This window comes from Anomalospiza imberbis, chromosome 12 (genome assembly GCF_031753505.1).
Source record: "Anomalospiza imberbis isolate Cuckoo-Finch-1a 21T00152 chromosome 12, ASM3175350v1, whole genome shotgun sequence".
Taxonomy (NCBI): Eukaryota; Metazoa; Chordata; class Aves; order Passeriformes; family Viduidae; genus Anomalospiza; species Anomalospiza imberbis.
Window position 1 is genome coordinate 5,632,304 of NC_089692.1, and position 55,122 is coordinate 5,687,425.

The 55,122-nt window shown below is 38.1% G+C and overlaps 2 long non-coding RNA genes across 3 annotated transcripts; both read left to right on the forward strand.

The window, feature by feature from the left end:
- Positions 1–7,629: 7,629 nt before the first annotated feature.
- Positions 7,630–13,289, forward strand: LOC137481088 (uncharacterized). The gene is made up of 3 exons (XR_011003311.1): positions 7,630–8,058; positions 8,158–8,524; positions 9,375–13,289. It is a non-coding gene; the product is annotated as an uncharacterized lncRNA (long non-coding RNA).
- Positions 13,290–21,857: 8,568 nt separating this feature from the next.
- Positions 21,858–46,413, forward strand: LOC137481089 (uncharacterized). 2 transcript variants are annotated; one of them, XR_011003314.1, is made up of 5 exons: positions 21,860–22,348; positions 36,875–38,714; positions 39,128–39,301; positions 42,201–42,322; positions 44,503–46,413. It is a non-coding gene; the product is annotated as an uncharacterized lncRNA (long non-coding RNA). The 2 variants fall into 2 exon arrangements; XR_011003312.1 differs by having other exon boundaries at positions 21,858–22,348; positions 36,875–39,301.
- Positions 46,414–55,122: the final 8,709 nt, after the last annotated feature.

Below are 55,122 nucleotides of genomic sequence, written 5' to 3' on the forward strand. Positions count from 1 at the left end.
TAGATTGTGATTTTTAAAAAGCAAACTGTTCTTATAACTATTTGGTGCTGCCTCTTCTGTGGTGCTTTTAAAAAACTTCTGGAACCCATTCATTTTTCTTACCATTGAAGTTGTGCAAAATCTCTTCTTAAGTACGCTAGAATCTAAGGCTAATCTGAGCCAGGTTGTTACAGTCACCATACTATCTGATATATTTTATTTTCATTTTTTCCAGATGTCAAAATATTTTTTAAATGCTTACATCAGCAGCTAACAAACATGATGCAGCTACTTTCTTATTTTAGAAATTTCATCCAAGCATATGATGTATGGTAGAACAACTGTTTGTGTTGCCTATTTCTGTCCTTTTTAGTGACAGAGGAATGTTTTACAAAATGAGGTGTGATAAATAAATAAAATATCAGCATGCACACAAAGCCCATTATTTGTTAATGACTTCTGTGTTTGTGGCTCTCTGGAACTGCATTGAAAATTGACTCTCTTACAATATTTTTAAAACTTGGCATCATGTGCTTGTAAACCTGGAGATTTTCTAACAATAAAATCAAAGCGTTGGGATGAGCCAAAATGTATTGTTTTTTCAATAGAGTCATAGCTAAAGCATTATTTTCTCCCAATATTATTCCCAGAATGGTTAAAGTGTTTAGAAACATTCTCTTTTTATTTCTTTTCCTATAAAGTGTCCAATCTTGTTTTGTCCAGCCCCTATTAAGTTAACCTGAAAAAGGTTGAGTCCCTTTGTTTCAATGATTTGTGATGTGATGTTGCTGCTCATATTTCACTTGGTGTTGCTTAAATTGCCAATCATGGATCTCGCATCCTATCTGCTGTCAGCTCGGTTTGGATTATCACCTCGGATGCGGGGTTCCCTGTTTGCACTCTGTGGTGAGCACTTCCACGTTCGCTTTTACATAATCTCATTTTTCTAATGCGAATGCAAATGAAAGAAAAGCTGTGCGAAATGGCTATAGATGAGTTGCTTGTCAAAAATGTTTTACTTTAGGGGAAAAGAAAAGCGCCAATAGCTCGCTCAACAGGGTAATGCAGTGCATGTTCTAGATGGACTCCTCTTTAGAGTTGTGGCACATGGCCAAAATGAAGGCAGCACATCTTCATTGTTGCTGGTTTTCATTTCTAGTGCTGAAACAACTCATGCAGGTTTTGACAGCTTTTTTTTTTTTTAATATATTAACATAAACCACTTTATTGCAGTAGCACGTTTTCAATAGAAAATATAAATGTTGGCTTACAAAAAGATTTTTTTTATTTTTAAAGACCATACACATTTTTTTTGTTCTTAGGGAAACATAGAAATAATGTTGCATTTGGGGAACTTTAAAAGTTACTTTATTATAAAATATGAATCAAAATACCATAAAAACACAATAAAAAGAGTCATTTTCTCTGAGAGACCATTTTTGAAGTCAGCTGTGTGCCTCCAGTAGTATGTAGTGTTGGTATGTGCAGGGAGATATGACTGGAAGATGAAATTATTCCTACTGAAGACTACTAGAGATCTGTACAAAACTAGCCTATAATTAGATTTAAATATGATATGTATTCACTTTGCTTACTTTGGCTTTTATTGATTTATTTATAATGAGTTAAAAGTGTAGGATGATACCTCAAATCACCTTAGGCAGAGTTTTATGACTGCCTCAGGTCTCGCTGTTAATAATCTTACATCTATTTACCTGCATTGGTAATGAACAGGCTCATGGGTCAGCAAACCTGACTGGACACTGATCTCTCAGGGGGGTTCACTCACTCCTCATCTGGAGCTGACTTTCACCTGTGGCCTAAGTGATTTGAGTGTCTCTGTGTGTAGGACACTTGCATATGTAACTACATAATCAGGAAATTAGTTGTGTGTGAAAAAAAAATGCAATTTTTATACTAATGCAAGTTATTACGTGCACTACAACACCCCTCAGAAAAGCTGTGTGAAAGAAAAGGCACATGGCACTGTGATGCTAATGATTACAGGACACATTTGCAGCATAACCCATCCTCTGCAGCTGGAACTAGATTTTAAACCAGCAGAGATTCTACCTGGGCTCAGATGCTGCTTGTCAAAACACATCCAGATTCCCAGAGGACTTCAGCATTTTGGGTGCTGAGCTTGTGTAGTAATTCAGCTGTAAATGTCACAGTAGGAACAGATGGACATCAAGCACTTTGGTAAATCTCACTTAGACTTTGGTGAACAGAAAAATTTGACATTTTCACCCTAATTATAGGTACTGAGCACCGAAACATTTGACCAGAGAGATTTTGAAAACGTTGTCTTAAAATATTTCCTGTTCAGGAATGATTAGCCAATACAGATTTCAATTTAAATTTTAATTAAAGCTTATTTGTTATGTGCAGTATTAGCTTGCAACACTTTTTTTTTTTTTGAAAGAAAAGATGTTATCTTTATAGAATTGACTTATTTGGAAACTTAACATAAGCTTCCAAGCCCACAGAAAATATGGTGATGTGTTTCTGTTTAAAATATGTTTTAAAAAGTAATTCACTGTAAAATGTTTTTGCAGTACTACTTTAGAAATAATTTTGCATGTCTTAGATAGGAACCTCTTAAACCCTGACTCTAAAAATCCAGATATACAAAAAACTTACAGGAATACAGTTTCACTACTCAGTTTTTTAGCCATGCAGTTCGCACATGACCTGATTATCACTTTGAAAACATCTGGGTTGACTAGGGATAGGAAAAAGCATATCAGTGCTGATGTATGAAAAAGCCCTGGCCCTGCATATAAATGGACACGGGGTGTCTAGTGACATCAACAGATGTTGTAGGTAGGGGAGGTACTTGAAATATTACAATTTTATATGTGAATGACTGTTGGGGTAGTTTCACTGATCATAATACCTCAAAAATTTAATTTTTAAGAATTACCTATCCAGTCAGTCTTGAATTTATTGAGCTAATGAGTGGCTTTCTTTCAATGCAGCACTGTTCTGTGCAGCCTGTGTCGATTGCATGGCTCTAATTAAATCCATGCAAGGGCTGTGCTTTATGCTGTTATTAAACAGCAGTGTTAACATTGATTTAACAGGCTTTAGAAGCAGTTACCCTGGAGAGGTGGTGTGGCCAGGAGTCACCTGCATCTGCAGAAACACAACATAAAGCCAGTCTTCTCCCTAGCAGTTCTGGACAGATAAAAAATAATATTTCAGGTATCTCAGGTGCAGGCTAAGACTTCCAAGAAATCACCTGATGATTGACAAAGAGAAAAGAATTAGGTGAAAAACAAGCATGAAATGTGTGTGTGTGTTGGTTGGTTTGGGTTTTTTTCATTGTTGTTTTGTTGATTAGAGGGAACTAGTGTGAGAAGTTGGGAGGGTCTCTTGCAGTTAAGCCTGAACTCAAACCTTTCACCATTCTGGCAGATATTTTAAATACAGCCCATGGTGCACTAACATACTCTGCTCACTGCCCAGAGTGCTGATCAGCTGGTCTCTCACTATGGGGGGATTAAACAGAGTGAGTAAAATAAAGAGACAGCAGTGAAAAAGAGAACCACAGTACCAAGAATAGATTTGAATTACTTAAAAGGCATAGGTGTGACTGCCTCATGAAAGCTTGGGCACCTCTTGGTTGGTAAACAAGGTACCAAACCCTCAGGAGAGATTTTCTAGAGGTGATATGTGACTGCTGTGCTTGTAGGAGACAAAAATGGATGAAGATTCCCACCAGGAATAATCTCCAGGTGTGTCCATAGCTAAGCAGAAGGTAGAAATGAGCTCTGACGGAAATCTGCCTTTAGAGGAACAAGGAGAAATGCGGGAATGTCCTTGCTTGAGCCTTAGGAGGTTCAGCTCAGGGCTTCATCCAAAGCTCATTCTAGTTGTTGAAAAGAGGAAGATCTGTGAGGAAAAGAGTCCCTCTCTTTCTCTTCCCTACTTCTCCCTTACCAGTCATCCAAAAGCCTCTCTTAGAAATGTTTTGTTCCTGACTTTTTAATTTTCCTGTCCAAAGATGTGAGATGTATCTTTGTGGCTGACTTGGGAGATCTCTCTGCTTTGTGCCTTGCATTGATGAACAATGGATATGTGAGTCCACCAGACTAAAATTACGAGGACAAAAATACAAAGAAATAAGTCTGTTTTATCTTTAGTTCCATTGTTCACATTTGAGACTTTAAGCTTCCAAGGGAAAATAAAAGTTTCATTTTTACCTAAAGAGAAAAAGGAGATATTATCTTGAAGTTAAAATGGTAACAGCTGAGTGTTGGAGAAAAACAACAAACATTTTAAGACTTGATAATATGTGAATCAGCAACACTGGGATAAGTGTCTGCAAGATGATTTGAATTTCAAGGACGTAAGCATACTTCATTGCTCTGATTTAGTCACCCTTGGTCATTCAGGATGTAAGTGGGAACTGATCTCATTTAGGAAATCATTGAGAGGAGATGAGTCTGAGGACTTGATTCTATCTTATCTTGACACACCACAGTTAATAAAGGCAGGCAATTATTATGTTTTCTGGGATGTACCCTCATCTGAGGTATTGTTAATAAACATTAAAGAGCTAGTTCTTCAAAGGTGTTTAAGCACCTAGCTCCCATTGATTTCGATAAAATGAGGCATCTAAGTGCCTTTAAAAATCTGACCTTAAGTGTCATCAGGAAAAAGTGAAGCCAAAGATAAGCAGGTTCTGAAAGAATAACAAGGGACTGCAGGCATATGATTCTGGCATGCTCCTGGTTATTACATTTTTTATATGTATGGAGTGTCTGCACATTATAAACCAAAGATACAAACAAACCATCTCTGCCTATACTGCACAAAACATCAAATTGCTCTCACTTCTCCAGTCATGTCTCAGACATTTTACAAAACATGCTGTATGGATTGAGATAAAAAGTGAGAAAACAACAAACCCAGCAGTATCCCCTGTGCTCCCTTCAGCCTCTGTGACACAGCCCCCCTCTCCCAGGGCCAGGCTTGCTCCTCCTCTTCCCATCCTTTCCCTTCCCCAGTGTACTTGGTGAGCTGGAGGGGCTTGTTCCTCGACTCCATGTGACAAGTAAACAGTTGGTCACAGCTCTAACTACAGATGCTTTTTTTTTTGCTCAAACATATTCTTTCAGTTAGAGGAAAATACCTTGCTCTCAAGATTAGCCTTATTGAGAAGGTACAGTAGGTATGCCATAGTCCCAATGTGATAAATAGATAGACAGCAGTGGCAAGCAAATGGTAATTTTTTTTTTTTTCTTTTTGGGGAGAAAAATCCTGAACTAGAAAATATCATGTTGGTTTGTCACTATCTTTTCAGGTTTGTTGCATTTTAATACAAAATAGAAAGTGAGAGGGAAGGAGGTTGCCTTGCTGTTTGTTTCTTTCATGTTAAGCCAACTATGCTGCTTATCTACTTCTTGATAAATATTGCTCAGCTACTTCTCTTTGGGATTAAGTAAATGAAAAAAAAAACCTTCACAGATAACAATAATTCCCACAGAAGAGATTTTCAAATTTAAAGGCTAAACTGAAATTTAAAATGATTTTCCTGGATTTCCGACCTAGATTCCTTGTCTTATTCTCAGTGCATTTGTCCTTTTAAAGGAACCAATATGTTTGTATAACTGATGTGAAACAAGCTTGACTCCAAAAAGATTTAACTTAATATCTGGCTAAGCATTCAGAGGGTAGTCCATCTGTAGAATGTACATTAAGGACCCTGGCTGGAGCGCAGCGAGTCATGTATGATATCAGGCACACAAATGTGACGTGATGCCCATATACTCTTGAGCATAATTCAAAGTGCCACGAAGCTCTATGGGTAGAGAAGCTATAAACACAGTTGTCACAAATGAGAAAGTCTACAGGGTTATATTCAGGCTGAAGAATGAAGAAGCATTAGAACCAGCCATCACATCTTAATGAAATTGTTAATTAGGATATTATGGAATTCAGAGCTGAAGATAGCTGTCCAGCAACCTTGCAGCATGCTTTAATTAACCATTTCTTCTCCAAAATCGAAGGCAGACTCAAAAGTGGTGCAGAAATTCCTTCATAAATATACAAATACAATCAAAATGATGCTACTTTTTTTTCCAATGGATGTTTTTAATCTTTTCTTTTTCCTTTCTAAACAGATCAGCACAGAACATGTGATTATAGGAATAAGTACACATTTAATCTACATAATCATCAGTCTTTCTTTATGTAAAAATGATTAGTAAATAGGGTTTTTAAGCAACTATTTAGATTAGGCATTGGCATCATAGATTAACTTATTTCTAAAACACTTGATTTTATCACTCTGCCTAATGATTTGTCTCATGATTTATTGGCTAATATGATGAATCATGTTAGATTTATTGTTTATCCTATAAATAGTGCAACAAATCATTAAACAGTGATAAAACACAGCAGTTTCTCATGAAAGTCTACCTATGTTGTTTTCATGTACAATGTGCTTGTGCTGTACAATAATTTGATGGTTCTGTTTTTGGTTTTATGATATCAGGTGAATAGATATCTCTGTTTAAATTAAATGGTTTTACAAAATAATAGTGAAGTCATAATCTTATACTCCTGCTATATTTATTTTATACAGAAAAATAAAGCCTAATGTTTGATATATAGTAAATCCGTGAATTTATTCACAAGAATAAATGTAATCTTTCTTAGAAACACCTTAAATATAATGGCAGTTTTTCATATTTTAGCATGTCAGCTGTGTTTTTCTTGCTATGATTTCATGTTGCAGTTGACAAAAATGTTGCTTCTATCCTGGTGATTTTAGAGATCTGAGCCTATCTCATTTCACTGATCTGAAAGGCTGGTGTGGGATATTGGTAAACTGAATATATGAAATTTGGCATTCAGATAATGGGAGTGGTCATTTTTTTTCTTAGGATATAATGGTTTCTCTTGTTGCAGACAGAGCTAAGTCTGCCTGTATACATTAGGGATGAAAGGACAGAAAATAGAAGTAATATTCTTGGAAACTCCCTGAGGTCATCAGTGGGTTAGAATAGATGCACTCATGATGATGTTATATGCTGCAGGAGTAGATTTGCAGTATTTTAAATTGAATTATTTGGCCTGTAATGGTGAACCTTTATTGCTAAGTAGGCTATTTATGTTTTTTTGATCTCAGGGTATTGCCACACCCTGTCTCCCCTCACCTGCGGCAGAAGAGCTTGTGCCTTCATCAGATCCATTGTTTCATACACAGGCTCCCCCAAAATACCTGTGAAGTGTGGTGTGCCAAGGACAGCTCACCAGCACTTTCAAAATCCAGGATATACTGGAAACACCAGTCTTCTGTTCATCCTTGGATGCAGCGTCCTGAGCTGGTGGAGCGGTGCTGTCCCCACCCAAGAGCAGCAGATTTGCACAGCATATGTGGCACGTGTGACATTTGTGCACAGCTCATCAGTTCTACGAGCCCGGGGCCGTGACGTGGGAAGTGCAAAGGAAAACAGCACCTGAGAGCCCGTGCTGCTGCTGGCTGTCCCTGGTATTCCCATTGCCCTGGATGAAAAGGGTCAATGGGAACAGGACATGGCCCAAATGATCCTAGCTGGGCAGCTGCATGCTGCCTGGGGCTGTAGTCAGGCACCTGCCTTTCACAGCTCCTCTTTTTTTTTTCTTTTTTTTTTTTTTTTTTTGCACATCACAAGAACTTGATTTGTGTAAGAGAAAACAGAATGGGATGAGCAAGAAGATTAAACAACGGATCAAAGAATAAACCTGTGACAAGTTTTTAACAAGCACAGCTCTTTCCTGGCCACCATTACGTTAGCTGTGTTGGTTACTTGATTTGCTTCTTTAGCACAGTGGAAATTCTGGGGAATTTGGATATTGATTATTTGCACTTTCCATGGGTGCTGTGCAGCCTGGGCACTCGGACTCATCTTCTATGCCAGGTGCTTGTTCAGCTGCTTGTTCCAGCCTGTAGAAGAGCCTGAACACAAATTGGCAGAATCTATGCAGCAAGGCTCTGAAAATCATCTCCAGTGATCCAGAAATCCTCATAGCAAGCAGAAGAAGTCCTGCTCCTTGTCACTGTGATTATGGAGATGCAGGAAGCAGGTATCCATGTGTGGCATGGCCTAACGAAGAAAGTGTGCCTTGTTTGTTAACTAACTGAGCATGTCCCTTCACTGCCCTGACAATAATTCCTCCTCTCAGGCTTTCACAGGGAAACTGCCACAGTGCTTAAGATGCACCATGAAGAATATTGTGCTTTTTCTGTGTCATGGACACCTATTTTATTTGTAGAAGAACACTGAGCACAGCTTGGCAGCTTTGCAGTCCTGGCTAACTGTATACTTTTAAAACTTTGTGGAAAATATCACGAGACCTTTCTGTAGTACTATAACCTAGTTGTATTTGGTCTCTTTGTGTATCTGTAATGCACTTTATAAAAAGAGGAAGAAAGAGCAACAAATACGAGTCTTTGAAAGTTGGTAAGAAATAAAGCTTCCATGGCTATTCTTAAGGGAAAACTAGCAATGTTTTTGGGCCAACGACTGGAAAAAATGGAGTTAATTGAAAGGTAGGCAGTAAACGAGATGGTGAAATGGGATTGATATTTTGGTATGTCCAGTAATTAAATCCACAAAGATAGTCTTGATGACAGAAGCCAGCAAAGAAAATGTGCTTCTCTGTACATTTGTTTCTCCATGTGTGTGTGAGCACCACAAATTTGTCCTTTGGAACAGCACTCTTCCTTGAAAGCGTGCACCCCATGGTGTAGCATTGAGTCTCCAGTGTAATCCTGGGCAGTGCTACCACTGAATATACTACAGACAGGCCCTTTAGTCCTCTAAATGTTTCTAGAGATATATTGTTTATCTTAGAGGAATCTTTTGGGGAAGTTCCATGGAATTTCTCTAGATCTGTAGGTAGAGGAGGAAAATGGAATGGAAATTCTGGATTAAAGTAAAGGTGCCTTAATGGAATAAAAGTTATCATTTAGCAAAGGAGTAGGAAGTGGTTTATTATACTGGACCAAACAGCTAGAAAGACCTTATTTTATAAATGCTGACACAGGCTTATCTCACAGGGTAAAGGTGATTGCATTAAAGGTTTCAAATCTGGGAAATTCATGCTCCTAGAGGGTGCATAAATCTGAGACATTTTTAATCTCACTATGTAAATAAATCTCATCAGAAAAATAAAATTGTATTGCTTTGATTCATTTGCCATAAACCCTTTTAATTTGATTTTGATTGATAGCTAAACCCCTTACATTAGAACTTTTTGAAAAAGTTTCAAGATAAGCAATTACTTACTCCTGCTGGGTAACACAAAGTTTTCAAACTTGTGAGGATGTGTTACTCCTGTATAAAATAAAACTGGCAAACACTTTTTATAGTGTAATTGCATTGGGTTTTATTTCACAGCATTTGTTCATCCTTCATGCCAGACTTTCAAAATGCAATGTGACTGACTGATGTGGTAAGTGCAGTTAATTTTAATTCTGATTTTTAGGACTGGATTTGTCAATCAATATTGTTCACTGGAGTAATTCAGTAAGTGTCTCTAATTTCTTAGTCTTTTTTTTTTTCCTCTTTCTTTCTCTTTTACTTAATAATTTCGAAGTGAAACTTCTCTAAGAGCTACCTGTCATTTTGGTGTTCAGAAACTGAAGGATGAGTGGCTGTTGTTTGCATCCCACACAAACACAGCTCTGGTTTGGCAACAGTGATTGTCAGTAGATTGCCATTCAGTCTGTGCTCTTACCCCCATTCAATAGGCAGCCAGGATGCCAGAAAAACAGAACAAGCTGCATCTTCAAGAAATAAAAGCTCACAGGGAGCACAGGTAACCAGCAGTACATGCTCCATTCCAGACAGATCAAATTAATTCCATGAAGAGGACTGGATTATATAAACACATTGCATATGCCAGATATTGATGTAGGACATTATTCTCCCTTATTCACAGGAGATTCTGCTAGTGTCAATAAAAGGGTTTACAGAAAGATGTAAAGTGTCATCATCAAGTAGTAACTAATGTTTTAGTTAGCACCATTATTATTTCATATGCAGCATTACCTGATGGGAAAAACCCATTAACTTTAAAACCACAGTTGTGTGCTCTGTATTTCTTCTTGTTTGTTGTCCTTTCAACTTCCCTATCAGCTTTTAACATCAATCAACAAATTCATCCTTTTCCACATGAATAATGATCTCCTGCTGACTGGCATATCCGTCTGGAGAGCAAGGAGTGTAGCAGAGCTGATCCTGCAGCGCCCCTGTTTTCTAGGACACAGACCTTGGATATTCAGGGGTAACATTCAGAACTGCTATACTGAAATTATCCCATAATTCACCTAAAATTTTCTAGGTTTTTCACTTGTCTGTAATCCTATCACTTATGTCCTAGTACAGGAACTCCAGATTCCCAATACCCACCTGCTGTGTTCCAGGGCCCTTCCAGACCCCTGCCTCCCCCAGCTGAGTGTGCAGCAGCTCTGCATGTCAGGCCTGTAGTCCAGAAAGATGATCCCTTTTTTTCTGTGCAGCCAAAATCATGGACTTGCCATGTCAGTGAAGATAATAAGAACTGACTGGCCTAAATTAGACTTGTGTTCTTAGTGCGTTTTTGGCAATGTCGTTCCTGTCCCTCAGAAACAGCCCACATTCCATTCCTCCTTACTCAACATTGGGATGGATGCATCCTGAGTGCTCAGCTCCCCAGAAGTGCACAGCAATGCAGGGGTGCTGACCACTGCTGGGAGCAGCAGCTGTCTGCAGAGCCTCTCTCCCTGCAGTGCCCTGCCCTGATCCCACGGGAGGTGGCTGGATGTGTCCCTGTTTCTTTGGGCAGATGGAAGCTTTGCTTGCATGTGTGGCTTGGCTGAAAGCATTCCCTGGAAATAAAACAAGTGTGTTTTCCACACGCCATTGCAACATGGCAGTGCTGAGCTTCCTGCAGCACCTTCTCCCAGTGGCTTGCTTCAAGTCCTTGGTTGCACCCGATGGCTGATTGTTGGCCACCCCAGCTGTTATTGCTCCTTCCTCCAAAACCCTTCCAAGCAACTCCTCTCTGCCTCAGGTTCTAGTAGGGCTTTTTGGTGTCTCTGAAGATAAGCAAGGACTGTTCTGAACCTTTGTTTGGATGCTAAAACAAGCTTTGAGCTCTCTGGCAGGTCACCAGATAACTTTCAGTAGGGGATGCAGCCTGCCCAGCCCCACCATTCCTCCTTGTGAAATCCAGAGTGGTACTTTTACTATTATTTTGCCCATCTGAACTCTTCCAACCTTGCCTTCCCCCATCCCCCAAAGGTAGAAATAGTTATCTAATAAATTTCCAAGTGTGTTAAAGCTTTAGAGATGACACACATTTAATGTGGCTTATGCTATGTTATTCTTGCTTAACTTTGAGCTTTTGATTTAGCATTCCAGTTTAGCAGTGGTATTCCACAGGGAATATTGTTGGTTTCCAAATCTCTTGTCAGAGTAATTGAGCATAACATCTCTGCAGGTTTGTATTTCAAAAGATGCATTATCTTTTCTTGTCCATTTGTTCTAGCCAGGCTGTTCAAAACTTTTAGTTTTATAGATCCTTTGAAAGAATTTGAGGTTTAGGACTGATAATTTATGTTTCTGCTGAATTTGCAACTCTGCATGGGATGATTAATACACTTCTCTCCATAAATAAGAAGAGATGATATCTGTAAATTGGTAACAAAACAGAAGAATTTCATTAAATTCTGTATTTTGCAAGAGACTTCCATCCTTTTAAATCTTTATAAATTAAACATCATCCATGTCTGGCTTGCTGAAGAATGAATGTCACATATAAGATATCTCCCTTAAATATTTTCTTGAAAGTAATCTATATGATTTACAGCATATTGCAATTAACATTGACCTTTTGTCTGCTTCAAAAGAATGTGAGAACAGTTTTTTGACATCAAAGAGATTTTCTAAATTTCCAAAAATATTCCTGATGAAAGTTGTTCAGACTGGGAAAAATATGTCACCTTCATTTAAAAGTTATGGCACACTTGATAGATTATCTGCCTCTTTCCTAACTTTAGTTCATGCACAAAAGTGGATTTAAAAATACACTTGCATGTAATCATCTTTTAGAAAATGCAGATCCTCAGAAGTCAAAACTAGGAATCCTGTATTTCCTGTTTAAGATCAACTGACAATTTATTCAAGATCTGGAGGCTGCAATTCCCTCTCCCATTTCTTTCCAGCCACTCAATTGCCAACGTACAGCTGCAGTTGAGATCCCAATAAATTTTGTGCCCTTTTTAATCCAAAATGTAGTAAAAAAAAAAAAAAAAACAGAGCTCAATTTTCACAAATATCTATAATCAACTTTATTTTGCCGTTTGTTTGCATCAGAATTTTGTTTTGTTTTACCTTCAACCAACAGTTACTTGTGGAAATGTTTGTGGAAAGCAGACAAAGGAATGGGATCAAATTCTTTAACACAGTAAGACATAGAGTCCTGCTCCTCTCTATTTGCTTACTCTTTGCTCTTCACTGCTTTAGTCCCCTTCTAAAGGTTAGGAAGGCTGCTCTGGCCACAGTGTCCTGCCAATATGTGACAAGTTCAGGCTCTGTCCCTCTGGGCACTTGGCTGGAGCAGACTCTCTCTGTAGCAGCCCTGACTTTGATGGCAAAGTATTATCTGTTCAGTTGAGGGAGGGGAGGAGAGATCAGAGCACGAGTTAGGCCAGCTGCCAGCCACACTAAAATTACTCCTGTAACCACTCCAATATGTGTACCAGAATTTAGGGACTCCGATATATTCAGACAGAACAGTTTTACACAAAGGGTAGTTGAAATACAGTCTGGAACAAACTGCCGAAGTCAGCAGTAGAAGCAAATAGTGTAAATCAGCTCAAGGAGGAGTTTTTGAAGAAAGCAGGGGAAGAGCACACAGCTACTAGCTAGAAGTTCAAGTTTCAGATGATGAAACACAGATTGATTTGTATTTCCTGAGGTTATGAGGGCAGGTCTTCATGGACCATATCATCTTCTTTGGGCTGTTAAATGTTCGTATGTACTTTTGTGCTGTGTTTTCATCCTCTTCCAGTTTGGAGTGTTGCTTCTTTCCCTCCCACACCCTCTTGCTTGTACAGTCTCTTTAGATAAGGCCTTGCAGAGAGGAATGCATAGCACAGAACCCCTGTTTCCTCCCATCTTGGTGAACTTCACCAAAGCTGGTGTAATCATTTAGTAACAGTGGTGCAATCAGGAGCACTTTATATAAATTTGCCTGCATTGTGTTGTTTCCTGGGAAGGGCCTCCAGACCATGGCACAATGTTTATGTCTACACTGTAATGGTAAAGAATTTTGACTCAAACATGGAAGTGTTTTAGCTTTTCAGGGTACCACTCATCTCAGAGCTGTAATGCTGATGTAGTGAAAGATGCACATTGCAGGTGGGAACAGAAGAGATCCACTTTACTGCTCTTCAGTGATGAGCCTGTATTTTGTCCTCGTGGCCATTATGTGTTGTTCTTGAGCAGAGAAACTCTGACAGAAAATATCTTGGGTTTTGTTGTTGTTTTTTTTAATATCAGGCAGTCTATAAACATAATTGTTCATTTAACAGAGTCCCTCTGCCCACTCCCACATTTGTGACCCACTGACACGTGCCTCATGTGGGAGTCCTGAGCTGCCTCCCCTGGGCCTCCGGGAGTCATTCTTGTGAAAGGCTTGGGGAGAGCAGCCATGGGCCTGATTCTGAAAGGTGTTGTCTTCATAAACTCTGTGTCATGTCAATATAAACTGACATTTTTCCACAGCTTGCCTGGATAGATTTTGCATTGAATTTCACCTAGAGTTTTCTTTCTTTTTTTAACAATTTAATATCTTAAATTGCCATTACTCATATTACATGAGAAAAGACTATTGTATTTTATTACAGGCTTCAGTTTCCAAGTCATAGATTGTAGTAGGTAGCTTGTTTGTGTACAGTTTTCAGTAGAAAATTATCAAATGTGAGTTTCCCCTTATTTTCTAAATATCTTTGATTGCAGATCTGATAAGCAAAGCACAAATGTCTTTATTTTGATGCAAGAGCCCAAAATACAGATTTTCTTTTTCTGAGATTTCCTGTGCCTGGGGTTTCTTGTTTAAAGTAACATTTATTTTCACTGAGATTTGAGTACTTCCAATATCTTCTGCCTCAGCATAACATTAAAAAGTGCTTTTTGTTCATTTATTACTGTGCCTACTGGGGTGCAGAAAGGGCATAAAATACCTCTTAATGATCCCCACTTTCTACATTTACATCCCTGTTGGAAATCAGACATGCTGTTTCATAACAAAGAGAAAAAAAGTGGGGAAGAAAAAGAAAATTAACAATTAACTGAACTTCATAAATGACCACACAGACTTGGCTCTTGCTTCACAGACATTCATAACCTGTGCTGGCACAATCCCTGCTCTCTGCTTCACAGCCTAGATGTGCTGGTATCGTGTTCAAAGCCCAACAGAGCAGTAGCAGCAAGACAGAGCTGGCCTTACAGGAATGTAGCAGCCAGATGATTGGATCCCATTTCCCACAGGTTTCCAAGTCTGCAACTGAAAATGCCTTGTAACTCTATTAGGAAAGACCTACGTGATCAATAGAAGCAACAAGGCCACACAAGTACGTCTCGAAGCATGATGAAAATTGCACATCCCGTGGTGCTCAGGGGACTTAATATTTTCCAGTGATTTTTTCACCTCATCCCTTGCCCTTGTTTACAGAGCAGTTGGTCTGTTTCGTGCAGCTTTATTGCAAAATGTAACTGGACTTATTCATTACCATATTTTACTAAAAAAAAAAAAAATCCGTACTTTTCTTAAGGTTTGAGGTAATATAGATTATTTTTACAAAAGTCCTCTTTAGTTTGGTAAAGATTGGTTGATATTTTGAAGTGGCATTATGCAGTTCCAAAGAGGGGGGGCCTGCAGTCCCTCACCCACCTCTCGTTTGAGACAGGAGGAGCCAGCTCAGCAGCCAGGGTGGGATGGACTGTGGGTTCCATTAGCGGAATCACAAGCCACAAGCTGACAGGTCACACACCCCAGATGTTCTGAGAGTGATGTGGGAAAGATCTAAGCTCTGAAGTTGTCTCATGGCAAGTTTTTTTCTCAGCAATTTTCAGAACTTTCTCATTTTAGTGACAACTAAGAGACTGCTTGTTCTTTTATGTAATTATTTTTAATTTGTTGTTATGCACACCACACAACATCTTGTTTAAAACTTTTCTTTTTTAATGTAAGGAAAACAAAACACTTGCTGTGAGGTGTACAAGGAGTCTTTTACAGACAGTGTATTTAGCTCAGAGCAAATGAAAAAATAACTACTTGACTAGGTTAGCTTTGGGTGCCCTCAGGCTCCTTGAGATTAGTTTTAGATTCATATACTATGGTCACCCATTGACCAAGCTGCTTCAACCCTTATACATATCCAGCAAAGTACCATTTCCCTCAGGCATGGTTTTCTTTCAATCATATTAAACCATTAAACACACTTGGGGCTTGCATTGAAGAGAGAAACAATTTCATATGTTCACAATTCAGAACTTTCTTCTTCAGGAACTTGAAAAAATTTTGTTAGGTCTCAGTATTTCAAGACTTTATTTTGGTTCTCCCTAAAACTTGCCCTGTAATTAAATTACTCCTGCATTATTTCTAGTGATTTTTATCAAAAATTTTAAAGTTGATGCAGAGGTCCTTTATTCCTATGCAAACAGAAAAATGAAATATTTCCTACTTTTATTTCCAGGAGTGTTTGACAGTTGATACAGCACTGGGATGGGAAGCAAATGCTACACTAATTTCTTTTTATCTTTTTTTTTTACTTGAGCAGCCAAATTTTGGTTTTCAAAAAATCCTCAAACCATAAGGCTTTCAGCTTTGATGTTTTGTTAAAGAACGCTCTTAACACACCTTCCCCCCTAGTAGGTTTGGGCTAGATGAGCACCCATGAGAGTGGATGAAGGGTCTCTACAGAGAAAGGGTGTGGAGCAGAGTGGTTGGGTCTCTCCAACTCTGGCATTTGGCTGTGCTGGGTTTCTGATCCCCCACACAGTTCCCTTCATGTGCAGAGTCATTTTGGCTCCAGTTCAGGGAAATTCAACACAGGAAGAGTGAGTGTTCACACACAAAGGCTGTATGTAGGACTTGTTACTGGACCCTAAATTTGGATTTGGGAAGCATTCCCAGATGGCCCATAAAGCTGAGTATTTTTGGTTCTTAACTGAGAAAGATTCACTTTAAATCCTCTCTATTAAATATGGATTTATAGGAAATAATCCTCATTTGAACAGCGTAGCTTTGAACAGGGTGGAAATGCATGTGAGAAGGAGGTGTAGGGCTTTTTGTGTGCCATGTGTGGGTGTATTTCCCTGTGTACAGAGTTATTGTTTGTAGGAGAAGAGTGGGGAATTTTTTCCTCTCATGGTTATCTATTTTGGGTGGGTGTCTATAAAAGAATTATCTCCCAAATTATCTGAGAAGTAAATTATGCTCTCCGTTCAAGATTTATCTTAACACAAAAGCTGTGCCTGACAGGTGTCACTTAGGAGTTCAGACTCACCAGTGCACTTTGACTACTCAAAGCAGAAATCTCTGGTGACCCTCCCTCTGCTTAGCCTGGCTGGATTTTCCTTGAATTCTCCTGGATCTTTAACACATGGAGGCAAGAGCACACATTCTCTGCTGCTCTCACCCCCTTCTTTCTCTGTTTGGAGATCACCTGAATTGCTTTAATCTCCTGGCTTAATTTGAATTCCTTTACCAATAGCAATGGAATTCCTTAGATTTATATTAAAGATGCCATGATAGCTTATATCTGTAAGCTCTTCTACAGTCAGGTTTAGAACTTTTACAGGTCTCTGTCTTAGTATGAGCCACATTCATGTGAGAGTGTTTTTTTTTAATAATCATACATCTTTGGTTATCGCAGGTATTTATGGTCTTGTGCACTGAACTGTAAACATGAGAGCAAGAATTTCTTCTTTGTGGTGGGACCAAAATGAGTGGATATCCAAACAGTTATTTAGTTCTACATGTTTCCTTTTTCACAACTGTCTTGGTAGTCATCAAATTGCTGAAATTCAGAAAGGGAGGTAAATTGTAGACCTAATTTTTGCTAAGTCATATGAAAAATGCTCACTCTGAGAGAGTAAGACTAGGTTTTAAAACTCACATTTCTGATGATTTTCTATCTTTTAAATAATTATTGGGGTTTAAAACAACAGGCAGCCTTTTTTTAACTACTTATCTTGCTTCACATAATGCTTCTCTGTACCAAAGAGAGACTGAGCCAAATTTTGGGCAGTGTAACTATTTTTTGGATATTTCCCTCTCTCATTGTGTCAGAGTAACCAGGTTGTTCCTTTGTCAAGGTTTCTTTAGCAGTTGCCTAAGATCCCAGTCTCTTAGAATAACTGACTGCAGTGCTGTTTTAAAACCTCTGATTTTAGTCTTCTATTATTCCTCTTTTCAATTGTGCATCTTGTTGTCTTCAGTTATTGGAAATTTTAAATTTCAGCAGTGAAAATGCTAAACTATCTCTTCTAGTAGTTTTTCATTAATGTTTTTTGATTTAATATTTCATTGTGTGTAAAAAATCATGAGATATTATAGCGTGATAAGTACTGTATAAGTTTTATTATATTGTTTACAGCACTTAAATCCTGATGATTTTAAAGCAGTGCAAATTAGAGATATTTTTCTTAGCGGTAGAACAATTAGGGGGTTAGGTGAAAGTGAAAACCGTTTGTGCGTTTGATCATGCAGAATATCAGACTTTTTGAACACTATTTTCAGTTGTTTCCTGTTAGAAAAACAGATTATTCAAAATTTTATCCTTTTAACTATAAATTAGCACATTTTGTCTTATTTTCTGGAATTTCCATAGTAGACATGGTAGGCTACAGCAAGAATATTGTCTCTGTAAAGCTTTCACATCTTCTAAAAATATAAAATGTTTTAGAGAGACAGAGAAGAAAACTCAAAGTGAAGGTAATGCCCTAATTGCTCCTTACATGTGCACCTGAAATAAGTAACTGAAAATGTCTTAAGGTTTGAATTTTTAAAGTGACAAAGCTTAGTTCTGCCTAGTGATGTGATGACCCTGTGACAGCCTCCACATCACTGCACTGATTTTGTGTATTCCAATGGCAGACCTTGGTGTCCTTTTTTTTTCTCCAGGAACAATATTACAAAATTTAAATCACTGACAGGAGCTCCCTGATAATCCCTGTGCTTCCAATTTGTAAACTGGCAGCACTTGCACACTGAAAAGGTTTTGGTTGTTTTTTTTTTTTTGGTGTTTTTTTTTTTTTTTTTTTTTTTTTTTTTTTAATGGAAAGCTGTTTTTATTATAGATCCCTACTCTCATACATAAACAGGCTCCTGGTCTCTCCCAGCAACACCTGTGGCCAGTAGAGGAAGGATCTCCTGCAGAAAATAACTGAGAGAACCTGCATTCAGATCCTGCTCAGTCGCATCTGCAAGAGGATCTTTCTCTTCACTCACTTCAGTCTAGAAACCAATTGACCCAGCCAGGTGCACAAAGTTGAGCTCTGTGAAGGCTCTGTTCATGCTTTGTGATAGTTGACCTCAAAACTGTTCCTTAGTGAACTTTCCTCAGCAGTTATACTGACCCAAATGTCATTTAAAACTTACCATGGAGATACTTTATGAATGTCTGTCTTGAACAGAGTCTGGGCAGAATTTCTCCCTTTGTGTTTGTGTGAAACAGGAATCTGAATTCAGTTGTGTCTCCTTTGGGCTTGTAGAAATGAGCATGTTATGGAGTAATTTTTGATGTTCCTCATAATTAAAATAGTTCTGCATTACATTCATGCAAAAACTATGCTTTGGCAGTGTGGTGAAACATTAGAGAATTCTCCTCAAATTAGTTACAGAAATTGAATGACAGGACAAATTAAGACAAGGCAGGAGGGGGTGAAACATTTTATTTTAAAAATACTCCATAAAGACAAACATGCAGTAAATTAGCAAATGTGCCTTCTCAGTTATTCATGGAAATATGTTTGGAAAAAACCATGGGCTTGATTTGTTTATTATTTGGCAGAATTTTCCAGTGTTTTGTCAGCTTGCCACAGGCTGCTGTGCATGGAGCTCCTTGGAAGGATCACCAGAAGGCTTTGAGGAAGCCTTCAGAAATGATGGACCAGACATGGAGGAGAAACCTTCTGCAAACCTTTCCACCCCAAAGGCATCATTTCAAACAGTCACATGTATGGAGGGAGAAAATGACAGAGATCCATGGATCTACCTGCATACTGTCCTGGATACTTCAAAAGCTGCAGTTAAAAGTAGAAGCCAAACTTCCTCTGCATTTACAGCAGGTGGTATTAATTTATGTCATTTAGATTAATAGCAGTTGTTGTTTAACAATAGCTGTTGATAAACTAGCATTGGTTTAACAATATGCAAAAAGCTGCATCTAAACTTGGGTGGGGGGGAAGCAGGGAAAGCAGCCAAGTGCTCCACCCAGATATAGATGTGTGTGTGTATGTATATCTGTATATATATATAAATTCTTCTGTCCATGCACAGAAATGTTAACTTCAGTATGTTTATTGGAGTGGTAAAAAACAGCCACTTGCAAATTCACTGAGACAAGGAACACCAGATTGGATCTGTATTTTTTTTTTTAATGTTGCTTCCAACCGCAATGTAAGTGTTAGAAAGGAGGGGGAAGCTTTTCTTATTTGGAAATATATTGGGTTTTATTGCAATAAATGCTTCTGGCTCAAAAACATCCCTAGTTAAACCTGGTAATCTGTGAGTGGAAGGGCATGTGCTGGCAGAAGAGAGCAGAGCTGTGAAAAGGATCTGTCCTTAGGACCTGTCTATCTTTTTGTTCATAATAAAAGCAAGGGAAAAAAAGAAGCAGTGTTATCAGTACACTTCTGCAAGTGAATTAGCTAGCACAGATTTGATAAAGCCTATAAACCCTCTAGAGCAATCGTGACAGTTTGCTGGCTTGGGCTTTGTCTGCTGCCAGTTACTCCTTGCTAGTGGCACTCTTTATTTATGCTTCAGTACCACGTTATCCTCTGGGCTTCAAACAGAAGGGACCTGTCTGTAAGTGTTTTGGTTGTGGTGTTAAAAAATAAGAGTGCAGCAAAACACATGCAACAGTGCCCAAGCTCCCTTTCAGCCAGTCTCCCTTCTCGTGGTGTGGCTTCCCGTGACTGCTCCGTGCACACAGCGTGGCTGAGGTGGTGTGTGTCTGCCTTCCACTAGAGAGTGTCACAGAGTTATTTCAATGAATGAGAAAAGCCAAATGGTGCATTATCTGCTTTGTTGTAGGTGAAATGCAAAAGTGGTGTGACCTCAGGAACAGGAGATAGCTGTGCCTACCTCTGTGTTTTCCATTTTCCAACCTGGGCTGTTTATTCTTCAATCTGCAGCTGAAAATGTACACAGTGCAGGAGTGGACCACATTTTCATGCACAACAGGGTTTTTTTTTCTGTCTATTTGGCAACATGTACACTTTAGTGTTATTTTAAATATACCATCTTGACACTTTTTGCTCTCTTTTGTCCTCAAATTAAATTTGTATTTCAAAATGGTACCATAATTCTGGGGTTCATTATCACATGCATATTCCTAGTACAAGGCTTTGGCAAGCAGAGTTTAGATTTTGGATCAGTCTATGTAAAATTCTACACATGGGAATCTTGGGAAAAAGTTGCAGTCCATTAGCAAATTCTCATATCTGGACTGAAGATGTAAATGCACAAGTAGGAAATTGAAAAATGGTGTTAAGTAGTCAGAAAGTCTCCAAAGGGAGATCTGGACAAGAAGCTACAGTAATAACAGTAGATGGCTGTCATTATTAAAAGAAAAACTCAAAAGTAAGGACAATAGTAACACTCCAAATGCATAAAGTAATTTCTTCTGCCTCTGAAATTTCACATGGAAATTCAAACACAGAAAGTATTGTTTTTCAGGTGAGTCATATCACTGAATAACACCTATTCTTTTTTCCTAAATGAAGGATTATCCATAAAGATACTTCATTTTAAAAAATTAATTTAAAATTTGAGTACTGTGCTGACCACTGCAGTGCTTAAAGTGGGATTTAATCATCAAGGTCATTTTAGGTGAACTTTCCTGAATTCCAGCAAACTCTGCAATCTATTTGCTTCTGATATAGAGGACTGATCCCTCCTTTCTTCCAGGTCTGTGGTGCATGGTCGACACCTGTGTTTGATGTACAGTTTTCCTTCTACTTTAGTGAATGTGACACCACAGGTGATGCCAACTGGGACTGTCCTTTGCTGCCATCCTGTCCCCACCTCTGGGGACATACAGGCACCTCAGCAGGCACACCTTTATTCCCAGATGAATTCCAGGCTACAGGAAGAATTTTAAAGGCTCTGGAAAAGTCAAAGACAAAAGAAGCAGGGCCAGTCAGGCTCAAAACCTCCTCTTCCTTACCCTAGAGGGGTGAATTGGGCCTGAGCACCCCTTGGTGATTCTGGTGGGGTATCACAAAGGGGTCTCAAAGACCTGAGAGCAGAGCAATAAAAAGGGATTTCTCTTGAAAATAAGACAAACCAAAGAGTACAGTGTGAGCAATTGTGTCAGGTCTTACTACAGTGAGGTGAGCAGCAGGCCAGGCTTGTAATGTCAGTGAGAAACTTTAAGGTCCTGAGGGTTAAAGATCCTGAGATCCATCTTGGTAAGGAATGTACTTAAATGTGACACACTTGGTCTGTTCTTAAAAACTTCCAGTTTGGTTTAGCTATTTACATACCCCTGCAATTATTTCACCTCTGTATTTCCATCCTTACTTAAAGGAAAGGTGAAATACAAGCAATGTAATAAAATCTATTTGATTTTGCTAAAATGAGCTTGAGCTGCTACTGCATTGGAAACTTGAGAGCGTAAAATTGGTTTGGGGAGTCGTGCTGAAGCAAAGAAGGGATTTTCCCCTCATTGCCCGATATTCATTGCAAAATGAAGGGAAATGCACATGGATAACTAAAACAAGACCTGAAAGAATCTACTCACCCCCAACAAGCAGGTTTTAAGTACAGAGGGGTGGATAATAATAAATAACAAAAAGAACCCCCATGTTGCTGACCTGAGCAGACACTGCTTTTCCAGTGGCAGCAGGAGATGCAACTCAGTCCAGCATTTGTTCCTCAAGCCATCCCACCTTCTAGGGTCCCTACTAGTGAAGATGAAAAGAATTGCCAATGCATATTTTTTTTTCTAAAAAGAAATAGAGAAAGTCTATGGGTGAGCTTTGAAAATGACATATTGATGAAATTTTTTTATTCTGTTTTCTAGAACACATTGAGCCATCAGCACAGTTACAGGAGGAGGGAGAAGGTTTCTGTGGCTCAGCAGGAAGGTGTGAGTAAATCTCTCTTTATCTCAGTTTTTATCCTTTATAGTTAGAGTTGAAACCATCTTTTTTTGATATACATAGAATATTTAATTAATGTGTGAGGGCTGTGTGACCCTTTAAGGAATTGATGAAGGCAGGTGTATTTATTAATGACCAGGTGGCTGTTTTTCACTTTGTCTTCTCATATATAGTACCTTAAAGGAAAAACAAAAGTGAGTAGAAATATTTTAGGAGATTTTTGATAAGAATTGATACCTCATTACTGAGCTGCTGTAACTTTGAAGGATAGCTTATACAGCCGTACTATGTACACTTTATTGCATGAGGGATTTCTAACAGTCAACAGAAGTTCCTTCTTGAGGACCTGGAGAGAGTGTGATCTAACTCTTTCAAGTTAATCATGAACCACAGAGCAAGCACTGAGTAAACTGATAGCATAAATTGAAAGGTCACAGCCTGTATTGAGAGAGGCTGTGGTATTTTTCCTCTTAAAAGAGACATGACAATTCATTTTGATCTCTGTCACAGAGGTGCAGAGGACTGAAGGGGAGATTGTGCTCAGCTGGAGCTCAGCAGGAGGGGCTGGGAGCCTCACCACCCACCCCTCGTGCCCTCACCACCCCCTGCCCCTCCCAGCAGAGAGCAAAGGCAGTCTCAGGCTGTGTCACAGCTCTGTGCTCATCCCTTTTCTTGGCTTGCAATTCATTGAATCCTCCATGGTTTAACTTTGGTGTGCACCACAATGGGTTTAAGGGGCAGGCATTCTGTGAGGAAAAGGTTGCAGAAATGTGTTTATTCTCCTTTAGATTTCTCACTGGATCACAGGATACCTTTGGCTTTGCACTCAGTGAAACGTGTACACATGTCTGTCACATCCATAACTGATGGGGCAGTGGAAAACAGAGCGCAGAAATATTAATAAACAAAATATATTAGAATTTGATCTACGAGCAGAATAGGTAAGTTAGCAAGAGTATGTCTGTGTCAGGATGAGATGGTCATCCAAAAATAATAGAATTTGTGTTTCAATATGAGAAAACTGTAAATGTTTAAAGCCAGGATGAATGTTTACCTGTTCTTTTTTTCCCCCTTTTCCCTGAAACTTCTCTTCATGACAGGCACTGCATATCCTCCAGCCATTAGAGTTACTAGTTTAAACAGGAATAGATATGTAGGAGCATATTCATGCTGTACACTCCAGGGCAGGTGAACACTAAATTTACCTCCAAGTGCTTTAAATGTCAAATAAGATTAACCATCTGCTAACCCATCTAACAATTCACTAGAAGTTCTGCTCCCTGGCATAACAGACAAGGTAACCCCTTTGCTGCCTGGGAGTTGTTCAGCAGATGGTCAGCAAAAAAAAAACAGTGTTGGATGATGGGCCCATTTTACATGCAATAATAATGTTTTCCTGGATGAACAGCAAATATTGCCCAAAGAATCCCACAGAAGAATTACTATGCGGTTTACAGACGTTAATGGCCAGGCACTAATGCACCCACACCTGTATTTAGATGGAGAAAACAGTGATATGTGTGCTTAAAGACCCCAAATGTTGCTAGCTCTTTTCAGAAATAGAGGCAAGAGCAAACTATGATAGCTGAAAGTTTGCTCCACAATTAAAAAAGAAGCACAAAGAAGGGAGGGATATTCCTGTTTCCACATATAAAAAGACCACTTTGAGTGTAGCACAGTTCTGCTTGGTTCAGAAGAAGCCAGGTTCCCTGGTCATCAGCTTCAGGAGCTGAGTTGTAGTTCCACATTTATAGCAGTATCCAACAAGAGAAGGAAATGAACATCATAGAAGGATGCAAATGACTGTAGAAGAACATGCTGGATTTTGGAGAAGGGACACCCTTTATAAATAAGCTTTGAAACCTTGACAGAGAAGTCAAATTAATTAGATTTTCCTGAGACAAAACAAAGAATATGTTTATTCAGAATTGTCTCAGAGCCCTGGGAGAAATTTGAATTATTATATTAAAAAAGTCATCCAGGAATATCTTGCAAAAGACATTTGTATATAAAGAAATGGTATTGTTGCCATTGGCCTTAGAAGGGTCTCATCATGCATGACCTTGGGATCTAGTTAACATCCTGGAAAAATAGCTGTTATTACTACCTACTTAAAATATAAGCAGGTGCCAGTAGTATTTTCTTAACACAGACTTTTATCTCAACCCTTGCCAATAGGTACATTTTGGAGAAGCATAAAATCTTGAATTCAGAAAGAAAAATTATCCAAATATTGACCAGGACAGTCAGATATTTTAAAAATTGCAGGAAGGGGAACCGTTCACATCAAAAAGTGGAGTTGCACAAAGGGCAGGGCTGGAGGTGGTTTAGGGCAGGGGAAGGCGAGGAGCTCCGGGCTGGGCGGCTCGTGCCTGAGGGCTCTGTGCCATGAGGGTTATTCAGCCAAATATTCCAACTCAGGGAGAGATTTCCCACCCTGCATCCAAACAAAATGAAGTCAGCTTTGACTCTGCAAAATGTCGATGAATTCTTCAGAGTAAATCAGCCCTGTCAGTCTGATGTGGAACTGTCACCTACTTGTGACATAATATAATATGAAATGATATTGAACAACATGCGTTTGGCACTAAATTGTTAGCGGGTTTTAGCTTTGACAGCAGCAAGTTTATTGCTTTAATCCCAAGGTCTTTTAACCCTCTTTGACATAAATTGAGGTTGGCTTTTGTGAGAAAACTCCACTTCAGTCTCTCTTCCTTTACCTAAAACTGCTTTTAACAATTTATGCTCATACATCAGACACTCATTTTGAGTGACAAAAAGAAAAAAGATCTATTAGAATAGAAGGAAAAAAGGGTCAATTTAGGTTAAGCAGTGTATGTCTCTTTTGGTAGGCATGTCACAGCTTTCTTCAGGTGAATGTGAATTTTAAGATGTAATAATGTATTGCTGTAGCAAAATAAAACAAATCTGTGACAAGAAGAGAGAATAAGTGTTGCAGGAGAAAGGCTGATAACCTGCACAAGACTATTCTGCCATTTTTTAATGAAATTTAATTTATTGCTAAGATGGGTCTATTTTGAGACTTTGCTTACAAGATCAAAGGATTTTTCTTTATGCAAACGCTGTAGAGAGACAGAGTAGTTTAGTGAGGTCACGTGCAGAAATACAGATGTATGGAACAGATACTATGTACACACAGTTTTGCTGAATAGTATAGCAGGCTGATAGCACATAATTTAATATTTCTCCTTTTTGAGACACCTTGTTTTGTTTGATAAGTAAGTACATGTTGTCATCAGGGCTCTGATAATCCCGTCACAGAAATGCATCATATATGAACTCTAACATCAATAACATGGGACAGTTTTATCACCCTTGTTTTTCTACTCTCAATTACTGCATGATGCTCGTAGTGTTGCTTTGAAATAATTTCTTTATTGCATTTAAAGCTCAGCTTTATCTGCCCTTGAACTGTTTAATAATAGGGAATGAACAAATTCTCAGCATATTTGCAAATTATTTTTCTTATGTTTTCTTTGTTCTCTCTTAGAGTATACTATTGATCTACCATCATTTTTACAGAAGAGAAAAGGAAAATATTAGACAAAAGAAAACTTGTGTTTCTCTTCAACTGTGTTTTGAAAGTTCATATAAATTGCACTTTTTGAGTCTTCTAAAATCACATTTTGCTGTATCTCTCATTTCATCTTTTTTTTTTCTTATTTATGCTATTTTACTGTTATTATCTATAACTTCTTCATAGTGATTTTTCTCCTAGGTAATATTTAAGCAAATACACAAACAACTTGGTCTATAAGCATAAAAAATTATCTGATCTGTGATCTTCAGATTTTTGTCTTGTCTCTTTTGCACCCTTCTTCATGGCAATAACCTCATTTTCTGCTTGGCTTTCTGTGTCCACTCCAACACCTTCAACTTTCTCTCTCCTCCTCATCTCCCAACTCTTCCACCATAAAATCCTCAGGTGCCTATAGCTGACTGCTATGCATTGCTCCTGTTCTCACTTATGGTCCTCACAGACTGAAATCAAAATTAAAACATAAACTTTACTGGATTTTTATGTTGGGAACTGAAACCCCTACATCAGGAAAATATGAAAATAAGGAAATATTTCTAGACCTTCTATGACAGTGTTATTTTGCTTCCTAGTTATGCTGTGTAGAAACTATAATAATCTTTTTCTAGATCATAATCTATCAAAGCCTGTACCCTAGAGATAAGTTGATTGCTGTGTTATATCCCAAATATATATTTCTATGCATTAAAGGACAAAATAGTAATATTTTTGAGGGTTATCTCCATTTTTCCAGCCATGGCATCTGACTTCTTTTTCTTCATCCTTCTCCTTATGTGTCTTTTGGTTTGAAAGCAGGCTATGCAAAGATGCTGATGCAAATCCTGACTTCTCCAAAAACCAAGGGCAGTAATTTCGTAATCAGGGTTTGGCCCTGCAGATTGGCTGCATCTTCTGGAGCAGAACAAAATGCCTCCACCAGGTGTTACCCATTGATTGGTCCTGCTCCACCACAGTGCTCAGATTCTTTAAGCATTTGGTACTGGCAGCCCTTGCAGTTTCCCTCCTCCCCTTACAGCTGTGAGAATAAATTCCACAACATTTCCAAATCCTGACAGAATGAAACTTGGGGAATTGGGAAAATGGGGTTAGTGTATGAATTGTGATCTTGTCCATGCAATAAAAAGCACTATCAGTGGGCATTCAGCAGCTGAACTACCCTCATGCTGTTTGTATTTTTATGGACACTGTTATAACAATAGTCAAGTATGATTTAACTTTAAAAGGGATGCTGTAGCATTGTTCAAGTCCTGAGTTGCCATAATCTTTTGTGGTAAATCTTTTGGATTTTATCTAGCTTTTAAAAAAGAAGGTAACATGAAGTATTAGTAACAGAATACACAGAGACTGCCTGCCTTTACAATGACTTGCCAATCCATCCTGTTTATTTGGGTTTGCTTGTATGCAAACTTTTCTGGGTGTGGTATTTTTGCTTTTTATTTTCTTCTACACTGGATCCAACAAGCGTCCCTGAAAAGATGCAGAGATCACCTTGGAACCTAATTCTTACAAATATCAAGTGTATACAATCCTGAAGTTTCTTTTGCTTATGCATTTCAGCAACAAAATTTCATTCTAATTATTATGATTATTATTACAGATACATTTGCTTTTAGAAACTGATTCAAAATAGTTAAGGTTACTCTTGTTTAAAACATTAAATGTATTCAAAATCAATATCTTATTTTGATTCTAGATGCTCTTGTGGTGGAAAGCAGGAGATAACGGGCTGTTTTGGCCATTGTCACAAACTCTGTATGAGGCCATGGCTGACTTGCTTAGATTTTCTCAATCTTTTTGCTTATCTGTAATTTCCTGCCTCTTATTTGGTTTATTTCATTAATGCTGATAAACTATTTTTGGATACTTACATGGAAAGTGCTGAATAAGAATTGCTATTTGTTGTTAGGTCTGAAAGTGGACATTTGCTGTCATAGAGGTAACACATTTAATGATGTTCAGGTTTTATAAATAAATAATCCATGCTGATGGATATTTGGGGACAGCTGTACAATTAAATAATTTAACTTAGCACAAAGAGCGTCTTGTGGCTAAAATGTTTAATAGGAACCTTAGAAGATTTACTATGCAGCACAGGACAGTGAAATTGCAAGTATAAAACATACCCCCACTCCCCATTTCTCAGCATTCCTGTCTTAGAAAAAAGCTCTAAGCAAGAGCAAAAGATTCTTCATTCCTTCAAGGCATTCCCTGAGGGCTTGCCTGCCCTAAATAATTATACAGCCTTAAAACAGTTGTCAGCCACGGCAGTCAGGGCTGCTCCCTCTCCCGATTTTCCCGGGAATGCTGCGATAGCTGCCTGGAGCCTGGCCCTGGCAGAGCCTCTGAGCCCTCCTCGTGAAATGGCTGCGAGTTTCAGGCTCCTTGCTAGCAAAAGTTTGAAAATGTAGAATGAAAGGAATATGGTAGCAGGGGGAGAAGTCTGTGTCTGTTGTCCACTGCCTGGACACGTAGGGAATGTCACAAGATCCCTTTCTCACCCATCTTGTAGCTTTTCCATTGCGGCTCTGGCTGCAGACAGCTGTCCCTCAGCGCCGGGAGCCCTCGTGTGCAGTGAGGATGGGCAGGTGGCACTGGCACCCAGCTGCTCCAGCTCTGCCCTGCTCTTCAGGGAGCTCCTGCTCCTCTACTCAGTGTGGTCTGCACCATTGCAAACGGGGCCTAAGGTTGTACGGGAACTGATTAAATCTCTGCTGGCCAATACAAACAGCCGTAACTCCATTTCCCTTCCTTCCCTGGGTATAACTAGGACTGGCTAATTTGGAGATTTAACTGCTACTGGCTGTCAGGACTGGATGCTGAATTATTCCAATTAAAGAGTGTTTGTGGTTTACCTTTCCGGGTTAGAAGAGTTTCAAAAGGGGGAAAATTTTCCAACAAAACATTGTTCTTTCCATTGGTAATGCTTAGGTCATTGCTGGGTTTTGATTCCTTCTCCTCCAACTCCTCCATCTGAGGAGGAGGTAATGACTGCCTTGCTCAGGAAGACAAAAACCAAAAAGCCAATGAGACAAAGAACTGAATTGTTCTGCTGTTTTACTGGGCAGCCTTTTGCTTCTGTATCTCTGAGGTTAAGGAGTGAGAATTATGTCTGAAATTTAGAGTTAAACCTATCCTTCTCTTTGTATTTCCTTGTCTTCCTTAGCTGCTTGCCTGAGCAGGAAAATATCTCCACTTCTACTAATAAGAAGGTTATGGAGTGCTGCTCCATTTACCTGATGTTTATCCTGGAATTTTATTCCATATGTTATTTAGGCTGGAAACTAAGGCTTTTTTTCCTAGGCAAGTTCACATAGGTAGACAGCAACATTTTTAAAATTAATAAATTATTATAATTAGTTGATTAATTAATTTATTGTTAATTAATAAATAATCTCATTTCTAATGAGAGGATCTTGGGTGGGGAGAGGGAAGGTGAGGTGAAGGGCAGTGATTGTTGCTTTTATTCCTAATTCAGGAATCTATCTTTTTAAAGAAAAATTCAGATTGAAAAAATAATTGATCCAGTTTGTTAATTCCAAGCTAAAAATAAAAAAATTCCTATAAGGGCTCTGCTCCCCCTTTCTTTGGTTGTACTGTCATTGACAGACCGGACTCCAAATGGACAATGTTGTTATAGCTTGGAGCTCTCCCCTTCAATGTGGGAATTTATTTAGTGAATGGGTGATTTGGATACATCTCATTTTTCCTTTTGTTAATAAAATAAAAAGAACAAAGTGCACTTAGGAATGCCTTGTGTTTCATCTAGAGGAACACAGTCATTTTCACAATGTCACAATCAGCAAACAATATCAGAGCTGAAAACCAACAAAAAGGCAGCATGAAAAAAGGTGACAAGAGAGGAGGAGACAGAAGTATTAAAAAGTATTGTAGATAAAGAACTGTTGACTGCTGCTCTTGTAAATATTTCAAAATATAGATCCGATGTTTTATGGGTTACTAAAACTACTGTAAATACACCAGCTGAATTCCAAATACATCATTCTCTATCCCCAGCAAAGACAAAACAATGCAGCTATAATATCCCCTTCGTCATCCCTTGCAGACGTGGGTTTAGCTGCAGAGCAAAATGACTGGAGCTAGGAGAGTATTCAAACAGGAAGGAAAAAGAAACCTGAGTCTGTCCTACTGTCCAGATTTCTGTGGAGTATAATGAGTAGTAGAGCCTCAGGAGATCAAACCTCTCTTTATTTGTTCCTGGTTCACCTGTAAAAGCTGAACCAATCAAGTTTTTCTGAGTGTCTTGGACACTATCTTCCTGTCTTACTCTACTTGAAACTTCAGAAGAAATTTTTTCTAAGGCCTGTACTAAACTTCTTTTAAAAGTCTTTTCATATTAATTCATTGAGGATAGGATCTCAAACACTGATGCATCCCACCCCTTAGTGCCTCCAGTGACTTGTTTGTGTAGTGGTGCACAGACAAAAGAAAAGTAAGGTGTCCCTTCTCTGGAAAGGAAGGTCACTGTTACTGGAATTTTTAGCCAGGACCAAGATTGCACTATAGGTTTGTGTTCCTGTGTCATAAATTGATTTTTTATCAATTTGTAAAATTATTATTATCAGGTTTTGCCTCCCATTATCTCTCTATGATTTTATCTCTGAGTGTAAACATTTGCCTTAATTCAAGCTGGGTTCCAGAGGGAGGCTGTTACACCTACTGGGCTGTGGTTGCCAACCCGAGCCATGCATGGTTCTGGGAATGCTGTAAATAAACAAAGGCTCCAATAGCACCAAAAAGAACAAGGCTCAAAAAGAGTTTATCAGGAGCAAAATACCCACAATGTTCTGGTGTCAGACAACAGTTTCCCAGGCTGCAGGTAGGAGACAGAGGTTCTTGTGCTGCAAGGTTCTTTCTGCTGCTCTCAAGACCTCTCTGGTATCTTTACACAACTCCTTCTGTAGGAACAAAGATGATTCACAAAAGACTGATCAAATATAGCAAACAAAGCCTGAGAAGGTACAACTTCTTTCCTGGATTTCTTCTGCTTTCCTTATTACCCCTTATATATTAAATCTTATCCCCGCTCCAAAAAGCCCAGTCTACAACCACTGTTAGCAACTTGAGCAACTTTTGCCTCCCTGTGAAGGTCAAATGCTCAGCAGTGCATCTGCTTAGAGCAGGTCAGTCCATCTTCAACAGTGATTGGCTCCAAATCCCAGAGATCTGGACATCTCTCCTCGAGTCTCTGCAGGAGTAGTACAGTTCATACTTACCTCTGCTGATTTCCCACATTTCCTGACTAAGCATGGAATTTTCTATAGTTTCAGCCTTCAAGTTGAGCAGAGTGGCTCTGCCATCAGTCAGTTCCTAGAGGGGAATGGAGGGGGAGGCGAGCATGGGCTGGGGAGGAGGGTAAGCAGAGAGGCTGTTGTCTTCTGTTTTCCTGCAGGGTTTGTCTAACAGCTAACTGGATTAATGAAACACCTGGCAGAGATGCAATTAACTATTTTGCTGTTGAGGCTGAAAACTACATAATGAAGAGGCTTTAAAAAAAAAAAAAAAAAAAATCACCACCAAAACTAAAACAACAAAATCCCACAACTCTTTGACACAGTTCTGGCAAAAAAAAAAAAAAAAAAAAAAAAAAAAGAATACTGTCCAAATATTATTATGTTTTATATCAAGTAAACTGCAGGATTTCTCCATTCATATTGATAGAGTCACTAATGCTCTTTACACAATTATTAGTGCCTTTGCAATACAAGGACTGGGAATAAGAAATACTAAGGAGTTTTACTGTAGCCAATGAACGCTTTCAGGGGGTAGAGACCCCGAGAGTGGCTTGGCAGGACTGGTGATTAACTCCACTGGTGCTGTGCAGTATTTCTTGGTAATGCCCACCCTCATCCTGCTGTATAAACGCTGAGTGGATTACTGACTGCATTGTTGCTCATAGCTCCTTATTTTGCCTTGAAAACCAATTCCAGGATAATGACAATCCTATAGCAAGAAAAATTTGAGCGCAGCTGGTTAATATTTTTCTTTTTTTTTTTTCTTTTTTTTTTTTTTTAAGGCAAACTTACATGTTAGGTATTCATCTGTACAAAAAAATTAGAAGCAGAAACTGTTAGAAATATTGTGAAATTGTTAGTGAACAAAGAGACAGGATTATGGAGTGGGAAGCTATGAATGATAGATGAACTTCTGGAAATAAGAAATACTGTCATTTAAAAAGCAGCATTTCACCACATTAAGAAACATCTTTTTTGTTCTGTGGTCATGTTTCTCTACACAGGTAAAATTATATTTTGGGTTTTGGAGAACGAATATTAATATGTCTATAAAAAAAAAAAAAATTTGGAATTGGTGCAGTCTATATGAAAACAATGTTTGTATCTGCTCTTTCTTTTCCTAAAGGTCCCAAAGGGTCAGATCCTGGTAAACAAAACAAAACCCGAGTCAAAAGGGTTTTTTCTCTCATAAACTGCATTGAGCCACAGTAAAGGGACACATCAGCCCTAAACACAGCTGATAACTAAAGGTTGTGAGACTGAAAGAAAAGGATATACCCCAGTGCCTCTCGGCTTGGCCCTTAGAGATTTGTTCTCTGTGGGGAAATCACTGGGCAGGGGCTGATTTGGGTGTTCCATAACCCCTTGCTTGGCCCTCCCTGTCAGTGGGCAGGTATTCACATAAAGCCCAGCACAAAAAGGGGTTAAATTCTCCCAGGCTTTGTCTTGTCCCATGGCACTGGCACAACTGCCTTTATTCCTCGAGGTCCAACTTGTCTGTGTAATTGCATAGATGGGATTTATCATTTCAAAATAAAGTTGAACCAAATGGAATTAGCATCGTAGTACTTTAGAATGCTTAACTGATATCCTGTTTTCTGCAGTATTTTTAGTTTCTTTTAACAATAAATCTTTTGACATTCCATAGTGCAAAGGGAAGAACTACTAAATCTAGATATTTTTCAGAAAATGAATAATAACTGTATGAAAATTATTATTCTGTGGAAATTCTCTGTATTAATTGCAGCTTCTGCAGCAAAAATGTGGAACAAAGACTGTTGTTGTTTTTAAAAATGCAATATGTTTGGACAACATGCTGTCCAGGCACTGTGTGCTGTTATTGTATGTCATCGTGTCTACTGGGAAACCTGACATTAAAACATATCCTTGGTTCTCACTTAAGCCAATTTTATAGGGCAGGAAAAGAAAAGACAACATTTTGCAATGAAAGCACCTTCTCCCATCTGGCAAAATGGCTTTCTGGACTCTATTGTGGCTCATTGTCTAAAAATAGGATGAAGACAAATTGTTATCATTTGCGAAAGCCCATGACAATAATGATAAATGAACAAATTTTTTTGCCCTCTGAAGTCATTGCTTAAGGCTTTCTCTGGGATCAACAATGTTAAACTGGTAAACTTGCCTCATCTGCATCAGCAGAAGGTTTACAAATGGCTTTGTAAACAATTTTAGCCAGAGCGTTAATCTCTCCTACAGAAGTAGGGCTTGCATGATCTATGATTGATTTGCAATTTAAAATGACACTGAAACCCCTGAAACAGATATGAAAGAAACTTTCAGTGAATAATGCTTTAGTTGACAAGAAAAGATAAGGCACATCTTTCATCTGATAGTGGGCTGTTTTTGATAAATATTGTTCATAATGGAGAATTTTGGAATCATTAATGTGTGGATAGAACATTACTACTTTTTAACAGGAACCTCAGAAACAGTTTTCTTCAACAGCAGCCTTGTTTGTGAAGGAAACTTAGAAAAAAAGTGTCTTGTTTAAAAATTGTCCAAGAGACTAATTAATTAGATCTCAAGTTCAAATCTGAAAAACTGAAAACCTTCAAAAAATAGCATTTGATTGGTGTTTTTAAACCTATAAAAAATTGGTACCTGAAGATTTGGTTTTTTACATTGTTAAGAGAAAATCAACATCTGTTTCATATTTAAGGTTATAAATTTAAAAACCCACAGACAAGTCAGGAACTTGAAATAACTGTTGATTCCTCTATGAGGTCTCAGTGCTTCAAAAAGTAAATATCCTCAGGATATTGTACATTTATAAGCTCCAAGTTAGATAGCAATTAACTTTCATTACAAGGCAATATTCCATGCAGGTTGCCTCTCTATTTCCCAAGCCACCATGGACTGGATTAAAGGTACCTGTTTCAGGTTACCAGAGCAGTTCCATGGCTGAGGTTTGGCTCAGAGGAGGAGTTTCCAAAACATGTGCATAAAACACCTTTACAGCAGGAATTCCCCACAGAAATGTAAGATACTAAAATCCAGTGGGTATTTATGAAATGGGTACTTATCCATGAGAACTGGACCAAGATCATGCAATTTCCCAAGGCCACCAAATGCCATGGAACCCCTTTCAGTGCTGTGAAATGGTTGCATGGACTGGAGCAGTATTTGATGGAGCTGTGTGGATTGAGTTTTGGTTTTTTGTTTTGAGGTGAAAGGGGTGAGGCAGAGGTAACAAAATTCCTTCCATAAGAAACCTTTGGTTCTTTCCAGCCCCTGGTTGAGCAGACCTGCACAAGGAGGATGTAACTCTTCTGTGGCTTGATTGATTGAAGGTAGAATAGGTCAGTCAGATTCAGGAGTCAGAGCACTGGATCTTTTCACATAAACAGAGCCTGTAATTACTAGCCAGTTCCACAAGTTTAAGATTACTCACAGCTTCTAAAATGTAGCTGTATTGAGAAGTAAACAGCTACAAATATATTCTCCTCCTTTTTTCATAAAACCTATGAAATTTGAGTACCTTTGCTTTGTTAGCACAATTAGAGATGTTTGGGAGGGATAGAGTACAAGGGTGCCTTTCAAAGTACCTTTTCCAGTACTAGGAAAAAACCCTCAAAAACTCATAACTGTTGCTCAGACAAGTCTTTTTTAATAGGCATAGGATATAAATTGCTTTGATAACCATATTCGTCCACTACCTTTATATTTTGAAGTATTCACTCTAGCTTTAATTTTATTAATGTATTTCTTTTATCTTTCATCTGAATAGTGTTCTGTATGTAAAGTGACCAAATGTGATTAATGATGAATAGATTAAGATGGGACAGGGTGTTTGAAAAATGACTTAAGTAGTGCATGTAAGTCACTGGCTGTAGTCCCGAAATGCAAATTCTGGTTAAGTTAATGACTGGAAAATCATGATAGCACTAGTGTATGAGTTCTGCTTTATTTGAAATTGCTTTATAAACAATAAATAATTAGCATTTTACATCAGGACTATCAAAAGTAAAAATATAATTGACTTATACAATACACTATTTTGCCGTCCAAAGTTTATAACAGTTTTGCCTTGCAAATACCTTGATGAAGTTCAGGTCCCATTAAAGGCTGGTATTTTATTATAAGGCCTGGAATAATGTTGTTTGCAATAAGCATGTCTGGTCTTTCTCCAAAGAAGCTTCTGAACATCCTTTAGGTTGGGATTTTGCAGGGGGGAAATTTGTTAATATGTTCACTCCTGCCTGACAAATGAGCATTATCGTCAATGTGGGTGCACATTTCCACTTATCCTTTTTGTAGCTGGAAAGCTTTATGAAAAATAAATTAATAATGCATACTAAATTATGTCTGCAAGAGACATTTATGTATATATTGCTAGCTTCAAGACTGATTAGATTTACATTTCTTTAAAAATGACTTTTTCCTCGTACATCCATAATGCCTTTAGAATGCACTGCATGATAGAAAAATGCAATCTTGATTTCAATTGAATACCTGGAAGGAGTGTTTTCCCCCCTATTAATATGTACATGTGTTCCCCTTGAGTTTGAGTTATTTTTCCTGAAAGGACTCTTCTCTTGAATTACCCCAGCCCAAATGTATGCCTTAGGATGCAAAAAGCAGCAAAGTAGATGTCCTATTATCATAACTTGAAAGAGGTCCATTTAATAATAGCCTGTATTAAACAAGAGTCTGCTAACTATACAGTAAAGACTGTTTTTCACCAGAGAACATAAACCATATGTTTTAAATGCAGCTAAAAATGGATGCAGCGTGCTATTTCCTTTCACCTCAGCCTGCAGTGCATTACTTAGATTTGCAAGGCATAGCCACCACTAGTACTTAACACTGCTGAAAGAGCCGCCCTTCAAGGCTTTTTTAACCACAAAGAAAAGAGAAATATAGTAGCATCGATTGTTAAATCCTGGTGCTTGTTACTCACTGCCCGCACACAGAACATCATGCCTTTGTAGCAGTGAGGAGAGTTGGTATTTATCAGGGTTCAGAGCTAGTTCAGCCACACACTTGACAAATTATTTGTGGAATTGTTGTATTCACAGTCACTTAAATAAGAATCTGTCAACACAAGGCTGTGCTTTGTTGCAGCAGGTCTCACAGTTTTTCCTGCGCACTCAAAGAATGATGGATTGGAGGTAATGCAAATTCACTACCATTTTATATGCTGGTGCCTTCTTCATAGACAGGAAACATAGCTCAGTATCATCTTGTAAAATGCCTTAACTGTAAAGGCCTAGTTCAGTGTTGAAAGTGCTTTTTAAAAATGGTATGTTGGAGCAGGGAAATGTAATTCAAATATTTTCCTCACGTCTCATTTTACAGACTGCTTGTTGGAGCAGGTGTGCGTTCAGATTTTCCCAGGCTAAGTAGGACATATGCTTATCTGTGCTTGGTAATTAAAACAAATTAATAAATACAATTATTTGATTTTATGGCAACTTAAAAGTTAATACTGCTTAAAGGCATGTTAAATTTAAAGAGCTCACACAGAAGGGAAAAAATGCCCATTTAGGTAAGTCAGTCTGCTTTGCTGATAGTAATTTTTTTTTAGTAAATTCATTTGTCCAACAAAAAATGCCTATCTGAAAGCTCTGTAACCAGTTCCAAAAGGTGTAGCTCACAGGTCAAAGCCACAGTCTTCTGACAGAAACAGCATTTACAACATGAAGTAGAAAACCTTATCTGTGCTGGCATCTATTTTTCAGGTTGATGTCCAAAACTGGAATGTTTGGAACTCCTGTCCAAAACCCACAGGAGCCCACCTACAGCCTGGGACAGCACTGGGGAGGGATGTAGGGAGCTGGAGACAGCCCTTGAGGATGTCACAATGAATAAGAAGAAGTGATAGCAAGCACTGGATGAGACTTTTCTGGAAGGTTCTCATCTCAGTGGAATAAATGGAATTATGGGCTACTTAAGTTATATCTGTGCCACCTTCTTTGTGGTTGTTCAGGAAAATGGATCTTTCTGGAGTAGGAAAAAGCTTGTCTGTGGGGGAGAAGGCTTTCTCAGAGGCTCATTTCAAGTGTAAGGAATGAACTTGCCAGAAATTAACACAAATCTCACCTTGTACTGCCTCAAATTCAGAGTGCATTTCTTTGATATAGGATTATAATGAGGGAATTCCACAACATGTATATAAAACTGTTTTCCTAAAAATCTAGCACAAATTTTGGAGACTGAACATATGACAAATATAATTCACTTGGCTCAGTGCCCTAATGGGAGGCTCTGATCAATGCACTGTTGAAACCTTTGTAGATTATAACAGATCCTAGTGAAGTCAGGGAATATCTTTCCATACACTTCAGGGAGGCCAGATTTTAACCCCAGATACTCTGAGCCTTAAAATCTGAGCAGACTCCATAAATTTCAGTGCATGTTCAAGATGTAGGCATTTAGCTGAACTGCACTTCTGGGCTGAAGAAAGCTGCCCTGGCACCCTGGCTGCTTTCTGGGTAGTCTACTTTGACTTGCTCAATTTTATTCTGTTATAAGGCCTCTACTCAAGAACCATTAAACATTTTTGATTTGTATTTTATGCCTATGAGTGGTGTGAACAGGTAGCTCTGCAGGGCAGACCCCTGCCCCCCTCCATTCACCAAGGCATCCCACTGAAGTGCAGAGCAGGGGCTGCTCCTCCTGCATATTTCTGCAGGGGCTATCAGCATTCACAGATGTATTTGGAAGCATTTGGATGGCTTCATTTTATTGAGAAATGCCTGTAATGCAGAGCTGTGTATAAATTAATGTGCTCCTGTTTGCCTGGCACAGATGTACAGGTGCCTCTTCTTTACCTCCAGCCCTGTGGCAGCACTGTGGCACCTGCTGCAGGGACCGGGGCTACACTGATCTGGTGGCCTGGGGCACTGTGGCCACAGACACCTCCACACTGGCTGGAGAGGTTGGCCGTGACATCTTTAACATGTGGGCTCTCTTAGCCTTGGGCAAGCACTCACCCTCCGCAAGGGCTGTGCTCTGCAGCCTCCCAGAGTATCCAGACTTTATAGTATTTCTCCCAACAGCCTTTCAAAGCACTTGGAAGCTTGATGCCGTTTCAAAGACTACAGATTGACTTACAGTATGGGATATAGTATTTTCACTTGCGCCTAAAAACGCTGTTGTGCGGCCAAAAATTCAATCGCCAAGAAATCACACATGGTTCACAACACAGCTCTTTGATAACATTAAAAGTATATGTAATATTTTGAAATCACTGGCCAATTATTTCTAATAGTTTCATGATAATTTATGTAGAGAATCTCTCTGTTGGATGTGTTCCTGCTTTGGTCTAAATGTATTTTTGAACACTCTGTCAAACATCCCCATTTGGCACCTATTTTGTTTCACTGAATTTCTTTAGTATGTCCAGATCTCTTGCCAATGTATTTGCAGAACATATTTTGACAGCTTTGTCACCAAATTTGTTACTTCTTGTGTTTGGAATGTGTACCAGAATTGCAGATATTAATGTGTGTGTGTTTCCTTTTGGTATAGACTCAAACGGATAATACCTTTGTCTTTTGTGGTGATGAATATAATAAAGTGAGTGATTTTTTTTATTAATTTCACAAGTTATTAAGATTTAAAAATTGAGAATCTGTCATAGATGTATTGGTTTGTTTTTATGTTTGCAGCTAGAAACATTCTGAGCAGAATACCCTTAAACTTTAAAGAGCTCTGATATTACATTCTTATTTGAGCTTTTTAATAGAAATTATATGTATGTGAAAGTAGTAGTTTCTCCCTCACTTTGCACGCACATACACGTGTGTGTATATATACATGTATAATTTTATTTCAATGTACTTGGATTAACTGAACTATTGAATTTCAATCTGTTGTGTTCTTTAATGAAATAGTCTTCCTATTGAGTTTGTTGGAGCTGAATGAAAATGGTGTATTTAAGGCTGATCATAATCTTTGCCATCATGTTATTCTTAATATGGTTTTTCTAGATTAAAAGCAATGACAAGATAATTCCTGTTGAAATATAAAGGTCTTTGTTTTGTGGCTCTGCTGCTAGAAGGGGGGTGGCTGAGCTGGCCCCCCTGGGACACCACATCACTTGTGTCTCACAGAATATTCTGAGCTGGAAAGGACCCATAGGGATCATCAAGTCCAACTCTTAAGTAAGTGGCCCATACAGGAATATTTTGCACCCACAGCCTGGGTGCTCTCAACACTCTGCTCAAACCAGCTGAGCTCCTCTGGGGGATGTTCCAGCCACACAATCCCTGCTCTGGCTCATTTTCCATGGCCTGGCACAGCTGAGAGTCCTTTACTGTCTCTGGGTGTGTGCAGACCAGGAGATCACCACAAATCAGAAGGAATGAGCTGCATATCCATGCTGGGCTTTTCTATTGTCCAGAGAAGTAGGCTGGAAAGATTTAATGAACTAAGTCACCTTTGGCTGTGGAGGCTAAATGTATGTGGAGGACCTCCATTAGAATTCAGTTTCAATAAGGCCATAGCTCCTGGTTATTCTTCCCCTGTTGTGGATGGTTTTGTTGTTGGAAATACCTTTGGTCACCCTTAAAGATGATCTCACACACGCAGCACTGTGTGGGTCTGGGTGACAGCACTTCCTGAAATGGCAGGGTCCCCCGGGAGCACTAGAAACCTCTGCCTGCCTCTAAGGGCTGCTTTTTGGGGCCACTGCCTCAGTTCTTTAAAAGATGTTGTTCAGATGGAACAGAGCTCTTTGATTTTTTGCCGCTGGCAGGTTGGTTGTTTACTGTGCTGAGTAACACATATCAAATAGTAGATGAATCCTGAAACAGCTGGGTTTGCTGCTGATAGCACCTCTTCCTCCTATTTTTTGAAATGTGAGATTTGATTTTGAGATGTCACGGGTCTTTCTGAATTGAGATATATCACCTTTTACAAAGACTTGATCAAAATTTGTAAGTAGCAACAAAAGAAATATTGATTAGTGGAATTATGTTGTATAAAAATGCAATTTTGAATCTAAAAATAGCTTTAGAATAAAATTCAGATTATTTTTCAGTGGAGACAGTCATATTAGACCTTTAGACTCTGTGCCTCAATTTCAGTTACCTCTGTAGACCGCTGTATTTCTCTTTTCTAATTCATTAGTTCTATAAAGAGAAATTAGATTTGAACCAGAAATTAATTTTTTTAAATTAGATTTTATCTAATCTTTTACAAAGAACGTGATATGTAATAAGAATGGAAAACATTCCCAATACAGTTTAGTTTTTAATTCTGATCCTCTGGTCTTATACAATAATGTCTGATTTTTTGAGCAATTTCTTCTGCTTTTCTGGACAAGTTGAGACACAGACTGCAATCAGGGAAGAGGCACAGTCAGGGCATCAGAGGCTCTTCATCAAAAAGAAATTGCATTAAGTAAAGATGACAAAAGTAGGATATCTACTCTATGTCTGTACTAGTTATAGTATCTATACTATACAGCATTTTTGGGTAAATTATTTGTCAAGTCTGAAGCCCAGCATCAGCAAGGGCAGCAATCCTGTGCCAGCTGCTAGCATTCTCCAGAGAAATAGGAGCAATAGGCCATTGAAAGAGTCTGAGCATAACATACTTTTCTTGCCATTAGAGAAGAGAATAGCATAATAGCTGCTCTGCTAGGTTCAGAATACCAAAAAAATTCCTACAAAATAGTGGAGGCCAGGGCAAGATGTGGAACAAGTTAAAATTATAAAGAACAGACTGATCTGCCATTGATTCCATTTTTTGGTTGGAAATTTTTCATCACAGTATATATATTTTGCTTGTCAGGTTTACTATTGACTTTCTTTGTTTCACTGAAATTCTGAAGTTTTGCTACTTGTTGAACTTTTTTGACGCAGTGATAACACAATATAAATCAAACACCCTAATCCACACAAAGTAAATCATCAGCTCTTCTGCATAATTTTGTTTGAGTGTTAGGAGAAGACTAGCTCTTCCAGACAGCTTCTAACAGATTGCTAAATATGCAAATAATTTGCTTATTAGAGGTGATATTTATCAGAAAAACTCAGAAGAATGTATGCAGTGAAATATATTTATGGCCATATGAAAAATGAAGTGACCTGTTTGAGACAGCCTGTAGTTCCTCAGGAGCAACGAAATGCTTAGGAAGGTTCCATGAAACACATGAGATTATTGTGTATATATAAGAAGTAATAATGTCATCTGGTTTTTTTCTGTTTCCTGTTGATTGACTTTTATAGCTTGCAAGCATTATGCTGGATGGTAAATTGCAATAAATTTAATCAAGAATTATTTTATTCAGCCTACTAATGAGGAATAATAGCCTATGTATCAATTATACATGTCAATTTGTGTGAAGAAATAGATTTACAAAGGGATAGTAGGTAAAAAAAATATCATTGGTATCAATTCACTTCATTATTTTTAATTTGCTGTGAATATTGAGTGCTTCCAACATAAAATCATTCCTCAATTAAAATAAAACAGCTGTACTCCTATCAGCTTTTCCTTGCTTGTTGTTGCTTACAGATTAGCAGTTGTCATTGGCTTCAGTCTCATGTAATTTCATTAATTTTCAACCATAAATGGATAAAAAAAGAAAATAATAACAAAAATCTTTGGCTTGGTGATGTATTAAGTATTATATATAAATTGTTTTTATTCAGATTGCACTGAAAGGGCAGAACTACTGCAGCAGCAAGATTTGGGGGATATCAGACTATGACAGAGTCCATCCACTCTGTTCTCCAGCATCAACAAAGCAACTTGGGAGCACTTTGTTCATATGGCACTTTTTTATTGCTCTAGAGTCCCTTTTTTGTCTCCCAGGTGACCTGTGGTAAACCCCAAAAATGTGATGCCCCACGAGTGCTCCAGTGCAAACAGGAAGGGCAAATCCTGGAGTGCACTGGTTTGTAGCTTGTTTTTGCTGCAGGATGAACGAGCCCCTCAGCTTCCTCTATTAGCAACTCACTGCTCTTATTTAGAGTTCCAGGTTATCACCAAGCATGTTTGTGTCTTTGAGTGACACTTGTAACTCTGTGGTTGTCCTCGTTTCTCTTCAAATAGATCAAGAGGCTGACAGGAAGAGCACACAAAGAGAAGCACAAGAGTTGCAGAAGCTACTTTTGCAAGCCCAGATGTGAAAGTGTGGTGAATAATTTCTTCTGCTAACTTCTGTTTTTCTAGTAGTAAGTTCTTAATGGCCTTACAAGGTTTTAAATTGGTCTACATTACCTCGTTATCATCTATATTATTTTAATGGAAAGTTTAAAAATATAAATGTGTTAAAGTATGTGGTATATAAGATGTAAGAAACATGAAAAAAAAAATCAATAATTGTGTGTTATATAATTTAAGAGAAAATAATATTCTCTCAGATGACTGTGGCTACAAGAAATGAAGGTCAGCTGTACTTCTGATCATTTTTTTTCTGCAGCTGCTGTTGCAGGTTTCAATACCTTTAGCTCCTTCTGATTAAAGGCACTTTATCGTGGTGTATTTTTATTATTTTTTTGGTACCAGTGAGAGCTTTTTGATAGAATCCCTAAAAGAGGACTTGTATTTGTAGGGAGACTGAACACATGGGATTTGAATCCTAGTTAACAGTGAATTCTCTATTACAGGAAGTAAAAGCTTATGAATATTTTCCTTGGCTCTGAAAGTGAGAGCTGACACTAGTTTATATTGGAGAATTTTAACTAATGATTATGACAATACTTATCTGCTAATTTGTTTCTCCATGTCTGGAATCAGTATGCTAAATATGTGTGAAAATTTTGGAGCTCATGCTAAAATTTCAACTAGCCAAATACTTATCTGCATTTCACTATTATTGAAATAATGATAGTAATAATAATAATAAATAATAGTAAACACAGTAACTTTCTTTTTATGAGGAGTTCACTCAACTAAAGTAGGAGATCATGGCATAAGCTGAACACATCTTCATTATTTTGATAAATCTAGAGTAATGTCATTTACCACCAAAGGACTGTTAGAAAAAAAGCCTGTGAGTTTTTTTTTTAATGCCATGCTTTTGTATAGGTATCGACATATTTCAAAACTGACTAAGGAGTGTTGATTGCCACAGACACTCCTAACATATAGATATGTGTAATCTACAACAGTATCTAAAACAGGACTTGAGCTAATTCACTTATCTCAGTTAATATATCTGTGCAACCTATCATGCTAGGTTTGATGCCAAACTTCTTGGGTGATGCTAAAGAATTTTCCCTGTTGTACAGCAAACATAAGAAAGCTTTCTAATTGAGGGAGAAAATGACTAAACAGGAAATTCATATTACAGGCTCAATTGCTGAATTTCTTAAAATGTAAATTATTATGAGTTGGGATACTGTTATTTATAAATAAACTTAGTTTTTATCAGTTAGTTATCAACAGTTACTGTCAATCATTTTTTTATTTCCTGTTCATATGCTTGAATCTGTTAATGTTTTAAGTTGTCTGTGTTTTGTGTCTTTTTAGTGTTGGAATGATGTTGAGCAATATGGTTGCCTCTTTAAGAAATGTGATCATTGTTTTTATAAATACATGCCAAACAGGATATTTTTTAATCAGTGAACTTATTTCTGTTTGACACAGAAAAACAAATCTCAGAATGCTCTCTCAGCTCACTGAGAGAATCTCAAGTTAAAGAATGGCTCTTATGGAGCAAGAGGAGGCTGCAGCATCATTCAAACATTTGTCGTGCTGCCGAGCTCCTGCCTGAGAGCTCAGTGCAGTCTCCAGGGACATTCCCGAAGATCCAGCTGCTGTAGCTCTGTGACTCTTTTTCGTTCTCTTTCTACAAAGATTCATCTCTGCTGTCCATCCTGGTAGTCTCTGGTGCAGACTGACCACTGTCCATGCTGCCAGAAAACCCTCATTTTTATTTCTCAGTGAAGAACCATCACCAACCATAAACACACATATTATTCTTGCTGGAAAGCTGATGTTTCTGTTACTTGACTGTTGCAGCACCTGAACCTTAAACTTACAAAATTGTAACATTCCTGATATGAAAACGGGCTTAATGGGATAAGGACTAAAATAATAATAAGAAAAGCAAATTATTATATTTCTTTTTTTAGGCCCTTGCAACATATTCATCATACTTTTCATGCAGTACACTATTCTTCAAATCACAAGCAGTTTTTAAAACCAAGGCTGAAGTTAATTTTATCAGCCATGTGCCTCAGAAAAAGTACCCTCCCTGTTTGGACATTATTTCTCTGTGTGAAGCTGTGAGTGAGTTTACAGGCTTAGCAAGGCCATCAGTGGTTTGCTTTGTACAGCTATTTGGTATTGCCCTCCACACCAATAATCCTTTAGTATAATAAAACACATGTCTTTCCTTCTTTACTAGAAGTTATAGAGAAGTCTTCTGATCATCCAGCTATGAAAAGCACCATGACTGGTTCTGCCCAGAAGCTGCATGAATACATGTGGAGCAGAAAAGTTGCTCTTTATAGCCAGCTGTAAAATTCTTTCAAGCCCTGTTAATGTTCAAGCCTGAGAAGGCTTTTCTCACCAAGATATAGAATAGCTTCAGCATACCAGCCTTCAGCAGCATGTATGAGTCAGGATTTCACTCCAAGCCTACACTTTACTGGTGAAACTCAAAGTCAGCCAGCCCATTTCAAGAAGAAAAATGTCATTTGGTTCCAGTAAGCGTCCACAGAACACACTCCAGATTTGACAAACGTTGTAATTAGTTGCTTTTGTGTGTTTAGTACACAGTGCAAATGCTGTAAAATGTTTTTCACATGATGCAACATTGCCAGAAGATAATCACTGGAGCAGTAAACCAAAAGAATTTGTGTATATCCTACAAGCTGCAGGAGGATAAGAAAATGTAAACAAAAACCAACAGCTGAATTTTTCAGATGATACCATTTCTTTTCTTTTGTTAAACTGATTTGGTTTAAAATGCTACTTTTTTTTCAGTTTCTCTAGAAATTGATTAGAAAACTCTAAACCAATGTTGTGAAAATGCTTTTGTTTCTGTCCTAGTTTTGACTGTGTGAATCTTTTTAGAACATTTTCAGTTTAATTATGCAGCACTAAAAATTGCAATTAAACTGAATTTGCAATTGAAACTGCTCATTTTAGTTAACTGTCAAATTTACTAAGGCGTTGTGAAATAGGGGCCTTTATTATTATGAGGTGTTTTGAAAAAAATTGCTTTTTAACAGGAGAAAAATGTCATATCCCTCAGTCCTATCCCAATAAGCCAAGAATTTAAAGAGATACCTGACCAGTGAAGATGGTAACTCTCTAAGCACAATGAGCTTCTTCCAGGTGATGTCTTAAAATATTGATAAACCGCCAGTATGGACAGTATTGAATAAAGTCTTCTTTTTGTGTATTTAATATCTTTTGTGAAATGTGCTTTTCAAAGGTGGGTGGAAGGCTAAAGTTGCTTTAAAGTAGTCTAGTGATAATCTACTTGTCTTAGGGATAGCTGACATGTCCTGTTTTGCAGGATGCTATGATGTAATTTGATGGATATTGTGTATTATATGAGACTGTACGAATCTTAATATCTCTGTTCCTCTGTTTTAGCATGTGATGTACAGCTCTGTGTACATAGAGCAGCTCAGACGAGTGTCTGAGACTACCCTTTTCCTCTAAGCCCTAGGCATTTTTATCACTGTGCCAATAAAAGGAAGGGGATTTATGGGGTACTGCTTTTTAATTCATTCAATTCTCTGTTCATTGTGAGGTTAATGTTGTTGATCTATTTTTCTCTTGAAACAAATAAAAACAATATGTGCTGACACTGACTTTGACTTTTGACACGGGAGATAGAGGTCAACATTTAATTCTATATTTATAGACTACATGAACAATATTATCTGTATTAAAAACTGTTCACTCAGTCCTTGTCATTTTACAACTTAGTTCAGTAGCTTATATCACATTGAACGTTTTCTCCAACTCTGATCAAGGTGCCATCATTCACAGCACTTCACTTAAAGGGTTGTCAGCCTTTCCATTTAGAACACCTTTTTTCAGGGGTTCATCACTTGACTAGCTAAAAGAATTACACCAAGACTGACCTGGGGCTTTTTTTTTTAAGCAAAATATCCATAAAAATATACCCCAATCCTAGAACCCAAAACCCAACAAAGAACCCAAATAAAGAGAGGAGTTGACTTGTATGATACATATGCAATGCCCATTTTTATTTAAGAAAATGATGTGATTTATCAAGCAGGTATAACACTGCTTGAATATTTAACCACTTCTTTATACCTGAACAATTCTTGGCTGTGTATAACAGGTATTTGTTTGTCAACTTTTAGGTGCCTCGTGTCCAATCTACTGAGAAACTGGGTACCACTGACATGGTAGTGATGTGATGATTGTAAAGAGTGTGTCAGGTACAGGTGTACCTGTGTAAGCCCCCTCACAGAAAAACTTACACTTCTGGAGGGCACTGTCCTTCTCAAATGAAAATAATAATTTTTTCCTTTTCAGGAAAGGTGAAGGAAGAACAATCCCATTTTATTTTAGTGGATAGTACAATTGTGCATGAGCATTTCTTGGGATATGGGAAAGGATTTTCAGATCCCTTCAGATCAGGTAAAGTGATTTCACTGAGATAGATCTTTAGATTTTTCTGGGCTGTTCTGACATTTCTAGGTGTAAGGTATAAGGACCTTTGCTTATTTTTAGGAGCTAAGGGCTGGCACGTGTAAATATTTTTCTATTCTTGCTTGCAGGATGAAAGCAAGTATCTTTATTTTCTTTAAAGAATATATAAATAAAAAATATAAAAATAAATATAAATAAAATAAAGAATATAAAAAAAAAAGAATAGAATAAATATATAAATATATTATATAAATATATTTTATATAAAGAATATAAAAAATAAAAAATATAAAAAATAAAATCTTTATTTTATCTGTGCTGTATTTTATATTCAGGAAAGAAACTGAATTATCCATGCAATTATTATTAATCTGCATTTATTTTCAGATATTATACAGTATCCCTTGAGTCAATGGCAAGAAATATGAGATTAAAGTTGTCTTTCTATGCAAACAACCAGTAATATTTTCCAGTGGTTGCTTTTTTTTCATCTAAATATGTACTTCCTTGGTAATAACAAGAACAAACAAAATGGAATAACCCACACGGTTTAATCTATGTGTTTTTAAAATATCTTAGCATGTACCATATCTATGTAAAAAATCCCCCCTAAAATAGCTATTGCAATCTGTAAGTTTTTGAAATATGTGAGGTTTTATATTAATATGCATATACATTGGTCCATAATAACTGCCAAGGTGTTTTAGGTAAGGTTTACAGAAATTCTTATGCATTTTTAAAGTGTTCTGTAATTCATATATCTTTATCAGAAAGCAGAGAATCTGCCACATTTTGTATGTGACTATCTTAATAAGGGCTGTGAAACTGAAACAGTGATGGATCATGTTACATACCAGGCATATCTGAAAAGTTTTTCATTAAAATGAACTCGTAAAGACTCTTAGTGCTTGCTTCTCAGCAGATGGCAAGAGGTGTTTATTTGCCTTATGGAATTCTTTCTGTTTATATACAGAGAAACGGAGAGGACAGCTCTGAAGGATCCAGTTAGTACTTGTAGGAGTATTTAAAATATATATGATTACTATTAGCACTAAAAGTTCAGTTGCACACTCCTTTTTTAACTAGTTCTACCTTTGCATTAAAGCTGCTCCAAACATTGGACTTTCTTGGAAAAAAATACAAATATATTTTCCTGCTGTGAAACCCAGTGTGATAAAGATTTTAATATAATGGCTTTTTTAAAGTCAAATCTTTTCCATTCTGTGTCTTTCCTTCTGTCTGCCTGATTTGCTGTTAAATAGCTCCTGCTCTATTTCTGGCACTTATGAACTTTATTTCTCTTTCCTTGTCCTTTTTCTTTCCATCTGTTTGCTGGTTTCATTGTCTCTTAGCTGCCATTCCCCATTATTATATCCTTCAATCTGTAAATCCTCTCCCATATGTGCTCTTGTCCTTCCCTAGGCCTCCTGCCTTTTGATTTTTTCCAGATCTCATTTCCTTTTCACCTGATCTGGCTTTATTCAACTCTGCTCTTGTCTATCTTTCGGCCTGTCTCAGGCCTCCCTTTTTCCTTCTGTCCAGTTGTGAATCCATAAACTAAACAAGACTTTGGCAGAAGAAGTCAACAAATGTGGTGTTCAGACCAAAGCCTGACAGCTGGAAAAGGAAAAAGGGGATGCAAAAGCCAAACTTTTGATTAGACTGGTGTGAATACTTTTTAATGAACAAAACATTCATTGAATGTAACCTCTTCTGCTTTCAACGTTTCCTGCAACAGATTGAGACATTCTGTATTTTATGTAGTTAATATTATTTATGAATTTTATTTGAACATATTCCTGATATGTTTGTAACAGTTTATGCTAGGAACCATGCTTTGTACTGTCTTGGGCATTTGCAAGGATATAAAATGTTATTATTTGAATTTCTGGCTTGGGTGAATTATAGAATTAGGAATTGTGCAGATTGGAGACTTCAGCAGTATAAAATTAAAAATTCATAATTATAGTTACGGAATTTTAATTTAATTTAATTTAATATGTGATTTGAAGTTGGAATTTTTTTTTCTAGAAAGATTTAAAGAACTGCCAAATATTATCACATCAAATGACATTTTAAGTCGGAATGGACCAAATGTCAGTTATTTTTGCCAAATTCCTGTAAAATTCCTGAACAAGTAATCTTCCTAATTTGCAGACTGCCTGCTCTAAGTTTGGTACCTCGCATCTGTGCTAACCAAAAATAAAACTTTAATTATTTGACTGGGTTGGGTTTTGGGTTTTCTTTGCTGTGCTGCTTTACTGACAAGAGATGCACCACGTCTGCAGGAGTGTCAGGACATTTATATGGGTAAAAGCCCGTTAGGAGTACATGCACCTGTAAATAGCAAAAGTATTAAGACTGTGTTCCCCCAGCCTGACAATATCAGAAATACCTAGAGACAGCCTGAATTCTGAATTTTGAATGAAAGACTAAAAGGCTAATCTGATAATGGTATACTCTGTCCACAAAGCCCTGGTTAAAAAGCATCCCCTTTACCCGAAACCACTTCAAAATGCCCGGTCTTGTTTTAAAGAAGTAAAATTAATACCCTAACAATGTTTCTATGATAACAGCATTTTAGTTACAGCTCCCAATTAAAAAATTAATTCCCCAGTCTGAAGGCGTCAGACTGGATTACATTCTTTGTTAAAGGAAAAAAGAAAGAATCTTCTGTCTGGTGACCTTTATTTTGGCTGAAGGCTAATAGAAATAGACATTGAGCTCTAGAGAGAAAATTCTCCCAGGAAATGTGCATACTGGTATTACTTTATTTACATTATTGTTTTCTAATTCAAATAAGAGCGCTGCTTTTGGGGCTATGTACACGATTTCCCTGTATGGCTTTGTAGCTGGAGCTCTTGCAGCCCCTGCCAGGAGCTGTAGCCTTGGTGGGTGTTGGGGTGCTTCTGCCTGTCCCTCATGGCAGCCCCTCTGAAGGGGCTGGGCTGCTTCTCTTGCAGCTGCTCCCCAGCACACTCTGCCTTAGCTCTGCCTGTAAAAAGCTGGGTCTGTCCTGGATGGACGCTCTCAGGTTGATGTTTGTGTTGCTCGGTTCCACAGGGTTTTCTCCTTGGGTTGTATTGCCTTTGTGCTGCTGTGTGAGTGCAGAGTAAAGGGCGCAGGACAGGCTTAGACCTCCTGAGAAGACACCGGAGTGATGGCAGGGGAAGAACCTCCTCTCCGCAGAGCTGTGACAGAGAATGAGGAGAAAGAGTAGCAGGAGATTGTGAGAAGCTGCTGGTCAGAGGGAGGCAAAGGAGGAGATCTGCCTGGAAGGACAAAGTGGATGAGGGGCCTTGTCTAAGGGTCTCTCCTGTGGGGCGTGTTTGGGTGTAACCACTTATGAGTTCACAGCCCTTCTCTGGTGCCTATTTTAACACACCAGAGTTTCACCTACCTGCATCGTAGAGGAGTTTGAGTGGAATAACAGGTAGAGCATATCTCTGGGATTTGCACAGGGAAGTGGTCCTCCACATTTGTATTGATTCCACCCTTGAGACAGAGACTCTCCTCTGTTAAAACACTGCCACAGGCATTTCAGATTCCTGAAATTCCCTCCTGGAGTGCCTGAGCAGTCTGCATTGAGCCATAGCTTGCTGGATTTTGAGCTCCCCTTGCCCGCGTGCAGTGAGCACTGTGTCTCACTTACCAATGCCACATCCAGGCACAGCTAGTAAATGTTTTTCACTGGATTCTGTTTTGGTTTTTTTTTGTTTTTTTTTTTTTTTTAAAGTACACTTACAGCTCTGGGGTAGCGAAGCCCTGGCTGGGAAAGTTGATTTTCCTCTGTTCTGAAGCAAAACCAAGAGAACAGTTTTCTATGATGTTTCTCTGTCTTGCAGGATATCCCAGTGGCCTTACTCTTGAAGAAGAGGAGAGTGCAAGGAGCCTTCTCTTCTGCTCCTAGAATGAAAAGTGAGCACATGCCTTCTGACTGGCAGCACCAGTGCTTTCCTGGCTGATGATGCAGGGACATTGAGCTTGCTTTAAGGCAATTCAGTAATTTCCCTGGAACAACATACCTTCAGGAGTGGAAGATCTGCAATGAAATATACTTTTGTCTAGGAAATGCTTTATTGCTTGCTGCCTAACAACAGCCCCTCACATGGAACTTACCTGTAAGTGTGCTGTTTTACATCCATTTACTTCAGTTTTTACTTTAGTGAAAGGGAAGAGAGGAAGATAAGAAGTAATGTTAGGAGTCTAATATCTGCTACTATTTGTTATGAAGGTTCTGTCTCCTAGGACATTGTTTGCCCATCTTAACTGGTAATGTTCCTCAAAAACTCAAAAAAACTACCACAGCAGTAATGAATCTTTGCTGATGGACATCAGATGTTTTTCTGGGGTTTTAAAGAGTCTAAAAGAAATAAAATTATTCAATCTTCAGAAAAGTTAACAGGTGTTCATATCAGAGAGGTAATGAAATATTGCCTCAGGTAGGGAAATAGTGCTGTAGTGCACCAGTAAATCAGAACGCTCTTCTTGTTCCGAGCTGACTGAACTTGCTTTCAGTAGTTCAGCATATCTTTGTTTATAAATCTAAATGCTATTGTGTTGTATTGTACTTTGCAGTGTAATAAATTGTAACATTCAACATTAACTGGTCAGGCTTCAGTGATAACAAAAGTTCAGCAGGCTGGTGGCACTCTGATCAATATTGCCTTCTATTTATAGTATTGTTACAAATTGAAGTTTTATTTAAATTAGACAATGCTGAGAAGCTTACAGTGGATCAATAAACTAAAATACAGTAACGGATTTTAATTCATGGCTGATATGCTGCTAGTCTTTTGTCACATGCATCCTTAACGTCCCCTAAACAAAATCACATTTACATATCTTGTTGTCTGGCAAAGCTGCAAAACCGTTTCAAAGAAGGAAGATTGTGCTGTGCAATGAGCAAGAAAGATGTTGGATAGGAGGGGAAAAGGCCAGATAGCTTCTGTTTGGTTGGGGATTTTTGTGTGCTTCTTTTGCTGTTTTTCTCTTAGTGAATCAGTTTAACCTGAGCTATATTTGGTGTACACCATGTCGATGGTGCTCGTGTTTGGATTCTGCTCTGCTATTCACGCCAACAATTCTCCAATGGCAGCAGAACTATTTTTCTGTTACTTCATCTCTGTTATGAGATTAGATTGTAGTTAATGTGATATGTCTTGTTCTCAGGGGCCACCACCGGGTTTTGGGGCTTAACTGGGGATATGACAACCCAAAGACTACTGAACAATATTTTCAGTACTTTTGCTTGAATTAAAATATGAGGTTTTCTTGCAATTATTAGAATTTGATTTCTGTCAGCCCTATCTAATCATTAGGTGATAGTTCATATGTGAGCCACCAACAATATCTGAGCAATCAGCCCTGGGTGTGTGCATCGGCTGAAGACAAAGGAATTGATGTGTTCCTGCTGACACAAGAGGAATGGTCAAGAATCTTAATTATATATTAATCATCATGGTCAGCTGGCACAACCAACAAAGTCCCTCTCACACAATCCAAAATAAACTTGGAATAATGGTGTCAGAAAGTCACTATAGAGCTTTTACAATGCCACTGATTTATCTGAAGAAGAGTTTTGAGATGGGTGATTAATAGGGAGATTTGCCATTATACACTGTTAAATTAACAAAAAAAAGTCTAAATGTTCTTAGAAAAATTCCCTTTTGTTCTTCCAATAGCAGCTTAGGTGCTTTAGAGCTGAGGGGACAATTCAGTCTGACCTCCTAAATGTTGCAGATAAGAGAAAGAGATGAAAAAATGCCATATATACCGTATGTCTAACAAAATTTGTAAGTGTATTCCCCTGCCAAAAAATATCCAGCCCATTTTTTCCAACATAGTAGCTCTAACTGGCAAAGCCTAGGCTAAGTGTGCCTCTCCCAACATGTCCTGACCCTTCACATGTCATGCTGCTTCACACACAGACTGGGGGGTCCGGTGCACTTGTCATAGGCACAGTAACAGACCCTTCTGTGTCTCTGTTCCAAACTCCACTTTGAATCCCACTGCTACTTTTCTTCCTTCCCACCAGATGTTTCAGGCAAGACCAGAAGCAGGCCAAAGATTTAAAATACCCGTTCTTGAGAAGGCTGTGGCAGAAAGGCCTACAGAGAATACAGAGAGATTAGTCAGAAATTAAAAAACAAAATTTCTGGATTAACTAAATAAAACACATCTTCTCTACCTGAGATTAACTGTTCTATCTGTCACGTCTAGAGATAGACAAAGCAGGGATGTTTGTGGCAGATGTGTGGGGGAGTGTGTGAATCTTCCTTCTGATGTCTGGATGTGGGAGGCACAGCAGGAGGGAGTGCCACAGGGATGTGGATGGTTAGAGGGGGTCATTGTAGGGGATCCTCGAGACACTAAAGAGGTACTTGGCTTTCTCTCATTGGCCATCTGGGAAGTGTGCACAATACCAAATTGAGGTGGGGGACATCCCAGGTGGGCATGAAGGGCACTGAAAATCATCTCAGTTGTGGAAGGGTCTGAGCTCACAGGAGAGTAACAGCACAGCTGAATGTTTTGCATTTCTCCCAGTCTGCTGATTCTTTTGTCCTCCGAGTTATCTTGTTCTCAGGGTCAGTAATCTTTGCATACTGGCAGATACTTGTGTCTTCTGAAGTTTTGCTTTCCTTCTGGCCTTGTGTTTCCCTACAAGTCTCTAAGCCTTTTAAAAAATATTTTTATTTTTCTCCCTTCTTTGCTGTCACCAGGTTATTCCTCCTCCTTCCACCTACTGCTGTGGCTGCTGCCTTCTCAGTGTGTGAAGTACCATTCACATCAAATAAAGAAGGAAGTAGAGCAGGCTTTTAACTTCAGCTGTGGGCACAGCTGGGGGGAGCTGCTTTCTAGCAGCAGGAAACATTGTCTTCTTGTTCTGTAAGAATTTCTGAGGCTGGTTTTCCCAGATCAAAATGAAAAAGAGACTCCACTTCATCCAGAGATTATAATTATATATGTGTGTATATATAGATTCATATATATACACACACAAAAATAATATATTTTCTTTAATCTTGACCTTCTCTCTTCTCAGATAGTCTTCCTCCTCCACCTTAGCAGCAATGGGAATCTCCCTGAGAGACCTGAACCTATGGAGTGTAAAAACTGGAGAGAGATTATCTTGTGCCTTTTTCTGGTTTTTGTCATCGTTCTCCTTTTTGGTTGGATGACAGTGCTGTGATCTAGAGAGAGAGTGAGACAAGCAAACTGGCTGTACTCTACCCCATTTGGCAGAGAATACTAAGATCCTCTGAAATTAAAGTCCATAGTTTTAATAGCATTTTTGAGACCTCATCTTGCATATTAGAACTTAGCCAGGTATTAGGTAATTTAGATAATAAATTCTCTTCAAAGTGACCCATCATCTTAGTATTTATTTTTTTTCTAAAGGATGTAAGGCATAAAAGCAAGCTTTGTAGTTTTATATCTGTCAGCATGTCACATAAATATCTCAGTAACTACTGATCTTATCACCATAAAACTTCCATTTATACAGTTAGACATGTCATGTTGGTCAGTTGCACAAAAAGTTAAGTACATGCAATATTAAACTCCAACCAATGCCAGCTCCATTAGCCCACATCTTGAAGTTCTCTCTGAACACTATTAGAGAAGTGGGGGAGGAGCAGGAGGCTGCGTATGGCAGAATCAGACGAGGATGGACTCATGTTGAAAATTACTGAAATGATGAAAGAGTTTGCAGAGGGACGTTTAGAGTCTTTGCATTTCCCTGAAAATCAAAAGATCTGTTTTCTGTTTGATGAATGACTTTAATAGTTTTAATGACCTCATATAATTTATTTGATTGTATTGTTCATTTTTATTAGAAAATCAGCCTAGCAGCGTTTCAAGTTGTATCACCTTTGCATGTCAGAATTGAACTCTGATCTAAACTTGCCATCTTAAAATTTATATTACTTTTTTTTCCATTTTTATATTAAGAGTTAAATTCAAAAAATGCTGAAGTTACTTATTTTTTTAGAATTCAGACTGGTTCCTAACAGACTTGGCAGGAATGCGTCTTTAAAAAGCAGTGTAAGCACTTTCTAGAGAAAAGTTTGTTGGGAGTAATAGTTTAGAAATTGTGCAATTTCTTAATTTGATTTATGTTTTAAAAATTCCCATTAATATTTCAATTAATACTGTTTACTCGTCTTAACTTCTGCTGCATTTTGTGTTTTATGCCCCTTGGAAATATGTTTGTAGAATGTAGAAATATATATGTAGAAATGTCTTACATAGTAAGATTATGTGTAAGTCAAGGCATTGTCAAGTTAGGTGAAGTTAAAGGACAGCTTAATTTAAAAATGCATGCTTAATTGTCTGCCTAATTTTATCAAATTACTTCATTTTAAGTATGAAGACAATAGGAAAA